The sequence below is a fragment of the Haliotis rufescens genome, unplaced genomic scaffold (genome assembly GCF_023055435.1).
Source record: "Haliotis rufescens isolate VD_foot unplaced genomic scaffold, xgHalRufe1.0.p SCAF_28, whole genome shotgun sequence".
NCBI lineage: Eukaryota > Metazoa > Mollusca > Gastropoda > Lepetellida > Haliotidae > Haliotis > Haliotis rufescens.
Genome location: NW_025963979.1, coordinates 6,040,178 through 6,104,760, shown reverse-complemented (window position 1 = coordinate 6,104,760; position 64,583 = coordinate 6,040,178). Strand labels below are relative to the sequence as shown.

Below are 64,583 nucleotides of genomic sequence, written 5' to 3'. Positions count from 1 at the left end.
CACATCATGCAACCAACAGTGTCACTCCTACAACTGACGCTCCCACCATACTCACCTATCAGATAACTGACACTGTCACTGTCACACATCATACAACCAACAGTGTCACTCCTACAACTGACACTCCCACCATACTCACCTATCAGATATCTGTCACTGTCACACATCATGCAACCAACAGTGTCACTCCTACAACTGACGCTCCCACCATACTCACCTATCAGATAACTGACACTCCCACCATACTCACCTATCAGATATCTGTCACTGTCACACATCATACAACCAACAGTGTCACTCCTACAACTGACACTCCCACCATACTCACCTATCAGATAACTGTCACTGTCACTGTCACACATCATACAACCAACAGTGTCACTCCTACAACTGACGCTCCCACCATACTCACCTATCAGATATCTGTCACTGTCACACATCATACAACCAACAGTGTCACTCCTACAACTGACGCTCCCACCATACTCACCTATCAGATAACTGTCACTGTCACTGTCACACATCATACAACCAACAGTGTCACTCCTACAACTGACGCTCTCTGATGCAATGAATATCCTTACCATGTTAAAGTTTGGTTTATATAGCTACATGTTAAGCCATTCATTATGACAACATTAAAGCTATCAGAATCAGTACAAGGCCATCAGAGCATGTCACAATGCCTTAAAGGGAGAAAATATAGATGCTATCCAAGGTCAAGTCAACATGAGAAGCAGAAGTATTATTGTAGGCCAATTTCAGTTACTATGACAACAAACGAAGTAATTTTATTTCAGAACAACATGACTCTGAGAGCCAACAAAGTTTACATTAACCTGGTTAATCATGTAAATGGCAAAAAATCAATAATTTTAGTCTCTGTAGGCTATTGTTAAAACACCAAAGAAGATCACGTTTTCCTTTGCCAGAAATCTCTTTCACCTTTATCATATTTATAGTTCATAACAGGGCTAGTATGAAATACAGCCCATCATTAAAAGATCTTTAACACATGTACCATGCTTTTGTTGCTTCTGGCCATGACTAGGCAATAAAAATCCCCTCTTCACAGGTGCGTTCTACGTGTTCTAGCTGGTCAATAGATAAATTGTATCATTACCAATATCATTGACCATGTTGCCAGACATCTGACAATGTAGACTGAGAATCTGAAAATGATCATGTTGACAGACATCTGACAATGTAGACTGAGAATATGAAAATGATCATGTTGACAGACATCTGACAATGTAGACTGAGAATATGAAAATGACCATGTTGCCAGACATCTGACAATGTAGACTGAGAATATGAAAATGATCATGTTGACAGACATCTGACAATGTAGACTGAGAATCTGAAAATGACCATGTTGACAGACATCTGACAATGTAGACTGAGAATATGAAAATGACCATGTTGACAGACATCTGACAATGTAGACAGAGAATCTGAAAATGACCATGTTGACAGACATCTGACAATGTAGACTGAGAATATAAAAATGATCATGTTGACACATCGACAATGTAGACTGAGAATCTGAAAATGACCATCTTGACAGACATCCGACAATGTAGACTGAGAATATAAAAATGACCATCTTGACAGACATCGACAATGTAGACTGAGAATATAAAAATGACCATCTTGACAGACATCCGACAATGTAGACTGAGAATATAAAAATGACCATCTTGACAGACATCCGACAATGTAGACTGAGAATATAAAATTGACCATCTTGACAGACATCGACAATGTAGACTGAGAATATGAAAATGACCTTTATATTGCAGTGATCGAATGAACATGATGAAATTGATAAAAATGTAAATACACTGGACAAGCAGGAACAAACAAATAACCTTTCAACAGATAAGTACATTTGAGTCTTATGTCTAACGTTTTAAGCTAACTGACAGTTTTATACTCCTTTTAAGAAATTATTTTGCTTTCCCTGAACTTATACATTTGTTAGTTTTAGTTTGTTACTAGATTCATATTAAAAAGGTTTTCCCTAATCCTAAAATTATTTTTTTTAAATAATCAAGCTTGAAAAATTGAATTTGTACACCTTAAAAGAAATCTTTAAAAAAACTACTTTATCCTTTTCAAACATTCAAACCCTAAAATTCATGAAAAATGGTAGAACAACATCTAGGGAGAGAACCTATCAACTCATCAAGTACCAATGACTCCTGTGACACTCTAAAAATATATAGCCACACAAGTTACACACATGACAAAATCCCCATAAAGTGTACATTGTAATGATAAAACCTGCGACATTTTCACTGGAACCAAGCAGAGTAAATCACGCAAACCGCAACAAGCCAAGTATGCATGCTAGAGGAATTGTGATGTGGGGAAGAACGGGTGGGCATTTAATGTGTGAGATAGGGTAAGCATTGCTTAGTACAATTTATTTGTAAAGTTTACAAAAAATTTTGATTATCCTATCTCACACTATGCATTTATCCCATAGTTGGATGGTGGGATGCAAATCCCTAGCAAATCCAAAGCTGGTGCCAAACAGTGATACAGAACAATATTAAGTAACACTGTCTTGTGTCATAAGACAAAGCTCGTGGATAGGTAAGAAACACTCCAAATAACTGTTGTGACCCTGATACGTGAACAAATGAAATACATAAAATCAGGCACAATATGTGTTTATACATAAAGGCTCATAATTGTGAAGCCCCATGATACAATGTACGACTCATAACCCGTTCAGAGATGGACTCCAGCCAATCGATGCTACAAGACGGGTATCACTATCTCCAATGATCTCCCAAGGATGATAGCCCAAGCCAGCTTGGCATCTCTTTTAACTTGTTGTCAAAGCCATCAATCACGCCTCAGGGATAGAAACAGGAGGTTAAGACGAGAAGAGAAACAATCGACCATATCCACAAAAGTATTGTCCAACCAATACCCAACAACCCATGCAGAAGGCAGAGGTGAGTGGAATAGATGATTGGGACACCGGAATCCAGCTGCGCCTGACGGCGACTTCCAGATGAAGACCAAAGTCTCTACAGACTCCAATCGAAAAATCAGTATGGGAGAACCCAAAAAAGTATAATAAATTTAAAGAATAATGCCAAGGATTATTGTATATATATAGAGAGAGAAGGTGTAGTGGACACTGGAACTTGATCGGGTACACACCTCACTCTATCTGCGCAGATGGGTCCTGGGGATTTGCTGTGCGAGAACCAATGAGCCAAGCAGATGCAGACCTTGGACATCAGTCACAAAGATGTCTCGAAGGTAGTGTGATGCGAAAACCACATCAGATTTCCAGAAACATCCTTCCATGATTGTGGCCAAAGTGCAATTACTGTATAAAGCTATATTAGCTATATCAGTGCGAGTTTCATGAGGGTTGGAAGCGACCGGAGCAGATAGACAGTAAAAGCCCGGTGAATAACTGATCAAATCCAAAATGAAATCGTGGTAGGGAAACTTCCGAAAAGGCTGTTGTATAAAGTAGGATAAAAATCGCTTTGTGGGAACGCTGAAGAGGTTTCACCACATCAAGATAGATCCGAAACACACATATGGGACACAAGGATAGGTGTGTTAGAGTAGGACCGGCCACCTTCCAAGAACTTAGCAGTTTAAATATCAAAACAACAATATGCCGCCACGGCCAATTGAGTTAACTCAAATAAATTAATCCTAGTGTTACTAGTATATCAAAGTGGTTAGTTGGTTGTTTGGTTGTTTAACGCCAGCTACATGACGACGGTCTGTAAGTTATCGAGTTTGAACCAGACAATCCAGTGATTGATATCATGAGCATCAATCCACGCTTTTAGCAATATTACAGCAATATTACAGAAGGGTGACATCAGAAATCGGCTTCACACATCATTCCTATGAAAGTGCTGGTCAGAATATAAAAGTGAGTGAGTTGGCTTTTTAAAACCGCTTTGAACAGTATTCCAGTTATATCGCGGCGTGTAAGCTTAATGTGGGAGGAAAGCCCGAAGTGATGTAGGTCTCAGACGTTTTCGACTTCGGTGAACCCGTGAGCTTGAGTATGGTGCTGACAAACCTAGAAACATAATCGGGGCGAACCGGGATTCAAACCAACAATCATAGGTTTCTGGCGTGCCCAATGGACGCAACTCTGCACAGTGAATCACGGCTCCTTAGATGACTGGGCCACCTGTGCCCCCTTCAGAATATATGAGAATTTAGTGCTGGTTAAATGATGAGAAACATAGTTTTTGTTGTTTTTAGGTGTTTACTGGTTAAAGCCATTCGGTTTTGGACACCTTGCTTTAAGACATTATTGGGTACGAGTCATCCAATTTTGGGTAACGATTCTCCAAATTTGAATATGAGTCAACCAAATAAAGTTATGGCAATAATCATGATAATGCTCCAAAACAGAAGGTGACAAGAATTTTCGGTATGGGTTAGCCATTACCATTGGGTACAAGTCTCTGAGGGTATGGATCATCTAGTATCCAACTTGCCAATGGTATGGTTATGTCACTCTAAGATTGAATATTAAGAATGATTTATTGCTTATCTCCATGAAGTAGGGCTCGCCAAAAGGATCGATAATCAGAATTATCGTCGATGAGATTATTAATATTAACAATTATTGATACAAAATTGTTGTCATCGATTATAACTTACATCAACTATAGTGATGAAATAAAGTTTAGATTTACCAAAACAGACTTGTCAATAATGTCAATTGTTGAAGACGGAAAGCATCTCAAATGTCCACAAAGTAATCTGTCCATAAATGTGTCACTGCTCCCCAGTGGAGTGAAATATGTTGATTTCTTTCAAAGACTTTCTTGCATATTTGCTCAAAATTACTTCTCCAGTATTTATCGATAATTGATATTTAGTTATTTATTATCAATCTCTATAATCTATTTTCATAGCCATCCCTACAATAAAGTATGGACTAATTTAGGCGGTATTTGTGATACGTGAAATCGTGGTCTGAATTACCTATGAAGTTATTGGGCATAGGTACTCCCTAAACTCACTACGGGAAGAACTAACAACAAAAACCTCGAGGATCACTTCTATGACGTTGTGTCATTACACTGGATAAGTGCTGAGCTGTACTTTCAAAGTTTTGTTTCTCCAGTAGACAAAGTTAGAGGATTGCAAGTGTGCCCATAATGCCTGGCTGTGGTGCTGCATTCTCATCATGACTTGAATTCATGTCAAGTTTACACTGCCATTAGCCGCTGCTGCAGTGGAGGGGATGGAGAATAGGGATATATTCCTGGACAAAGCAGACAAATGTATAACGCTAAAGGTCATGTTTGCTTAAGTGTGCATTAAAAAACACTGGACACATTGCTGCTTAATCCGTATACTTGATATTCTCCTGACGAAAGTCGAGGACTTTCAACATCGTCAAAAACAAAAACATGCGGAAATTTGTTATGTTTACATTTCAACTCACAAATTCTCGGAATACGACCAATGACAAACTGTACAGAACAAGCCGATGAAAGATCGTGCGGCGTGCAAGCAAATTCTCACCTGTATAAGCCTTTCTGACAAGAGACAAAACAATTAAACTTGATTCAACTTTGTCAAACGTTTACGCCTGAAGCTGAAATCCGTGAATGGCGCTGTGGCGGTGTCTCATTAACTGGTTCCACTGTAGGTTCGCGCAACTGGTTATGCGCTTGTACACATATCGGTAGACGGGAGCCCGGTCAATGTGAATGAGGTACTCTAGAATCTAAACATAGCCCCTAAAATAAGAACAAGAGACCAATACGTTATATCATCCTTAATCTGGGATAAAAATATATCTCTAAAACACCACAAACAGATGCTGACAAGTTTTAATTTTACATATACGCTTTACATCCTGTGTAGAGATATGGTTTGAGATTATAAGGTGGAACCGGAAAAGCGCTCTTTAAGCTCCAAACAGTGTATATAAGATGCGCTCATAGAGTATTTGTCGTTCAAAAAATGTAATGTGAATCAGAGGTTTAATCACAACACACCAACACGTGGTTAAGGTGTACATATTTTCTCGAGATGTCAGCAGAACTTGTGAGAAAGAGTTTAGAATTATTTGAGGACACAAATTTTGAGAAAAAAGGTAGATCTAATATAAGTCACTATCTTTAATGTAATCTAAATCTATATATTGTAACTGTACTGTAAAGATAATTTGATGAATATTTTTACCATAGTTTTAGATCTTCGCTGCTGTATTGGAAGAAACTTTGTTTTCAGATGCAAAGGGAAAGGCAAAGAAACAGAGTAATACAAACAAACAGGGCGTTCAGAAGCAGCATCAACAGCATGCAAGTAAAAAGAAGAAAAAGAAAGCTTTCAGATCTGCAATAGGTATAACTCCAAATTCACCATGCAGCTATAGAGGATCTGTTGGGATCCTGGAACAAAATAGCTTCAAAAAGTCCATTATCACGCATATACATGTTTCACATAATATTGCTGATTTGTGATAACAAAGAGACATCTCAGATATAAATATGACGTCTTTCCGAGGGGTGTCACAATATGCCTTCGTCACATTATTGATATATATTTGTAATGGTTGAGGCGAGATGCAGTACATATTGGGACAGTCACTTTGCACTGCTCTGCATGGAATCCCCATTGCTCAATGTGGCCCAGATAACACAAGGTCGTGCTAGCAACCAGTTTGTGGTTAACCCACTGGGCTCAGTCAAGGCTCAAAATTAGCATTTTGGTGAGTGAGCAGTGATATGTTATATATGTCACCCTGTGGGAATTACGGACTAGAAGTGGTCCACAGCAACCAGGCTGGTCATAATCAGGTTTTGCATGGTGGCATGGTTCATAAGCGTGATAAGCATACGTGTCATCATAGCCAAATATGTGATGCATTGAAGAACAAACACATACATCCATCACGTGTCAGTGGCTACATCCGTCAGGATACCTTGCATTTCACTTTGGGCACATATGTTGGCTAAACATGACTTGTGATACATTGATGATGAAACTTCTATATTTGTTTTGATGAACTGAATCCGCAATTTCATACATGGTGAAATCATGATGGACAAATACCTGTTCATGACTGTGTGAGACCATGTTTTTAGTGTTCAAAACAAAGATAGAGTTGTACATTTTCTTAGAGATGCCTTGGACAGAAAGGGATGTCATGATTCATGAAATGATGCATTAATGATTTACACCTGAAATCAAGATACACAACATGTCTACCTATGCATTGATTCAGTTATATTTCTTTTTTGATTTTCAAAAGTAGGTTGTTGTTTTCAAGTTTTGTTATAACATGGCCTGATGACAACATAGATTAGTGTTACCTTGCCACTATCACAAAACAAAATGCTAAATCTCATTTCATAATTTATTAGAATTAACCTAAATTAACCTGTCGAAAATGTGTTATGATAGGGGGCACCCGCTACAGGTCGGTCGGGAAACCATGAAGACATTTTAAAAGGCATTTAGAAGTGATACACATAAGGAAGAGAATATATGAATGTCAACTTCTTTATTATCAGGAACACAACGTTTCGGAGTATAAGCTTACTCTTTCATCAGGTGAAGATATATTTTAGTTTTAGCCATATGGAACATGGAGAATTTTCACACAAAAAGGTCAGAAATTTAGCATTGTTAAGTATCATGATATGTAGTGATATGTAAGGTAGGCACATCATGACACCCCTACTGAGTAGATTGTAGTCTGCCCAAGTGAGCTGACTGATCAGTTTATGGTTTGTTTCCTACAGAGAAGCATCAGGCTGAATCCCGCAAGGATCACACAGCTGACAACATCCACCTTCTCCAACAACTCACAGATGTTGCCAAAACAGATCAAACTTTCACAAAAAAGGTCAGTCAGAATTCAACAGATGTTGAACCAATTCCTAAATGTCAGATGTTTTATCATGTGATGGATAGTGTTATCCATGTAATAAACCAGTCCAATAAGCTTGGTATCAGATCCAATAAATATGCAAATAAGGTAACCAGCTGGAAGTTCTTTCAGTAAGCACCATTCAATGATGCGTTGCTGCCTCGCGTGGAAAACTATTGCATTATTTTCCAAAACATGTTTAGATGGAGGTTTATCAATGTGTGATCGAGTGCTATGCAAACATGGCTTCAAATAATTTGGAACTATTTATTAATGGAGTGGTTCACTCAAGCATTGTATTCCTACCTCATTTCTAAAGTTACTTCTTTTTTTATATATATATGTACATGCATGTGCTTCTTCTCCCCCCTTCACTCTGAAGCAGTGTGTGGGGCGGTCGGGTAGACTAGGGGAAGACCGGGGTTCGATTCCCAACATGGGTACAATGTGTGTCCCCTGCCGTGATATTTCTGGAATATTCCTAAATGCAGCGTAAAACTATACTCTCTCACTCACTAAAGCAGCGTGTAAATCAGCTTTCCTGCCAGTCCGATTAAAATTACCTTTATTGTTCTAGTGATAGTGTAGTGAGTTTGTATGTTTCATGTAACAAAGGTAAACATGGAGGCATACATTCTAATATCATTGTGCTCTATTAAATGGAATGTAGATGTGTGATCAATTGTTGCCTAATAACTGGGGTAGTGAGACATAACTTGTGGCAGGTGTTGTGTAAGTTTGGATGTTAAAGACAGTGAAATTCTGTTGTACTTATTGTGTTGTTTATTTGGAGTTAGAGGATTGCAAGTGTGCCCATAATGCCTGGCTGTGGTGCTGCATTCTCATCATGACTTGAATTCATGTCAAGTTTACACTGCCATTAGCCGCTGCTGCAGTGGAGGGGATGGAGAATAGGGATATATTCCTGGATGGGTGACAAGCCTGGGAATGATCACTTCTCTGTTTTGACCAGACATCTTGGCAACAATGCAGTTTACTGGACGCAGCTTCGCCCGCTACCAACAGCTCAATTGCCGCGCTATAGTGCCACTGGAGTCTTGCTTTACTGTTGGCATGGCTCATGCTCAAATGCCTTGGCGATCCAACACCCCTTTTCGATCCTTAGGGTTAGCCATAAATTCTTACCTTTTCACAGTGTTTCCCATAAGGGTAATCCTATTAGAGCATAGTCCGTTCTAACGTGTTTCGTCGCTCGATTGGTTACTCATTTTGATTGACAATGACAGGCATGGCTTCCTCAAAAAGATAAAAGGAGAGGGTGTGATGTCAGCATGGACAGTGATGTGCCTGCGCAATTCATTGTTTACTTTGTTGTGCATGCGTGTTAATAAGGTGATAATGACCCGTTAAATGAGCACTAATTACATGTGATGTCACTCTTGGTCTAGTGGTAGAGCGTCGGCTAATTAAGTACTAATTAGCCAAGTGTGTTGAAGCCCCCACAGCGCTAATTGGATCTGAAAAGGGCGAACGGTAAAGTGCACTAGTACCGACTCATTTTGTGTATTTGTATATGATGTTGGCATAGGGTGATGCTGTATACTTGGTTTACCTGCGCCAGACAGAATTTCACATGTCTGACAAAGTCAAGTGATTGTAGTGTGTAGCATAAAACACCCTTCACTCACTAAATTCTTCCAACATTAAGACATGCCATGACAGAACTGAAATACTGTTCAAAGTGGCATTAAACCCACCTCACTCACTGACACGCCATGACATAGGTGACACACTGAGCAGCAGTGTGACAAGTATGAAGCTAATGGCCATCTGTGTACAAGGTCATGTTGACACTGCAGTGTATGCTCTATCTCAGAGCCAGAATATGCTGAATGTGATGACTGTATGAGACAACTGAACTAATTAATATTTCATTGTGACCTTTTGTGGCAGGTATTTGGTTATACAGAGACCAATACATCGCATGAACCTAAAGAAGAGGAGTCAACCGTGTTCACAGAAGCAGACTTTGAGAAGTTTGAGAAAGAATACAACTTCAACTGACATTTCAAGATGTGCAAGTGTGCTGATTTGAGGATCATGTAGATGACAGTTTGTTAAATTCTTTAAAAAAAATGTATTCAGATGGAAGTGGAACTTTTGTATAGTTAAATATGTGCAAATGTGTTTCAAGTACTGTTCTCTCAGCAGAACATATTCTCCATATAAGTCACACTGTATTTGGACATTACTTGTTGCACAGCCGAGTAGGTACATTATTGTTCTGTCACTTACCTCAGGGCTTCATTGTAAGGATTACCCAAACTGTCTGATGAAAAGGACCAATCACAGCAAGTTGGATTCAAGACATTCAAACATCACTTCATATGATTGCACAGTAAACATAAACTGGAGCACAGTCTGTCTTTGCCAAGTGGAGTGATGCAGAATGGTAGAACCACCTAATGACTTTTGACCTTGCTGGGGTGAGCCAGTTGAGTTTTGTGTCACTTTCAGCAGTGTGGCAGCCCTGTCACAACAGGGCACACCATGAATGGGCTTCACACATTGTACCATGTCGGGAATCAAACCTGGGTCTCGCTGTGATGAGCCAACACTTTCACCACAAGGCTAACCCACCACCTCCATAAAGGTGATGAGTTGATTCAGGAGGAAGAAGAAGTAATATATGTCACAGTTCTTTGAAATAAAATTCATACAAACATTTTCAAGATTCTGTTAATCTTTTATTTGCATGTTATGAAAAGGCATACAAACGTTGCAACAAATTACCATATAAGCATGTTTTCATGTGATTTTTTGCAGACTTCTTGTACATGAAAGATTTTGAGACACATTCATCGTCTGCTATGCAGTGAATTTGCTGTGTAAAGTATAGAAACTCCTACCAAAGATGTAAAGAACATACCGGGTATATACATAGCATTCTCCAAATTATATCACATTGAACTGGTCATCATATGATCAAGAAATAACTAAAGTGAAACATTTTTCGGATGATTAGATCCTGCAAGCATGGACAACTTGTTCTTGTCTGAAGTGTATGGCAGCAATCCAGTATTCTTAAATCACAATTACAATGTTTCTTGCATCTTTAGAGTGTTAGCTTATTTCAAAGACAAGAAACTTATTTAGGTCTTGGCCTTCCAGTACATTATTTATGGAACTACTATTATTCCCTGACTTTTCACTTCATGAGCTCAAAATGAATACATATGTACATAAACAAGTCTTTGGCCTAACAACTGTAGCACTTTTAAGACAGACCAATAGGCAGCAATGACAACATCAATAGCCTTGACCTTTGCTGGTGGAGGAACCGGGAATATCATCATCGTGGCTACCAGAACTCTGAAAAAGATACTAAATGTTAGATGTGGAATTTTAACACATAAGTTATGGCGTTTAAGAATCGCAAGATGATCATCAATAACTCAACAACAGTCTTTGCCAGTTAATTTTTCTCTTTAGGCTTACATGTGGATCCCTACATTGTATGTACAACAGCTCAAACTGCTATTCCAGCAGGCAAGTACAACAGCTCAAACTGCTATTCTAGCAGGCTTGTACAACAGCTCAAACTGCTATTTCAGCAGGCTAGTACAACAGCTCAAACTGCTATTCTAGCAGGCTAGTACAACAGCTCAAACTGCTATTCCATCAGGGTAGTACAACAGCTCAAACTGCTATTCCATCAGGGTAGTACAACAGTTCAAACTGCTATTCCATCAGGGTAGTACAACAGCTCAAACTGCTATTCCATCAGGGTAGTACAACAGCTCAAACTGCTATTTCAGCAGGATAGTACAACAGCTCAAACTGCTATCCCATCAGGCTAGTACAACAGCTCAAACTGCTATTCCATCAGGGTAGTACAACAGCTCAAATTGCTATTCTAGCAGGCTTGTACAATAGCTCAAACTGCTATTCTAGCAGGCTAGTACAACAGCTCAAACTGCTATTTCAGCAGGCTAGTACAACAGCTCAAACTGCTATTCCATCAGGGTAGTACAACAGCTCAAACTGCTATTCCATCAGGGTAGTACAACAGCTCAAACTGCTATTCCATCAGGGTAGTACAACAGCTCAAACTGCTATTCTAGCAGGGTAGTACAACAGCTCAAACTGCTATTCTAGCAGCTACCTAGACTCCACTAATTAATGGAGGCCATTACTGTCTATACGGTACCTAGACACCACTAATTAGTGGAGGCCAGTACTGGCTATATTGTACCTTGACGCCACTAATTGATGGAGACCAATACTGTCCATACGGTACCTAGACACCACTAATTAATGGAGGCCAGTACTGTCCTGTCTATACTGTATCTAGACACCAGTAATTAATGGAGGTCAATACTGATGATACTGTAATTATATACCACTAAATAATGGAGGTCAGTAATAGCAATATTGTACCTAGACACCACTAAATAATGGAGGCCAGTACTGTCCTGTCTATACTGTACCTAGACACCACTAATTAATGGAGGTCAGTACTGACTATAGTGTATTTATATACCACTAAGTAATGGGGGCCAGTACTGACTATGTTGTATTTATACACCACTAATTAATGGAGGTCAGTACTGACTATACTGTAACTAGACACCTATAATAATTGAGGCCAGTACTGGCTATACTGTATCTAGAAACCGCTAATTAATGGAGGTTAGTACTGATTATACTGTTCATAGACACCACTAATTAATGGAGGCCGGTACTGGTTATACTGTACATAGACACCACTAATTAATGGAGGCCAGTACTGGCTATACTGTATTTATACACCACTAATTAATGGAGGTTAGTACTGATTATACTGTACCTAGACACCACTAATTAATGGAGGCCAGTACTGACTATACTGTACCTAGACACCACTAATTAATGGAGGCCAGTACTGACTATACTGTATTTATACACCACTAATTAATGGAGGCCAGTACTGACTATACTGTATTTATACACCACTAATTAATGGAGGCCAGTACTGACTATGCTGTATTTATACACCACTAATTAATGGAGGCCAGTACTGACTATACTGTATTTATACACCACTAATTAATGGAGGCCAGTACTGACTATACTGTATTTATACACCACTAATTAATGGAGGCCAGTACTGACTATACTGTATTTATACAACACTAATTAATGGAGGCCAGTACTGACTATACTGTATTTATACAACACTAATTAATGGAGGCCAGTACTGACTATACTGTAAACAAGCCAGGCAGTGACATTCCAATTAATACACAGATATATATAGCCAGGTACAGTACGCAGGTTACAGAGGCCCATGTTTCACTTGACACAACATCGGATACCAAGCAGAATGCAGTGCTCTGTGCAGACTGTTAGAAGCAAAACAATGCTACTGAACTTAATAAAACTCTCAATGCAATACTAAACTGGGTATCCTGTGGTAGCTGCCTACAACATGACTCTCTTCCTTACATCATCAAGTGAATACATGGTCCTACCAAGAAACAGCATAGGGCAAATTTATAAATGTTGCTCAATTGTTTTTAACCTGTACACACACCATACACACAAACTTCTCTTGTCATTCATGGTTGGAAATAACAGACTTGAAACTTGGGCTCAATTTTGTATTCTTGTTGGAATCCTGTTAGGGCTGGGACGGGTAGCTCGGGTGGTGGGTACTGAGTTTAACAAGTATTTGTCACAAACTGACGAAATGTCCCCCGCTTGTATATACACCATAGTACCAAATATGCAGACAATCCAGCGATTAGTTCTTGAGATATTGCGGCAACACCGTTTTCCAACTCCAAAAGCAGATTTGCCTGCTTAACCTTGAAAATGGGGTCAAGGTCACCAAAACCGACTGGTGTCTGCGGAGTCTGTATATACACCATAGTTCTAAATATGCAGACAATCCAGCGATTAGTTCTTGAGATATTGCGGCAACACCGTTTTCCAACTCCAAAAGCAGATTTGCCTGCTTAACCTTGAAAATGGGGTCAAGGTCACCAAAACCGACTGGTGTCTGCGGAGTCTGTATATACACCATAGTTCTAAATATGAAAACAATCCAGTGTTTAGTTCTTGAGATATCGCGGCAACACCGTTTTCCAACTCCAAAAGCAGAGTTGCCTGCTGTGACCTTGAAAATGGGGTCAAGGTCACCAAAACCGACTGGTGTCTGCGGAGTCTGTATATACACCATAGTTCCAAATATGAAAACAATCCAGCGATTAGTTCCTGAGATATCGTGGCAACACCGTTTTCCAACTCCAAAAGCAGATTTGCCTGCTGTGACCTTGAAAATGGGGTCAAGGTCACCAAAACCGACTGGTGTCTACAGAGTCTGTATATACACCATAGTTCCAAATATGAAGACAATCCAGTGTTTAGTTCTTGAGATATCGCGGCAACAAACAGGTGGGACGTACACAGGACGGACGGATGGTCGTGAATACTATATACTATACTATGACAAAAATTATCTAGAACTCTATGGTTACACAACAAGTCACTAATGTTCGCATATCTTTCTGACTATCCACCCATTCCTTCTGATTTTTCATAGGGTTGAATAAAGATATAACTTAATTCAACTTCAGTGTATGAATGACCAGATTGTTTTATACATGTATCTGAATACGTTTTTCCAAGGCTATGCTAAAAATGTTCCCAATCTGAGACATCTCCTGAGGCCTACAGTGGGTACCCAGGTAGGGTTGGGTAATTGGGGGGTGGGTACCCGGGTAGTAAATTTGGACTCGTCCCAGCCCTGAATCCTGTTCTATTCTGTTGATTTCAGTGTGAATATATTGGAGTGAGATACCAACTCTGATCAGTTTTTGGAGATGTAACTTTGCACTGAAATAGTCAACATTTTCTAGCATTGTGAAGTAACCCTGGTAGTGGTGGACATCCTCCAACAGACGACTATGATGAGAATGATTCACACAAATTAAATTCATCACCTGCTACATCACTACAGAGCTTAAACATACCCAACTGATTACTTCAAAACAACAGAAAGCAGAGCAAGGGCTACTGAAATGACGTGAAATTACCCCTAATTATGCTTGTTCACATGTGAAGAACACCATTGCTGACAACATCAAACAGCAAATGATCCAAGCTAACAGTGGGAGGAACACAGTGCCAGTTGAGATGCTTAGATGAAAATGATTCAAGCCAACAACATTCATACTGAGATATCGGACTTAGTTCTAGGTGAGAGCTACCCCACTTGTCTGGTCAAGCCCAAAGCGTAATGCTGTTAGATTCATCATGTCGATACGTCTCGACCGACTGCTGCAAAATAAATCATGAACAAACATGAATTGCTGGTCTGAGTCATCACTGCTGATTGGTTATCCTACTGAGTGATTGGTTATCGATTATCCAGTGTATAATACTTCCATTCTATTATGATAAATACCCAGGACCCATTTGCCTTCATGGCTTTGTTTGGACTCTAGTTCCGACTGACACTAATACAAGTACAGGACACTACAAAATAATCATCCAATCAAGTTACATAACTTTCAAGATTAAAATAAGCAGCAATCTCACAAGTACCAAACCATCTCAAATACAACTGTGAATAGCTGATAACACAAGGACCTTCCTCCCACGATGGAAAACTATTTTGACAGGAAAACAATATTTCCAGACAAATGTTCATTTTCAACAGTCTTCTGCCTAGAATTACTGTAACATGTATGAGGACACAATTTTGAAAGTATAATTTAGCCGAACTTTCTTTACGAAGAGTCTGTTTGATTGGCGATTTCAAACTTGTGAGCAAGAGAAATTCTGTGATGATTTAGTGACAAAAGAAATGAGGATAATGATAATTTTTTGCATTGAATGGATCCATGGTACTTATCACACTGGATTGGCGATATCATACACCAGGTAATCGAGGATGGACTCATACAAACATATAGTACCTTGAGAATTGAGAGGTGTATTATAAATTACTTGTGCATCTAAATTGTAAGCAGTGTTAGCAGTGGTTAGTGTTTAGATGTGGCAGACAATGTCACCTTGAGGGTCAGGGAGAGAGTGAATACCGGCTTACACCACATCACTTTCTGGCTAGATCAGCAGCTTGTCCATAATCAGGGCAAACTAGTGGCAGACGTGAATGATCTCGGGACAATAGCAAGGTTAAACATTGTAACCACACAATCTTCACTAGTGGACATGCATGGGAACTGGGGACCTATTCTGTCACAAGAATCTCCTAGAGGGTATGAGGATTACACATGGGGATACTGAACAACTGTCAATACTGTGAGCTACTGAGTATTCTACCATGAATTCGGAAATTACTCGATTCTCATTGGTCAATCAGAGGTTGGCAAATTACAATAAACCCCCTCTGATTCAATTTGTCAGCAGCATCACTGCAGAAGCTAATATTCCTAGAATAGTACTTTTTTCAGTCATTGTCGGTAGGCATATTTGAATAATTATATCTACAATTATAGGTTACAAAATGTAAAGTTACTACAATATTCAAGGGATGTGTGGCAATACATTTTGTGCAGAAAACACAATAGAAATCGACAAAGAGAATGTACAATTAGTTTTGGAGACAACCGAAAGGTTGGAATTTGGAGATTTTCTGTATACGACTGTGACGTTATATCTTTTGCGTTACAAAGAGCAATGTGACCTCGTAATGGTGACATGCAGTGTAGAATGAAAGCTTTCAAAAGCTTGCATAGTTTTCTTTAGGGATACCCACCTCATGTTAGCTTACCAAGTTGCTGTCCCTATATGCTTTCAGTGCCTGTCATATGTTCGAGTAATTCGGATCAACAACCCACTCAAAACCCTGGAGTCAACCCATGCCGCTTCACTCAATATATTTGCTTACACCAAAGAGTTCGTGTTTTATTTAGTCATAGTAGAATGGAGAAAAAGATACTCTACTCAATGTAGAGCTAGGTTACCTCAAGATGTAACACTAATAAATTTAACATTTGAAACCTCCAAATTCATTTAGCGTAGTTAGATCTACAGGTATTAACCTAGCTCACAGTATGTTTATCTTCTAATCATGCTAATTAACTGCCTTGTCTGCAGTGGTTTAGCTATCAGTATCCTTGGTAAGATATCAAATTTCATAATTCATCCACCCACCCATGCTTTAGTTAATCAAAGGGAAAGGGAAACGTTCACAGATAATCTATGAGCAATGCTACAAGAGACAATGTGTCTAAGGGTGACACTGCATACCTAACAGATGGATCCATACATATACTTGGAAACAAGTCGAGAACCATCTCTTAAATAGTGTCATACATTCCGAGCTGACATACATCTTTTGCAAATATCTACATACGACATTCATCTCATTTCGATGAATGTGTGAGAAACCACCGATACCTGGTCCAACATTTGTACAAGAACACTGTGTGTTCCTCCAGACTTCCTCAACAACTACATCTTATCACAGGATACAAAAGCAGATGGAGCAAATAAAAGGGTAGTCAAAAAACTATTGCCATGGAACCATTAAAAACATGTCATCGGCATCAATTTTGGTTTCTGTGCAATTTGTTGTAATAGTTAATATATAGTAAGTGGTGCTCCTTATTTTTCTGGTGTGTGTGTGTGTTTATATATACATTATAAGTATATGTATCAATACTTCAGTCCACCCGTGAAGCTTCTCCGGGATAGAATAGGCGTTCAGCAACCCATGCTTGCTGTAAAAGGTAATTAGGCTTGTCGTAAGAGGCGAATAATGCGATCGGGTGGTCAGGCTCGCTGACTTGGTTGATGCATGTCATCGTATCCCAATTGCGTGAGTCTATGCTCATGATGTCAATCACTGGATTGTCAGGTCCAGACTCAATTATTTACAGACTGCCGTCATATAGCTGGAATATTGCTGAGTGCGGTGTTAAACAACAAACCAAACCTTATTTTTCAGAGGTTTGTGTGTGTGTGTGTGTGTGTGTGTGTGTGTGTGTGTGTGAACAGTATAAGTATACATATATAAATACTTATGTCTACTTAATTTGCATTTTGTTTTCACATCATCCACTTCATGTTTAATTCTCATGACAGGTTAATAATATGGTCTCATTCTGTTACTACTATGCAATCACATTCAGCATCTTGTGTTGTTTGTTTGTATTGTTTGTTTGTTGTGTAACGCCACACTCAGCAGTCTTTCAGCTATATGATGGCAGGCTGTAATTAATCAAATTTGGACCAGACAATCCAGTGATTGACATCATAAGCATTGATCTACACAATTGGGATACGATGACATACATCAACCAACTCGGCAAACCTGCCCACCCGATCCCCTTAATCGCCCCTTACGATAAGCATAGTCGCCATTTCCGGCAAGCATGGGTTTTTGAAGACATTTTCTCTACCTGGATCTTCATGGGGATATCTTGCTTTGTGACAAGTGACAAGGTAACATCAGCTTGAGTAGTTATCAGGCTGGGTTATTGCACACCTTAATAAAATTACTTTTTTTAAATCAATACAGAATTTAAATCTGAATCTCCACTTGGGTAGGCATCCTATAGTCAGGTGTAAATTTGCAATGCATCAGTGACTAGCTACAACCCTAACTGTGACACTCCCATCTTGCAAAACATCAACACTGATCCAAGCTGATTGTTATAGTGGCATTGACAGATATATGCAAGTACATATCAATAAACTTGCAGTATTTATGCACAAACCTTTTGAACATATTGTGGGTTAACGGTGATTTCTCGATCCATTGTCTTCAACTTTTCATCAAGCTCTATACATTTCTGCATCTGGAAACAAGTAATGAGGATATAGTATACCAGCCATCACACCTAACAACATAGACAACCTTAGACATATGTAAATATGCCTCTAGACACCTTAATAACAAAGTTATTTAATAACATCAGTTTCTGTTTGTGAAAACACATACCTAACACAGTACATTGAAACAAACATGACATGCCTCTAGCCACCTTAATAACAAAGTTATTTAATAACATCAGTTTCTGTTTGTGAAACAAATACCTAACACAGTACATTGAAACAAACATGACATGCCTCTAGACACCTTAATAACAAAGTTATTTAATAACATCAGTTTCTGTTGGGAAAACATACCCAATGCAGTACATTGAAACAGACATGCCTCTAGCAACCTTAATAACAAAGTTATTTAATGACATCAGTTTCTGTTTGGGAAAACATACCCAATGCAGTACATTGAAACAGACATGCCATGCCTCTAGACACCTTAATAACAAAGCTATGAGCACTTCCAGTATGGAGAAACAAATGGCCAATGAAGTACAACTTTGAAACAGAAACATTTCTCATTTAATGACCTTGACCTTCAATCTCAGCTATGAACTGCATAACGACCATGTAGGTAAAGTTTTGTCAAATTTTATTCATAAATGCTCAAGATATTGTGTAAATACAAGCTTTTCGGGACATCTACTTTTAACTAATTGACCTAGGCCTTCAGCATCAAACAATCACTTGCGAGAACATTGCATATGGCAAACTTTGGTGGTGTTACAAATAAGAAGTCTCCATTCAATATTAACAATACTTCCTGAAAGAAACTATTTACAAGTCATTTCAAGCCTTGAAAAAAGACCTTGCTACCGTATTTCACAATCATAACATATGACAGTGTTGTAAGTTACTATAAAGTCATCTAAACTGCTTGCAAAAAGTTTTGATTGTTCATGAAATAGGAAATGTCATTTAATTTGAACCATTTTCCATAATTTGACCTCTAGTGACCTTGACCTTATTTGTATGTCAACCAAACTTTGATGCGATTAAGAACCTGCCTTAGAGAAAATGTATGCTAAGTTCCATGAAATTAAATTCACAAATACTGAGTTCCATCAAATTAAATTCACAAATACTCAAGTTATCGTGTACAAAAGCTTCTTTGACACCCAATTCATATTGTCTGACCTTGACCTTCAAGGTCGTCCACTCATGTGTCTGAAAGTTTTCTCAGGGGTATATAGCAGGTATAACATGTATGAAGTCTTTAACATCTGTCATAGGCGTGTGGATGAGAAGACTAATTGTGGTGGCAGAGCTCTTACGCTACAACATCTCCCCCTCATCCATTTGATGTGTTCTATTGATACAATAGGGATATGCTAGCACAAAGTATCATAATCCATCACTATTGGGTGAATCCCTACAGCCCTGGATGGGTGTGTCCTGTTGCAGTGCAGCCTACCTCCTGATCCACCTGGAGGAGCATGGTTGCGTTGTTGTACTTCTCCGGGCTGTCCTGGAACCGGACCATCCCATCTTTCTGGTTGATGGTTGCATAGATCTCACCATCCTCTATCTACGGACAACAAGGATGTGGTTTAATAATATGCCAAGCTAACATGTATGTGATAGACAGGCAATAATGACTGAGTGATCTGTTTGTTTGGTTTTATTTCTATATTTGTTATTTTATGCTGCAGTCAGCCCTATTTCATCTTTAACTCAACAGGCTGTAAATAACTGATCAAGATCACCCATTTTAAGACAAGTATACATTACTGGGGTCAATTCTAAACTGAAATCCCCAGAGGACAATGACTGAGTGATGTGACGTACGGTAATCAATCTGTGACAAGCATCAATGACAGAACCAAAACAACTGCTACAAACAGATCATGAAGATGAGCAACTACAGAGATGTTGACAGCACAAAGTGCTGGTGGTAGTAGGACTATTGTAAATCAATGTTAAAACAGGACAGTTACAATAATCACTGCAATTTGATGTCTTTGTGTCAATAAATGGCTGGCTGAGTGAGGTGGCAGTTTAGCAATGTTTCAGTCATAGTGAGAGAATACAGGGAAGTTAAAAAAGCCATGTCAGCAATATCACAGCTGTATGGTGGCTAGAAAACATGCTATGATTTCAGTTAGACATGTATGTTGGCTTACTGTGGGACAAAAGCACCAAATGAGTGGAAGTGACACAGGTCTTACAAGTTAAACACTTAAGTGAAGAGTCTTCACAAATATTGCTGGTCCACTCGCCTGAGATCCAATAATGGCAGTCCTCAATGACTAGTAACATTTGAGGGCTGTATCGCCTTTACCCAGTCAACATGATTTGATTTTACTTCTAATTAGTCAAGCAGTACCAGGCTGTGAGTCCCATATTCCCTGGTAGGGTAATGACGGATCAAGAATCACCAGTATCGTAATGAATATTTACACCCATGTCCAGTGGATGCTTGCACAGTAAAGTGATGCACAGTAAATTTGACAGAACAGGGCTTCTCTCTGTTGGTTGATAATGATTGTACGTACCATGTGCAGGACATATTTCTCCGCCTCCTTGGCGCCAGACAGGTGAACTCTGTTGGCCATGTCGGTCAGTGAAAGGGTCTGGAAAGTCTGCAGAGCAAGCAACATTCAAACTGGGAATTCAGTAAATTCTTATACCTTTATTGGTTTATTATGTTTGTTGCTTGTTTAACATCACACTCAGCAATGTTCCAGCTATATAATGGTGGCCTGTAAATTGTCTTACAAACCAGTGATTGATATCATGAGCAACGATCGATTCCATCTAGATACAATGACACACAATAAACCAAGTCACAGATCCTGACCACCCGATCATTAAGTCGCGTCGTACAACAGTTGCTGGGGTCCAGTTCTAACATCCCCACAGCATTGGTACATTATGAATATATGATGAACCTTCATGAATCTATATCAATAACCTATTTTTAGTTTTAGTATGACTGAATCACATGTTCCAGTTAATAGCACATCTGCTACTGAAGTTCAGACTCCATACATTCTTGTAGTTAAAATGGATAGAATTATCATTAAACCACCCACATGTTATCAGAAATGAGCGAGCCACTGTAACTTGATAATGTTCTCAAATTGCTTGATGCTGGGCCATTATCACGCCCGTCACAGGGATAGGAAAGGTGACGTCATGATCAATAGTGACGTCATCTGGTTTGATCTATGACGTTTCCATATTTGTAAAAAGTGGGTCAGTGAAATCCGTGTTGATTGTACTAAATGTTTCAAAACTGATATTGTTTATATTTAGTTGATTACAAATTCTATCCATTTTAGTTATAATAACGGTAACGCTATTTTTCAGGGCATTATCATTTGCAGAAGCCCTCGGTCTTTTCAACTGCCCTCCTTCGTCGGGCAGTTAATGGAAGACCTTGGGCTTCGGCAAATGATAATGCCCTGAAAAATAGCGTTACCCTTATACTAAAGGGCAAGTAAAGTCAACATAGCAACTTTGCAGATTTTAATACTTTAGGGGATACAAAATGGTTGACCAAAAATAAACTTGAACAGGGAAATATAACGAAAACGAGATGTAACATCGTTCCCCAAATGAAAATACTGGGGTTAAAATGGGTTACTGGTGCAATTACAACAATCAGTGCCTGTAAATGTTCTATGGGTGGGTGGTTTTAAAAGTTTTTGGAGCAGGTGCCTTCATCATGCTTATATTAGTTAGACATCAAATACAGTACACATTCAAATTTTCTAACATATCTCACAAACTGAAAATGTCAACTTAACAAAGAACTAATAGGTGTATGTCCAAAAGTGCCAAGCATCTGAGTGATGTATGCACTAAGACAAGGTATCATTAAAAGTAACAAGACATATAACTGAACTAGGATTGGAAGATTGATAAGAATAATTGCATCGATAAAAAACTATTCTAAACACATTACATTCAAAGGCCACTAGACGCCTACCTTTGTAAGTCTTTGTATATTCTTCTTGTACAATGATGTGATGCACTGCTTCACCAGACCAATGTTGTTGTCCTGGAAACAGTCATGGGATCAAACTACCAGATGGTACAAATAATGTATCAAGGAACCTTACTACAGGAGCATCTCGTAGAAAAAAACAGATGAGTAAATATAATTGTAGGGTCCTGAGTGTGCATAAAAGATATTTGAAAATGGATAACTAGAATCATTTAAGTTCAACAAAACTCTTAAGGAGAACATCTCCTTTGTCCCCCTCCCCAACCACCCAAGTCATTTATACTGGCAAATAGGTGGTGATTTTGTGAGAAAGGAAATTGCTATTTTAACACTCTGATGGTGACACTCATATCTTATCCAAATCCCTACACAATGTGTGGGAGTTCAAGCAGATGTCTCTGATCTGTTTGCATTCATTTACTCACGTCTGATTCTATTAATCTGATTTGTGTTTTTAACTTGGATGTATTGCCATCAGGACAATGCATCGATAGTTAAAATCCCAAGATCTTCATCTTGCATCATGTATCAGATGAAGAAGTTGGACCCCACAGTCCCAAACCATTTGTGTGTGTACAACTTACAAGTTCAACCACACTCCATTCCAGTAGAGTTCAGCATAATATGGACTTGAATCAAACAAGGATATCTCCGCCAACCAGTCTAACAGAGGGGTAACTAGCCACCATCCACCCCCAGCACCATCATACATACCCTTGTGAAGGTTTCTGTGTGCTTAGTAACAGTTGTTCGAAGTTCATCTGGGTTGTTTGTTGCATAAGAATGAGCAAGATCATGATATGCTTGACAAAGAGGCTACAAGAGAAACAAACATTTCAGTTAGAACTTAAGTCAGATTTGAGGGAAAACAGCAAATAGTGTCAGATTCAAACAGCTCATTGTTAATGGCACATCAAATCTTTTATCTTCTAAGTGTATATGAAATTAGAAATTATACAATAAATTACACATTTATATACTTATCCTATCTCACACTATGCATTTCTCTTTTTCTTTTGATTCTGAGTGGAAACGTGTCTGAAATAAAAGTTTCCAGCTTCTAAAGTTAATTAACCCTGTCATACCTCACATCGCCATGGTCACCTCCCAGATCTGGGTCATGCGTGCTATGCATGCTGGTTGACCTTCTTGCACTGATCACGTGTCTATCCCTTGTCAACTCATTCTCTTTCAAGAGCGTGTGGACTAAGGAATTGCAATGCGGGGATGGAAGGGTGGGCACATAAAGTGTTCTAAGCCAGACTAACTTTCAACTATGGGCCATAACAAAGTGATCTAGCTAATGTAGTACATTGTTTGAGTAGTTCACTGCAAGTGTATTTGGTCTGTTTGTATATTAGTGCCAGCCAGTTGAACCTGATAGATTCAATCAAGGAGATAAAAACTTATACTGTCAGATAGACGTATTACCATTGCTGAACTTGAGGAAGACACATGTCATGGATCCATTGAAACTATTATTCATGAACAATTACAGATGAATAAGACAAATTTATTAATTCTGATTTTAAGGGAAAAAACTGACATTGCCAGTAAAACTTTAGAGCTAACTGAGGAAGATTTTGTCAAATTCAAAAAGAGATTAGTAAAGGGTGATGAAACATGGATCTACCACTATGATCCCAAGTCAAAATATTAATCCACGGAATGGCACCATTCCTCTTCTCCGGCACCAAAGAAAATCAAGTCTTCAAGATAAGTGAAGAAAGTTATGGCCACTGTCGCTGTATTCTAGGATGTAAAGGATCCTTGTTGATTACTTAGAAAGTCAAAAGACGATTATTGGTGCCTACTATGCTGATTTGCTTCATCGTCAGAGAAATTCTATCAAAGAAAAGCGACGAGGAGTACTGACTGCTGGATTTCTACCTCTTCATGACAATGCCTCTTCTCACACATCTCGACTTGCAAAGGCTGCTGTGCGACAATGTAGGTTCGAATGACGTCCTCACCCTCCATACTCGCCACACCTGGCACAAATTGATTTTCACCTGTTTCCTTAACTGAGAGAACACCTTCGTGGAAAGTGCTATGACAACAACAATGACCTCAAAGCTGCCTTCAATGGGTTTTTCAGGGTGGCTTCAGAAAACTTCCTTCTGACTGGAATTGGAAAGCTTCACTATTGATATGAGAAGTGTATTGATAAGCAGGGAGATTATGTTGAAAAATAAAATTAACAACACTTTCACAATTGTTGGTTTTGTTTGTTAGGCTTAGAACCTTTTGACCAGCCCTTGTATCCCATGGTTGGATGGTGGGGTACAACTTCCAGTCTATAAAGGCAACAACTGTAGGATATTTATGAGAAGCTACAGCTTAACAGTGGTACAATACAGAATACAAACTTAAGTGTCATGAGACAAAAACTCGTAGATAGAAATAAAACACTCTCAAAGAATGTTATGATCCTGGTACGTGAACAGAGGAAAAACACATAAAGTCAGGTACAAAATGCCATGGAAGAAATGAATCCCTATAACGTGGGTGATGTTCCCATTCATGTGCATAAGTGTGGTTCCAAGGATAATACTGACGTTGGTGAAAATCATAGGAGTTGGGGTAATCTCGTGGTGGAAAGTCTGGAGGACAAAGAAGACTGTGTCACGTCAGGTGAATGACCAAGAGCTTCATTGTAGCGTTCCTCCTCCAAACCCAAGCGTGAAGAATGCGAATAGTCTCATAAATTCCCTGATTATCTGTCATAGGATGTGTAACGATCCGTAGGTAAACATCAATCTGTAGATAGGTTCGTCGAACCTCAGGAAAGTATGTGTCGTTGAATGTCCCCAATCCTTAGAGGTTCAAGGACAATTCGAGTCTGTGTTGATCCTTACAGGTTCGTTTATCCTTAAATGTATGCTCTGTTCCCGAAAAGGTTCAGTTAGATGATGTTACTTCAAACTTCCAAGGTCCGACGAACCTTCAAGAATTGGTGATCCGGCGAGTGGTCTCGTTGTATTGAGGTGAACCGAAAGTGGGCGGTTCTAATTGGCGAAACTCCGACTGAAGATCCCTATCTGGAGGATGCTGATCCTTTGATGGTCATTCCGGGCAGAGTGAGGTGACTGTAGACTCCAGACAATTGCATACAATTGCATGAGATTAATGACGACTCTCTTGCAATACCTCTCGAGAGTGGGTTGTTCGCGAGCCTTGGTCAGACGAATCCATACATTGGCCCTGACGAAGGTGTCAAATCTGAGATCTCGATCGTCGAAAAAACCCGTAGGATCAGGCGAGTTAACCATCGTGTGAGTACCTTCCTAGGGTACAATAGAAGCGAGCTCCATGACAGTTGTTGGGAATGATGAAGCAACAGGACGGTCATCAGTAGGGTTCGAGGCAGTACGAGTGGTGTCATTAAGCTGTGATGATGTAAGGAGTCGGTCACATCAGCATCCGAGCCTTTGGAAGCTGTCCAGGGTAGAGTTGATTTCAAAGCTATGTCCGTAGATACAGTCGACATGCCTTCAGTGAGAAAGGAATCGGAATCTCCCTCATCATCCAGCGAAAATATGGGACCAGCGGGGTTCGATTTATCCTGGCCCTCCGGCAAGGAGGATCGGTCCGATGACATAGCCTTCTTAATGAATGTCTTCTTAGACTTGAAGGTTTTTCTGTACTCTTGGATAGGCTAATTGATGATGGCACCGCAAGCCAAACGACAAAGCCAATGCAGGAAAGAAGACGAAAATGAACAAATGGCAAGGGAAAAAACGAAAATGGATTCCCTGAAAATGAAAACACGTCACCACTGTGTGGCGATTTAAAAGAGAATGAGTTGACTGGAATAGACACGTGATCGGCGCACATAGGTCAACCAGCATGCAAGTGTGTATGACCCCAATCTAGGAGGTGACCTTGCAATGTGAGGTATGTACGGGTGAATTAACTTTAGATTAGGTTAGGTTTGTTGTTTTACGCTGTACTCAGCAATATTCCAGCTATATGACAGTGGTCTGTAACAATCGAGTCTGGACCAGACAATCCAGTGATTGATATTATGAGCAATTGGGATCGATGAAATGCTTCAACCAAGTCAGAAGACCTATTCTACCCCTGATCTTCACAGGTCTAAAGCTGGAAACCTTTATTTTCCACTTAGGATCGAAAAAAGGAAGAGAATTGCAGAGTGAGAGGTAGGACAAGTCTAAAAATTTAACTTTAACCTTCTAGAACCCTTCAGTACTAGTCTAAAGGGACTGACATGAGTTGACACAAGGGGTCTTAAAAAAGTATTGGAGCACACATCCTGCACACCCCTCTGGCACCTCCAGCATGACCAGTGTATGATAACAAATCATGGGTACAAAGTAAAGGTGAATATACTAATCCGGGCTAATCCATGTGCTTTCACTGTCTGGTTGCTCATCATCATCATGATTAGGGATTTGATGGGTAGAAAAAATGACTCAAGAATCTGTGTCTCTTAACCTGACCCGGACTCAGTTACCGTTTTCTTTCTTCCATGTCTGCAACATGCGTGTTAGAGAAGTTAAGATGTGGGTTATCTACCATGATCGGGTACTCAAGTCCACATATACTCAGCCACTGCCGGAGTACACAAGTACCCGTCAGATCCCTAATCATGATGATGAAGATTTGATGAACCTACCTTTATGTACCTTGCTACCACCTGGGATGTGTACTTTGGCAGGTTAGGAATCTGAAACACACATCAGTAGACCACTCATTACAAGGATGGGGACAGTGGGGTAGCCTAGTGGTTAAAGCGTTCGGTCGTCACACTGAATGCACGGGTTTGATTCCTCACATGGGTACAATGTGTAAAGCCCATTTCTGGTGTCCCCCACCATGATATTGCTGGAATATTGCTAAAAGCGGCGTTAAACCATAATCACTCACTCACTCATTCACACATGACAAGGATGGAACCCATTATTTTTAGGTCTTTGTATAGGTCAGAATAAAATAAAATCTATTTCAAAATTCTACAGTGGACACATTCATAAATGTTTATTCATACCTATGTGGAGAATCAAACCTGAATCTCCAGTGTCATGAACAAAGACTTTAACCACAAGGCTACCCCACCATGTTCTCACTGCTCAAGAAAACAGGATCTGAAAGGCTTGGAGAGAGCAGTCTCTTTACCTTGTTCACTGAATACTGGAATATATACAGCATTTTTAATCACCACATCCATTAACATGGTTAAAATTCATATTTCACATCAGTTATGATCTTATAAATGATGACACAAAACATTCAGATCCTCTTTGACAGGTAATGTCCTTTCATTCCATTTCTTTGCAAGTATTTGCAGATGTGTTTTATGTGTTGAACACAGGCAACACCCTTCAGACACAAACCTTTCCATGTACAATGAGTGCCACCAAAATGAACTTCTTGTAGGATTCCATCATGATATGGCTGACAGCCATGCTCGGAGTCGTCACAGCCTGAAACAATCAGTGAGACGATCACAATTTTATGCTGAAGGCCAAACAGGATCATTGATGCTTTTATTAGCCAACAAAATTGTAAATATTACAAAAAATATCATAATAAAACATCCTATGTACATCCTATTGTTGAGTCATGGAGCACCTGCGTTGCATTAGCGACCCATTAGAACTGTGTGGGGTCTCCTGGACATGCACTGTTACAAGCCAGAATGGTGGACCCAGTCTACTTACAACTTCAAAACAGTAGAGTGCCCTGTTGTAGTTCTTCAATGCTGTGTAGATCATTCCTCCATAGTAGTAGTACAGCAGGAAGTCCCGTGCATCAAACTGACCGCCCTGCAATGACATACTTAACATTAGTTCTCACTTAGTGGCTGTAAAAAGTGCTGGCTGTCTCGTTTGTTGTTTAAACCACATTCAGCAATATTCCAGTGGTCTGTAAGAAATGAGACCAATTCGAGTCATTGATCTTTTGAGCAATATCCACAGCCCTCCTGGGTACGACAACACACCGTGAACCAAGCCTTGTCATCCGATCCATTAAGTCACTCCTTACGGGGGAGTGAAATGGGGTTAAACATCACGCTCAAGATTATTGCACTTATATAGCAACGTGCATGTGTGTGTGTGTTGCTGCTTGTACTAGTCCGGACTAATACCGATTTTAAAGTGCTAGCCCACTGAGATACCATGCCACCTTTTAACATGAATACCCCACTCAGACAGTACACTGGCTCCAAGCCAACCAGTTTTTGTTTTTGGTCCCTTAATGCCGAGCGCTAGTCAGGTAATTCAAACATGACTATTTTGAAAGAATCATGTCAAATATCCATTCTAAACAAACCATAATGCCGAGCGCTAGTCAGGTAATTCAAACATGACTATTTTGAAAGAATCATGTCAAATATCCATTCTAAACAAACCATGTCCAACAGCCTTTTGTCAGTCTTTAGGCAGAAGGGCAAAATGTTTTATAACAAAACTCAATTCCACACAGCCTATCTGCAAACTGAACATCATGTTTTGAGGCTATTTTCCTTCATGTTCACAGTAGACATTGACTCTGGACCCAATTCATATCATTGCTTTAAAGCAGACTTCTTTTCTCTCTAAGTGCATTAAAGTGAATATATACAAGAACATTCCCCCACATCCAACATCTGTACTTGGGTTTGTGAACACTACATCATCATCCGTGAATACAGTGTAGTAGTGACATGTGTCTATTTTCTGTCTGGTAATGAATGAGGCTGTGTATAAATCACGGAGGTCAAATGAGCCCTCCTGTGTGCATGATGTTTGGACGAACACTTCTGTTGTCTGACATTAAAACACTGTGTAGAGTGCACATGTTGCACAAGAAATACTGCCTATGTAGCCATTGGTCAGAGGATGTTGGATCCCCTTTCAATGGAACCACACCCGTGAACATTCGGGTTAGAATAGGTCTTCAGGGACCTATTGTCATAAGAGGCAACTGACAGGATCAGGTGGTCAGGCTCGCTGGTTTGCTTGATGCATGTCATCGCATCCCAATTGTGTGGATCGATGCTCATGATGTCAAGCACTGGATTGTCTGGTCCAGACTCAATTATTTACAAACCACCGTCATAGAACTGGAATATTGTTCAGTGCAGCGTTAAAAACAAACAATAAAACAAAATCACTGGAACCAGACTGGATTTGTTGGTATGCATTCCTGGGTGATGGAGGAGTGAGTGAGTATGGTTTAACGCCGCTTTTAGCAATATTCCAGCAATATCATGGCGGGGGACACCAGAAATGGGCTTCACACATTGTACCCATGTCGGGAATCGAACCCGGGTCTGTGGCATGACGAGCGAACGCTTTAACCACTAGGCTACCCAACCGCCCCGGGTGATTGAGGAACATAGAGTACACAGACCAATGAAGTATTGATGATACCCTGATACCCTACATAATGCCATGTACAGTACACCACCCCCATGTAGGGCCCTCATTAGTATGTGGTAGTAGGCTACAACTGCTGGGTGGACCACTGCCTACCTCTCTGCTGATGTCTGTGATGTCATGCTGGAGGAAGGGGAGGGCTGGCTTCATGTTCTTGGAAAGTAAACACAGCTGAAGAAAAAGACAGACAATTTCTAAATGACTAAGGCAAAACAAACAAAAAACGATTGGTTCTCACGCAATTGCTTTAGAAAATATAGTGTGAGCGGGTGGTGTTTTTTTTGTTGTTGTTCAAACTATTATCATGATTATGTAAACACATAAACAGTTATGTACAATCAACCTGGGAAAGAGCCTCCCAACATAAATGTATTCCTTGTTGAGTAAAATACCGGAATACAATATTTGACTACCGCTGGACTACCAGTAAGTGCATAATACATGTACACGCATACAATGAGCTTTGATTTCATTTCAGTTGATACTGGCCATGACAGTAAGTACTTTTATAAACTAAATCACCCACAGATAGGGGAGAAAATGTGTGAACAGCTGATTGCTATTTCCAGCTTATTTTAAGAGACAAATACACATGTGATCTAAATCATCATGTCAAGTGATGTTTTATCGTAAATTTCAGGTTTTCATTGACTAAATTTGCAAACAGCAAAACAAGCACAAACAAACTCCTATTGTAGCCATGACCATAACACACGATGCACAGTAAAGCAGTGCGCATGTAAAGGGAAGTAACTGTATGCTATACTGGATCGCACTGTTTTAAGTATTGTAGCATTTCAGTGCCGAATCATGGAATATGCGGATTTTTTTCTAAAATGGAAATAAAAACAAAACGTGCAACAAACTTTATGATAATGCAGGAGGTGCCTTATAATCAAAACAATTATTTTGTTTAGCCTAATATTACATTCATTGTGAAATGGAGTTTAACATCACACTCAAAATTATATCATGTATATATATATATATATATATATATATATATATATATATATATATATATATATAGCAACATGCACACATGTGTGTGGCTGTTTGTACTGGATTTATGTCAGTTAATAGTGCTAGCCCACTGAGATACTATGCTGTAGTTTAACATAGACACTCCATTCAGATACATCATACTGACTCCAAGCCGACCAGTCCTTGTTTTATCCCCTCAATGCCAAGCGCCAGGCAGGGTAACCAGCAGCATCTTTTAACATCTTTTGGCATGACAGAAATTGAACCACCAACCTTCCTCTCTCTGGGCTCACATTCTATCCATCAAGACATAAATCCATATGTTAAGAAAATAATATTTTCATGCTAACTGCTAAATAATTAATTTTAATTATAGATGAATGTCCCGACTGCTAACTACACCCTGTGAATGTTACAAATGCTCTTTAAGATATGTCTAGTTTACCTGACAGAGATCAGCATGGATTGACGTCAGTTGTTCTGGAAATAGCTGAATCTTCTGAATGGCTGTTGTCAACACCTTGATACCTCGGACAGGCTGCATGCAACAAACAAGTTAGAACCCATCAGCAAACATGAGTTATCTACTTGCAGCATTCCTTACAGCAAGCATATCTAAAATATGAGTTATGTCTTTGTTGTTTTACAACAGAATTTGAATTATGTTTTTCTGGATGTTTAAGCAGTCCAGGTTCAAAATGTAAGGCATAATTAAGGTGGTCTTGTCAGTGTTAATCATCAAACACATATGCCACACTCTAGCAGTTGTTTGTTTCCACAGCTTGTACCTGGTAGATTACATGTCGTGAGTATTGAATCCTCTCACTGCTTTTACCATGTTGTTTGTTTGTTTGTTGTTTAACGCCGCACTCAGCAATATTCCAGCTATATGACGGCGGTCTGTAAATAATCGGGTCTGAACTAGACAATCCAGTGATTGACATCATGAGCATCGATCCACGCATTTGGGATCTATGACATGCATCAACCAAGTCAGCGAGCCTGACCACCCAATCCTGTTAGTCACCTTTTACGACAAGCATAGCCTCCTTTTACGGCAAGCATGGGTTGCTGAAGACCTATTCTACGCTTTTACCATGATTACTATCAGACTCCCCTATGTTGTTACCTCTTTCTTCTCTACTAACTTGTGTGTAAACTTGTGGCATAGGTCCGCAACTGAAGACAAGAAGAAACACAAGTACAGTGATAGAGGTCAGCATGTATTAGCAAGTTGGAGCCAGGAAGTTGGACGGCTAGACTGCAGTACACCAGATACCTTCTACCATGTTGGTCAGATTTGTTCTACACAATGTGCAATCGAATTTCTTAGTATAATAGTAACTATGGTTAGGGTTTCTGAATCTTATAGCTACAAGTATCAGCTTATTACAGAAGGACACTTTCAGTCTGCTACCTAATCTTTCAAACAAGTGCATACATCATACAAGTTTGTGTTTCCATGCCTTAAAACTTTGAACAATTTAATCATATCAACATGATCAATATTCAAGCCATACTATATAAACCTGAAAATAAATCTCGGTGACTATAACTAGAATATCTCAAACTCATAACTCCTTACATATTTTATCATTTATGGTCTCCAGGACTTTTGAGTTAGCAAGGTTTCACTGTATGTCATTATGCAGGTTTTACCTTGACCTACAAAAAAGGGGTCCAGAGGACCCCAAAATTACTCATTTTAAGGGTCTTTACAGGAAATATGAGGGTCCTGTAAAGTTTTGTTTGTTGTTTAATGCTGCATTCAGCAATATTCCAGTTATAAGACCGCAGTCAGTAAATAATCGAGTCTGGACCAGAGAATCCAGTGATGGACATCATGAACACTGATCTACACAATTTGGATACAATGACATGCATCAACCAAGTCAGCGAGCTTGACCACCCGATCATGTTAGTCGCCACTTACAGCAAGCATGGGTGGTCCTGTAAAGTAATGTAAGTAAAGTAAAAAATAAAGTAGTGGTGAAGTGCACTGTACTATAAGATTTAACAATTATATTTAGTACTGATACTGTATATCTGTAAATCGTGAAATTAATGCGTCTCCAAAAGAATGTGACCGCTGGCCCCTAGCCAAATATGTGACTCAATATGAATGCAACACCACCCTCCTCTCAAGCATCAGTGGATTTATATCGAAGGAAAATGTCCTCTGTCAGGTTTACAGGAGAATTCTCAATCTTACATTAATCCAATCACACACCAAATAGCACCGCTTAATTGCGCTAAGTAGAGTTCTTCCGCTAAACTAATACATGCACGCTGGCTCGCGTCGGCCGTTGACACAGTTGCAAAGAACAAAGACATCGTGTTGCGTGGGTGGCGTCTGTCTGGACTTGAGTAGAACTCTTGCCTAGAATTTTGATTCAATGAATATTATTGTGCATCCCTTGGGACGCAATTTATACATTTCCTGATTAAGATCATTATCATCCTGTTCATGATGTATGTATGTGAAAGATAGACAGCTACTCACAACTGTCAGTGGCATATCGGACTTGCTCTCCATTGCATGTTGTGATGAATTCTTGAGTCAGTCCATAAAGGGCCTCAAAGTCAGGGATATTTGGAAGATTGTATTTGACACATCTATAAAAATAGAATGTCATGAAAATCATATCAATAAACATGATAAAGAATGTATTGAGTTTCCATGTGATCAATAAATAATATACCATTTGTTTTGTGATGCACATAACCATGATAACACGCTGTGTAATTGTATCTTGGGTGAGCATGGTGAGGGAGGAAGCTGGATTAATACTGCCTTCATTTTAACAGTCTTTCAATTAAATCATGGCATACCTGCTTAATGTCAGAGGAAAGTCCAGACTTAATCAGGCCTTGGATGTTTACCATGACTCATGAACAATGATAAAGAGCATGGACATGATGGATATGGCGCTAACAAACCAAGTCAGAATCGGGGTGAAATACAACCCCATGAACATGATGAAATTATTAATGGCATGATCATAGGATACTGGCTCATGTCACATTGACAAAGGGGTGCAACACTTCATAGCCAATTGCAGCTCCTTAAAAGACTGGGCAATGTGTTGTTATGTTGAATTATACTTTACTTTTTTTTGTGTAATATAATATTTTCAAGTAAATAAAGCAGAAATAATTCAAACATATTTCAGCCAGGTCCAAGATATATGACAGCATACCACCAGGACTCCACTCCCCGTTTAATTCAAACACTGTTTTCATTTCTATTTTAACCACTAACCTTACCATGCCTATGTTTGCTGAAAAAATATATAAAGTAGACAGCCAAACACACAGAGAAAGCATGAAAAGTACACTTACAAAATTCCAAGTATTCCTAGAGAATGCTGCTGCACATCAAGTGTGGCTAAAACAGTATCCAGATGGGCTGCATTCTTGGCCAGAATGTCTGCACTTTTGCTGATGAACTCACAAAGCTGTGTAAAGTTACCTACAAATAAACATTTCACACCGAATGATCAGGTTGCAACTGGTACTGAAAATGAGCAGAGCTCAAATAGTAACAGATTATATGATGAACGCAATATCACACTGTAATTAATGTAATGGTATTCAGAATTACACATTACGACAGACTTGATGTATGTCGCTTTGAAAATAGTTATTATCATCCGCATTAACATGTTCAGTAGCATATGATCGAAAACCGGACACATACATTTAAACAACGAAAAACGCATTAATAAAGGCATTAGATACGATCAAACCATAAACAATCTTCAAAACAAATTATCAAGTGTAATGTTGCAAATCTGAAACTTCAAGAAACCACCATTATTGAATACCTTGTGAAGATAGAGTCTGAACAGTATTCACGTAAGTCTCGAGTGCCGACGCCATTTTGGAAATGTCCGCCCCCCGCATCACGGACAAACAGCAATTTGTCCGGAATAATCACAAAACGGCACATATTCTTGCACGTCATGTTTACTCTAACAACTTTGGACAGAATATAAAATTGGGACATCATCAAATTGGATTTAATCATTTATGGGTTTTGTTCAGTTTTTAGGTGACACAGCACACAATGTCTGGATCTGGACATTGTGTGCTGTGTCACCTAAAAACGGAGAAACTTAAATTATAAACCTCTGGTGACGTCAACACTACACAGTAACAGAAGGCTGTTGAAAGTGTTGGTAAACTTTCAAGGCAGGCAATATATGAACAATGCCAAGGACCTGATGAATACATTTCAGTTATAATACCTAGGTTTTGCAATTAATGTTTCATTAACTCGCCTCTTGATGATTGATGATTGGTTAAAAGTCACAATTCTTTTAGCATGAAAATTCCATGACGTGAATCGAACGGGTTAAGTTTTGTAACCCACTATTTTCCCACTGAGCTAACGGGGCAGGTGATAAGAGGTTATTCAGTTTATCATGTCATGACTCCAGCTAGTCCATGCTGCACTTTTTATGCACTTTTTTTATACCGAAATACCCTGTTTTGTGTCACTGTAAGGTTTGTCGATGATTTCTTTTTTTTTCTGGTATTTTTTGCATTTAGACGGTTCATAAGTTGGATAAAACACGCCTCCGAGGTTTTGGTTGAAAAGGTTTTACATTTTCAGCCCAAACCTCGAAGACCCGAGGTCTTTACCCGTGCTCAAGGTTTTACATTTTCAACCAAAACCTCGGAGGCGCGTTTATCCTATACTTATATAGGCCTAGAACTTAATTATTTATTTACGAATTGCGTAGATCTAGCCTTGGAACTGGGGACACAAATAATTTCGTCTTAAATGATTGAAAACACAACTATTGAACTATTTCTCCTCGGACAAAAGATTGAAAGGTGAATGCCAATCGGAGAGTCTTTTCCAAAAGACCTAGCACTGTCTTTCTTGAAATAGCATTATGACCATGCACCTATAGAAAAATTAAAGAATATCCGCCAGTTCTTCCTAGTAAACCCCCAAACGGAACACCCAAATAAGTATCACACACACGTGTTATCATCACCTCTCTGACACACAAAAAAGATATTGATATCACACGTTCTGCTCCTCATATGAGATTCCCTGCAAAAGTGTCGACATGCTTATTTAAAACTATCAACACCGTGCCGAGTGCGCATGTTGTTTTTCAAGAGCCTCGGTGAGGTTAGTGACTATGCCATGTGGGTGTGAGAGACTGAGTCATCGTGACGTGAGTGACTGTGCCATATCGTGCATAGCTGCCCATGCTGTCAGTCAAAGGAAAGTATTTTACAAAAGCCTCGAGTGCACCGAAGAGATATCAACAATTTTCCACCGAACCGCTCATAAAATCTTGTACCTTAGCCAGGCAGGACATTCTGCAAATTATCATCCTGGTGTTTTCGTTTATTTATTTGTTTGTTGTTAAACACCACATTCAGCATTATTCCAGCTCTTATGACGACTGCCTGTAAGTAATCTGGACCAGATAAACCATGCAGTGATAGATATTTACGAGTAACGTCCCACGCCGTGGGGTACTACGATGAACTCATGAAGCCTCACTACCCAATTTATTTTGTCGCCTCTCAGAACAAGCATAGTTAGCTGGGGACCTATTCTAACCTCGACTCCAGACAGCCCACCAACGAGAGATTTGTTCGAACGTTATACCTATATTCAGTGTCATCTCAAATGCCGCTCTCTCTCCCATGTATGTTTCAAAGAGTTTTGGGGGGCACGGGTGGCCAGGCCGTCACGGGTGGCCACGATTCGCTGTGCAGAGTTGCGTCCCCTGGGCACGCCAGAAACCTATGATTGTGGGCTCGAATCCCGGGTTGCCCCGGTTATGTTTCTAGGTATATGTTTTTTTTTGTTAATTTGCTTTTTTAATATGTAAGACCTGAGAGTAGTCTGACTGAAGCAATCTAGACTAGCTAAAGTATTGTAGACTTGCAGAGGAGTTTTCGGATGTTTTTGTTTCAGTCTGTATGAGAGATTACTACTCCATTTAATTTCCATTATCCACCGGGGGCACGGGTGGCCCTGTCGTCTAAGGCGCCGCGATTCGCTGTGCAGAGTTGCGTCCCTTGGGCACGCCAGAAACCTATGATTGTGGGTTCGAATCCCGGTTCGCCCCGATTATATTTCTAGGTTTGTCAGCACCATACCCGTGCTCTTGGGTTTCACCGAAGTGGTAAACGTCCGAGACCTGCATCACTTCGGGCTTTCCTCCCACATTAAGCTGACACGATGTGTGACATAACTGGAATACTGTTAAAAGCGGCGTTAAAACAAACTCACTCACTCAAAGAGTTTAGGATTCCTCCAACAATTACAATGTGATAACTTACTTTGGAAATGGGTCATGTATGTTAACCGGAAACACTACGGCTTATGGTGAATTAGTGGGTGAGTGAAATGTAAATGCGAACAGTATGTCAGTTATATCACGGCGGGTCTGGTGGGTGTGAGAGGAGTAATGATGCAGGTCTTAGACGTGTATCAGTTTAAAATGGGTTGAAACCCACGAGCATAATCATGGCGAACTCGAATTCGAACCGACGATCATAGGTTTAAGTCTGGCATGCCAAAGGGACGCAACTTCAGGCCACAGTGACTTGCGACGCCTCAGGCGACGTTATACGTTGCGAGACACATGAAGACTGATGTATGTTTGAACAGGTTTTATGTGAGGTTACTGTTGTGTACAATACACAATTTAGCAATGTGATTATGTGTTTGTGGGGGATATTTATTTTGTTGTATTTCTATCAGTCCCAAAGTGTAACGATGGTAGTGGTGTTAGAGTAGTATTTGTTCATGCAGAATTTGTTTATGGAATAACACCGCAGCCAGAAATGTTCCAGCTATCATCTCACAGCGACCTGAATATATTCGGATCTGAAACATGTAGGTTATTATGTCCAGGATCACGGAGCATGATTCTACGACAAGTGAGCGAGTATGGTTTTACGCCGCTTTTAGCAATATTCCATCAATATCGCACATTCGGGAATCGAACCCGGGTCTTCGGCGTGACGAGCTAACGCTTTAACCACTAGGCTACCCGACCGCCCATTCTAGTAGTAGTAGTAGTAGTAGTAGTAGTAGTAGTAGTAGTAGTAGTAGTAGTAGTGGGACTCTCGGCGACTTGGTTGATGCATGTCATCGTATCCCAATTGTTTGTTTGTTGTTTAACGCCAATTGCGTAGATCGATGCTCATGATGTCAGTCGCTGGATTGTTTGGTCCAGTCTCGATTATTTACAGACCGACGTCATATGGCTGGAATATTGCTGAGTGTGGCGTTAAACGACAACAAACTTACATACAAATTTAAAGGAACTTTAAGCAGACAAGGCGTGTAGGTGGTGGCAAATATCCGCACGCAGAGTTGTTTCCCTTGGTATACAGTGCGTCTGAGGACATTTTCTGTCTCATTTGGTTTAGTGGACTGTCTGCCACCACACTGACCAGGGCCATACTGATGCCACTCACGATGCTGCTGCTGATGATGATGAAAACACTTGTTGCAATTAAGGTACTCTAAATGAAATGCCATCAATACATTATCAATACTGTAAAAACCGTTTTCTGTAATTGTACCAATATTGTATCCCACTATTTCGAAAAATAAGTGTAGATGTGTGTTCATACGGTACAGCCATATGTACCTCTTAAAACAAACCAGTCATCTGGAATATTATTGATTAATGTGTATGCTCCAGCAATACTCTAGCAAGTCTGTGTCATATAAGTGTCATAATGCTCATGGTGACACACCACAAAGTACACGACGTGCACAGGTTATAAGACTCTAAATTAACTTTGCTGCAACGTGTCATGTGGATATCCATTGTCACCAGCCCCATGCATCACACGGTGCACGTGCATTATCGTCAGGATATGTAAGGCACACAGCACACGTGATCTACATACCGTATATCTTCGATTAAGCGCCGGTGAGTGAATACAGTACTCAACGGACAAAGAATAAGCGCCGGGATTATATACTTCCGGGCGTTTAATCCATTGTGAATAATGTCCATCGCAAAGGTGAAATTTGCATTGCTAAATATGTTTCAAATACAGTAAAGTGCGGTTATAACGAACTCAAAGGGACTACTAATTTTAGTTCGTTATAACCGTAGGTTGTTATAAGCATATATACAGCATAACTACAGCAAATAGTCGGGACCAAAAAAGTAAGTTCGTTATATCCGTAAGTTCGTTATAAGCGTTTTCGTTATAACCGTAGTTTACTGTATTATGGTAAAAATGTAGTCAAGAATTTTGTGCGAAACACTAAAACAATCAGGGAAATGCATTTGTCTGTTTTTTTAGGCTACCCACCATGGCTAATGGAATAAACATTTCTTATGACATATGGGGCGCAGATCAACAATAAACCGTAAACATGAGTGAGTGAGTTGTGTTTAACGCCGCTTTTAACAGTATTCCAGTTATATCAAGGCGTGTCAGCTTAATGTGGGAGTAAATCCCGAAGTGATGCATATCTCGGGCATTTACCACTTCGGTGAAACCCAAGAGCACGGGTATGGTGCTGACAAATCTAGAAACATAATTGGGGATTCGAACCCACAATCATAGGTTTCTGGCGCGTCCAAGGGACGCAACTCTGCACAGCGAATCGCGGGGCCTTAGACGACTGGGCCACCAATGCCCCCTAGTAAGAGGAGGTTTGGTGGGGGACTCTGGATATATTTTCAGAATGCGTTTTTCTAACATATACCACATATACCAATCATCGGATGTGACCATGTAGACAGGATTTCATTTATGTTTTAGACTTTTACAATTTCCGAATGACCAAACTCAGTATTGGTGCTTGAGAATACCAAGTTAACAGGTTATTATCAGAGGAAAATTGAAGCGAATGCTTGTGAACACCATTTAGATTGATCTTTAGGATTTAAAACAGTTTTACTTTGGAAGTCACTCAACCACTTCATGCATTCTACGTCAAAGACGACTAGACTTGGCTGGAATCCGTCTTTATCTGTGACAAGTTCCAGCTGGTGACATTTTCACAAGTGACAATAGATATTAATAATATTAGTATTATAGTTTGTCAAATTTGCCAAATAAACTGTACAATAAATTATTCATATATTCAATGTAAGGAAATGTAATACGAAAAGACTTATTGTATTTACACGTCAATATGGTGGTTAAATCCTTACTTTCATAAAACTTGAATAAAACTATAATAAAACTTTAATTCATTTGTCATGTCCGTCCTCTCTCAACGTGTTGATGAACATGTTGACCATTTCACACTCAAGTTTCTGTTTCCTTTTGTGATGAGAGGTGCTCGCAAACTGCACAAATAACAACATAATTAATAGTGAGTGAGTGAGTATGGTTTTACGCCGCTTTTAGCAATATTCCAGCAATATCACGGCGGGGGACACCAGAAATGGGCTTCACACACTGTACCCATGTCGGGAATCGAACCCGGGTCTTCGGCATGACGAGCGAACGCTTTAACCACTAGGGTACCCGACCGCCCACATAATTAATAGAATACCTTGTTACTGTAAATACAGTCTTTATTCATCCAGTATCACTTTATGAGAATTGCTTGCAAATTGGACAAGTAACAACACTAGAATACCTTGTTACTGTAAATTCAGTCTTTATTCATCCAGTATCACTTTATGAGAATTGCTTGCAAATTGGACAAGTAACAACAATAGAATACCTTGTTACTGTAAATTCAGTCTTTATTCATCCAGTATCACTTTATGAGAATTGCTTGCAAATTGGACAAGTAACAACACTAGAATACCTTGTTACTGTAAATTCAGTCTTTATTCATCCAGTATCACTTTATGAGAATTGCTTGCAAATTGGACAAGTAACAACACTAGAATACCTTGTTACTGTAAATTCAGTCTTTATTCATCCAGTATCACTTTATGAGAATTGCTTGCAAATTGGACAAGTAACAACACTAGAATACCTTGTTACTGTAAATTCAGTCTTTATTCATCCAGTATCACTTTATGAGAATTGCTTGCAAATTGGACAAGTAACAACAATAGAACACCTTGTTACTGTAAATTCAGTCTTTATTCATCCAGTATCACTTTATGAGAATTGCTTGCAAATTGGACAAGTAACAACAATAGAATACCTTGTTACTGTAAATTCAGTCTTTATTCATCCAGTATCACTTTATGAGAATTGCTTGCAAATTGGACAAGTAACAACAATAGAACACCTTGTTACTGTAAATTCAGTCTTTATTCATCCAGTATCACTTTATGAGAATTGCTTGCAAATTGGACAAGTAACAACAATAGAACACCTTGTTACTGTAAATTCAGTCTTTATTCATCCAGTATCACTTTATGAGAATTGCTTGCAAATTGGACAAGTAACAACAATAGAACACCTTGTTACTGTAAATTCAGTCTTTATTCATCCAGTATCACTTTATGAGAATTGCTTGCAAATTGGACAAGTAACAACAATAGAATACCTTGTTACTGTAAATTCAGTCTTTATTCATCCAGTATCACTTTATGAGAATTGCTTGCAAATTGGACAAGTAACAACAATAGAACACCTTGTTACTGTAAATTCAGTCTTTATTCATCCAGTATCACTTTATGAGAATTGCTTGCAAATTGGACAAGTAACAACAATAGAATACCTTGTTACTGTAAATTCAGTCTTTATTCATCCAGTATCACTTTATGAGAATTGCTTGCAAATTGGACAAGTAACAACAATAGAACACCTTGTTACTGTAAATTCAGTCTTTATTCATCCAGTATCACTTTATGAGAATTGCTTGCAAATTGGACAAGTAACAACAATAGAATACCTTGTTACTGTAAATTCAGTCTTTATTCATCCAGTATCACTTTATGAGAATTGCTTGCAAATTGGACAAGTAACAACAATAGAATACCTTGTTACTGTAAATTCAGTCTTTATTCATCCAGTATCACTTTATGAGAATTGCTTGCAAATTGGACAAGTAACAACAATAGAATACCTTGTTACTGTAAATTCAGTCTTTATTCATCCAGTATCACTTTATGAGAATTGCTTGCAAATTGGACAAGTAACAACAATAGAATACCTTGTTACTGTAAATTCAGTCTTTATTCATCCAGTATCACTTTATGAGAATTGCTTGCAAATTGGACAAGTAACAACAATAGAACACCTTGTTACTGTAAATTCAGTCTTTATTCATCCAGTATCACTTTATGAGAATTGCTTGCAAATTGGACAAGTAACAACAATAGAATACCTTGTTACTGTAAATTCAGTCTTTATTCATCCAGTATCACTTTATGAGAATTGCTTGCAAATTGGACAAGTAACAACAATAGAATACCTTGTTACTGTAAATTCAGTCTTTATTCATCCAGTATCACTTTATGAGAATTGCTTGCAAATTGGACAAGTAACAACACTAGAACACCTTGTTACTGTAAATTCAGTCTTTATTCATCCAGTATCACTTTATGAGAATTGCTTGCAAATTGGACAAGTAACAACACTAGAACACCTTGTTACTGTAAATTCAGTCTTTATTCATCCAGTATCACTTTATGAGAATTGCTTGCAAATTGGACAAGTAACAACAATAGAATACCTTGTTACTGTAAATTCAGTCTTTATTCATCCAGTATCACTTTATGAGAATTGCTTGCAAATTGGACAAGTAACAACAATAGAATACCTTGTTACTGTAAATTCAGTCTTTATTCATCCAGTATCACTTTATGAGAATTGCTTGCAAATTGGACAAGTAACAACACTAGAACACCTTGTTACTGTAAATTCAGTCTTTATTCATCCAGTATCACTTTATGAGAATTGCTTGCAAATTGGACAAGTAACAACACTAGAACACCTTGTTACTGTAAATTCAGTCTTTATTCATCCAGTATCACTTTATGAGAATTGCTTGCAAATTGGACAAGTAACAACACTAGAACACCTTGTTACTGTAAATTCAGTCTTTATTCATCCAGTCATACATTGGGACGTGAGGTGGTTGGTTGTAAACAAACGTTAAGTACTTTGTCAGCCGGTAACACAACCGTACTGTTTGCCACCCGTGACACACCCAAAGGGTATTTTGCATCAGTGGACCCCTACACAACAGCCCAACAGAAGGAATGAGAAGAGAAGCGGCGGAAAGTCACACATTATATTACAGGTACATGTGATCCAACAGGTGTGTGTCTTTGAGAGTCATCTAGAAGCTGGAACAGTAATGTGTGTATGGGTATCTATTTTCTAGCAAAAATAAAACATGATTAAGATGTAAAAAAATATCATTAAACAGTTAAATTCTTTGAGTAGAAGTGGCATTGGATTAGTTGTGAGCTGGACCATTTTGTTGTTTTTAGCTGTATTTTTGGCAGACAAACAGACAGAAAGATTTAGTCTAACCTTCGGTACAACTATAATATAACAGGTTAACACATATACAAATGTACCCAGCCAGAGACTAGTATACATACTATATGAAACAATACCTTTCTTCACATCAACGTTAAAGATATCTGACATCTGAATGTGGACGTATAAAACTCACCAAATCTGTACGGCACTAGATATACATTTCCATCAACAATACATTAATAGCATATGATAGACGGCCATTGCAACGTTGAAACCAGAAACCGTATACCGTATACATGGTCTCTGGTGAAACACGTTTCATCATGTTCATTTGATATTATATATCTGTTTATCTGTACATTAGTGAAAAGATAGTATTTGAATAACACGCTATATATTCAAGATTAGAAGGTGGCATGTAGAAACCTCGATGAACGATAACAATGCTCGTCCCTTGTCCGTGTGTCCGTGTGGCAAGCGCCTGGAGCGTCATCTTCCCGAGGCAAGGGAGTTAACTGACTATAAGAGTCCAGTTTCCACAATAGGACTTTTAAAGTCAGTTAACGCCCTTGCCTCGGGAGATGCTGGAGCGTGTACGCACCGGAAGTTATAATCGCCTAAAAATCGAATCTCCTGCCCAGGGTTCCATGCGGCCAGCATAGCACCGCTGTCACAGGCCAGCGTCATGTGACTATTCGTCACATGTTACACAGTCCATTCAAAATACACGTATTGCACATGTGTTTCATCTGTTTGTTTTTTTTACGAGTCTACACATCTAGATATACATATGTCATAGAATGGCTAACTTTCATTGAGCAAATATACTTGAAATTGAACCACCAACCTTCCTCTCTCTGGGCTCACATTCTATCCATCAAGACATAAATCCATATGTTAAGAAAATAATATTTTCATGATAACTGCTAAATTTTTTTTATTAATTATAGATGAATGTCCCGACTGCTTACTACACCCTGTGAATGTTACAAATGCCCTTTAAGTTATGTCTAGTTTACCTGACAGAGATCAGCATGGATTGACGTCAGTTGTTCTGGAAATAGCTGAATCTTCTGAATGGCTGTTGTCAACACCTTGATACCTCGGACAGGCTGCATGCAACAAACAAGTTAGAACCCATCAGTCACACTAAGCAAACATGAGTTATCTACTTGCAGCATTCCTTACAGCAAGCATATCTAAAATATGAGTTATTTTGTTGTTGTTTTACAACAGAATTTGAATGATGTTTTTCTGGATATTTAAGCAGTCCAGGTTCAAAATGTAAGGCATAACTAAGGTGGTCTTGTCAGTGTTAATCATCAAACACATATGCCACACCCTAGCAGTTGTTTGTTTCCACAGCTTGTACCTGGTAGATAACATGTCATGAGTATTGAATCCTCTCACTGCTTTTACCATGGTGTTTGTTTGTTTGTTTGTTGTTTAACGCCGCACTCAGCAATATTCCAGCCATATGACGGCGGTCTGTAAAAAATCGAGTCTGGACCAGGCAATCCAGTGAATGAGATCATGAGCATCGATCAACGTAATTGGGATGCGATGAACTGCATCAACCAAGTCAGCGAGCCTGACCACCCGATCCTGTAAGTCGCCTCTTACGACAAGCACAGTCGCTTTTTACGGCAAACATGGGTTGCTGAAGACGTATTCTATCCCGAATCTTCACGGGTCATTTGGTTATGCAAAGTCACCATTGCGACAGAGTGTGCTAAAAACTAGCGCATGCGAATCAACGGCAGATAAGTATGTTTCTAATAGTCCTGAAGGTGTAATGCCGATCTCGTGTCAGAATGAATCCCGAAAATCAAAATCAATACGAACTTAAGAAGACAATGCAACCCACTAAACACAAATATTTGAAAACAAACACCTGAAAACGTGATTGGTGACCTTCCACATGAACACATTAATTCGGGATGACACGCCAGACATTCATGTTTTGTCACTCTTCCCTGATTTTCTCCATCCTCCATATACCTCTTGCATCCATCTCGAATACAATCGACTTATGTGTACGATTCAGCCATACTCTAGCAAGTCCGCGTCACGTAGCTACTACAAACGTGCTTCTTTCATAACCACGATATAACGAAAGAGTACATCTATAAAACACACGTTGTGAAACACGAGACACAAGACGTGAGCAGGTTATAAGACTCTAAATTCACTTTCCCGCAACGCATGTTCATGATTAAATTGTTCCGTGTTTAATTTGTATGTCCATTGTCACCAGCCTCATATATCACACGGCGCACGTGTTTTTCGTACACGTGCATAGTCGTCAGAATATGTAAGGCATACAGCGCATATTATCTAGCATGTATGTGCACAGTCCACAAGATGGCCATCATCGTTATATGTTGACTGAGTTACAGATTTAATAATATACATTACATGTGCATATCATTTTAACTTCGGGGTTTTAAAGAATACGCTGTTCATAAAATCAATTACTGTTTGTGTGTATTATGTAGTTCGTTTCTCTTACAAAAACCGTTACTGAACAATAGAAAATGAACTATATTATTATTCAGTTTACAACAAGTGCGTTGTTATACTAGCTTGCTCTATGCAATTCAAAACTAACGTCGACCCGTGAATATCCGGGGTAGAATAGGTCTTCCGCAACCCATACTTGCTGTAAAAGGCGACTAGGCTTGTCGTAAAATGCGACTAACGGGATCGGGTGGTCAGGCTCGCTGACTTGGTTCATGAATGTCATCGATCCCAATTGCGTGGATCGATGCTCATGATGTCAATCGCTGGATTGTCTGGTCCAGACTTGATTATTTACAGACCGCCGTCATATAGCTGGAATATTGCTGAGTGCGGCGTTAAACAACAAACAAACAAACAACAATACTAACGTCGGCGGCAGTATCATGGTGAACATGGAACACGTAATGAAGGTGGAGAAGGAGAGTTGTCTGTAATACGCCATGCTGACTGGGTTATTTGACAACCGATTATCTAACCAAGAGGATATCCTAATTGAAACGCACCAAAATTCCCTTTGTAATTGTTTGAAAAGCGGAATGAATTTGACGAGGCTGTCTCCTGCCCAGCACCAACAGGCGCCGGGAGGAATGCATGCGTCCTGGTCGTTTCATGCGTCAGGTGCAATGATACCAGAGCTGGATAGTGCTTTCTGATGGATTTCCCCAACTGACACATCCGTTTGTGTGTCTGGATGGATATGTGGAATAGATAAAGACGTTGACTATATAGCCAACAGTTTCTAATGGTGTTTTCATGTGTTAGATCATGGCTACGATAACACGGTGACGCTGAGGTACAGTGCCATGTTACAACCCTCAATGTAAAAGGTACTCTTAATGTAAACATTTTTACATTAAGGGTTACGCGTTAACTCTTAATGTAAAAAAAATTACATTAAGAGTAACAAACCCGTAACCCTTAATGTAAAATTATTTTGTTTACATTAAGGGTTAATATCGTACATATCGCCCCTTAATTTAATATATTCTTATAAACAAAGTTTGATTGGAAATATAGGATACTTTTTGCTATTTTTACGATTTTTATTGTTTTTGCTCGGTTTCTTGCAATTATTCGTAATAAACGACAGCGTGAGAAACTGACTTTGCTCAGATCTGAGAACAAGAGGGGCTATTATAAGAATGGCAGGCTCGTCATTGAGGTCATGCCAGCTACTACTCTGGAAGGTGATGAGCATCAGTTGTCGCGATCGGCTCCATTCGCAGATCGCGACTCGAGTGGAACGTCGTCAACTGTGGACCAGGAGCGGGTGCTGCCGTCAAGGTCAAGGTTATGCAAAAGCATTTCTTTTATTGCAAGGAATATAGAAGATTTAACCAACAAACTGTCCGACATTGGCTTTGTTTCCCTTTGTATCTGAAAATTGTTGCTTTATATGAAACATAGTCAATAGAAAATAACTTTAGTGACATTTTCCAGAATATAAACTTTTTTGTTTACCAGCCACAAAGGTCCTTGTCGGAAGGTATTCGGGAGGAATACTTTTGATAAAATATTCACTGGTAAGATATGTCATTGATGTTCGATACAGAGAACATGTGATTACTATTCTGTTGGATAAAAGTATGTTTGGTTTCAGAAGAGCTACATTATGCTTTGTTTACATATATCCAACCGGAGAGATCGAACTGGTATGATAACAAAGATAGAGATTTTGCTGGGTTTTTTAATTGAGTGCACTGGAAGAGTACCCAGCTGTTTGTTTGTTTGTTGTTTATTGCACTCAGCAATATTCCAGCTATATGACGGCGGTCTGTAAATAATCCAGTCTGTACCAGACAATCCAGTGGTCGACACCATGAGCATCGATCCGAGCATTTGGGATATGATGACATGCATCAACCAAGTCAGCGAGTCTGACCACCCGATCCCGTTAGTTGCATCTTACGACAAGCATAGATGCCCTTTATGGCAAGAATGGGTTGCTGAAGACCTATTCTACCCCGGATCTTCACGGGTCCATTGTACATGAACAGTAGAACCGGTGTGACGCGGGACTATGTGGAGAACAATGTTATTCACCATGTTGAAAGTAAAAATTACTTTGTAAATATTTTTACACAATTTGAGATGGAAAGATATTCATGTGATAAATTACTAAACAACTTTGGAAAAACTCTTTTGGAAATGTGTTCAATTCTGAACGTACATATTGTGAATGGAAGATTTGGAAATGACTATCAAAGCCGTGGGTTTTGTGAGTGAGTGAATGAGTAAGTGAGTGAGTTGGGTTTAACGCCGCTTTTAACAGTATTCGGTAACACCCACGAGCACGGGTATTGTGCTGACAAATCAAGCTACATAATCGGGGCGAACCGGGATTCGAACCCACAATCATAGGTTTGCTGGCGTGCCCAAGGGACGCAACTCTGCACAGCGAATCGCGGCGCCTGAGTCACCCGTGCCGTGCCGCTTATTGGCCATTTAGGGTGTAGTGTGATAGATTATGGTTTAGCATTGAGTGACATGTTCCCCGATGATGATGATGAATGTCTCTTTAATAACATGAACAGTGCCATTATTTAAATGCGTTGAGAGGGAGTGAGTGAGTATAGTTTTACGCCGCTTTTAGCAATATTCCAGCAATATCACCAGAAATGGGCTTCACACATTGTACCCATGTCGGGAATCGAACCCGGGTCTTCGGCGTGACGAGCGATCGCTTTAACCACTAGGCTACCCGACCGCCCCAAATGCGGAATGTGTGGAATCAAGAAAGCCCACTTTGGGGGGGTTGACATAGTGACATGTCAAGTTTATTTGACAATTGACATATTAGAATCCCCCATCACCAGATCAGAACTTTTTGAAAGCATCAGTGCCAAGAAACATAAGAAATCAGCTGGCCTTGACGACATCTATGGAAGCCATTGTACACACATGGTTTGAGTGCTAAAATGGATAAAATGTTATAATCCATGTACAGTAATGTAAAGGCTTGTGTTCGTTCAAACATAGTATCTGGTATATTTATTGCTTCATGGGTGTGAGGCAAGGGTGTATGCTTTGTCCCTTTTTTGTCTTCAGTTTTTTTATAAACGAATTGGTTACTGAAATGGAACAAAATTGTCGTTTTGGTGTTAAGTTACATCCGGAATTTATTAATATTTTTCTACTTCTATTTGCGGAAGACCTTATTGTGTTTGGAAATACTGTCAACAACGTACAAATGAAGTTGAATATCTTGCATGATGACTGTTGTATATGGGAAATGCCAGTCAATCTATCGAAAACAAAAAATAGTTGTTTTTCAAAAATAGGGGATGTTTATCACGTTATGAAAAAATGGTATTATGATGGAAATGCGTATGAAGTAGTTACTGGACACAGTTATCTTGGCTTGTATTGTAGCAATAGATTACCAACAAGTGCTGAATAAAGTGAAGACTAATTATTCGTAATGGAATATACTCTTCCTTCAACTGTGCGCGTTTTCTCAGGAAAAAGAAAAAGTAGAGCCATGGAACTTGTGTAAGTGCACTGCACCTTTCATATTCCAACAACCTCTCAACAACGACAACCTGGTCGTTATTTACAGGTTTTCTTTATGGGTCATAACTGACGATTTTGATTAATCTTGGTACAAAGGTGTATCTAGGGACACCATACAATATAACTTTATTTACGTTACTATCTTGCTTCTTTGGAAACGGAAAGGACGCCTGCAGAGATGATTTATCCACATTCAGAGATTTCGTTCAAATTTGGTATTTAGATACAATGTATTTCAGGACTCAGCCGAATAGGTTTACCATCATGGCAATATAACTGCGGCATCTGATTGGTCGAAAGTTAGTTGTTCGATTTCGTTGAAAGGGATATTTAGATATATTTTTGCACACAAAGCACATTTTATTACAATACCAACGGAATGGAGTCCTCTGATTGGTCGAAATTTAGATAGCTCACCCTATTTAACACTATTTTACCATACTAATAAGTGCTCTTTATGAAACTAGGTGTGGATGATCAGCAACATACAGTAATATAACCTCATCAAAAATCCAAGATGGTCTCACAGTCGCCATATTGTAATTTACAGATCTCAAACATCTAAATGAGTAAATATCTATTTATGAAGTCCTTTTGAAAACCCTCGTGAATATCATTTCATTAGATTATTAGTCCCTTGTACCCCCGCAACGAAGTTAGGGGGTATAATGTTCTTTTTCGCTATTTTCAATCAACAATGGTCTTACTTCAAGATATGCTAAACTGCTATACAAAATTCAAATCTTTTAAAAATATAACTGTTAAGCGGCTATATTTGACTCGGCACGGTACTCGAGAAACCTACGGTTTGTTATTATAACAAAACACCATTGCATTGGAATTCCTGTCGTTTGTAAAAACATTTGATTCTGGTGTGTGCTTAACTGTCATATCCGTAATACTGCAACAAAATGTCCATCATTTTATGCCTAAAACTCTGTTAATGGACAACCCACCATCATCTACAACTTGGTCTGATCTGCTTGGGCTGAGTCCTCCTTTCCGTCGTTACGGTATTAGGATAGTAACGAGGTTACCTTGCAGAGTATCAAAATATAACCTTTGTAAAACAGTAAGTTTGATAAACATCGGTTATGAAGCCTGAATATAACAACCAGGTGGTCGTTGTAGAGTAGGAATCGAAAAATGATTAGTCATTTGCACATCTAGATAAGGTAACGATCAACTAAATCTGCGAAGTTTCATGAAAGTTCGATAAGTTTTATTTCATAGTGATAACCCTTAATGTGAAAAAAATATTATCTACCACTTCAACCCTTAATGTAAAAAAATTACATTGAGAGTAATTTTTACATTAAAAGTTGTAACAAGGGTGAACCCGCAACCTTAATGTAAAATATTTTTATATTAAGAGTAATTTTTACATTAAGGTTCGTAACAAGAATTAACCCGTAACCCTTAATGTATTTTTTTTTACATTAAGAGTATTTTTTACATTAAGGGTTGTAACAGTGCCATGCTGTTTGAATGTATTTGGACCTCACTCCTCAACTTGATGAACATAGCTTAGCGCATCCATGCACACGAGAAGAATCTCCTTTCGTTGTGAGTTTGAATCTTTGGAATAGATGTATGTGACGTATAAACAAATATTTTTGTATCAAGTAAAATTAATGCCTTAAATGAATCAAATAAATAATGATTTATAATTTGTTTGTTTGTTGTTAAACGCCGCACTCAGCAATATTCCAGCTATATGACGGCGGTCTTTAAATAATCGAGTCTGGACCAGACAATCGAGTGATTGATATCATGAGCATTGATCCACGTAATTGGAATACGATGACATGCATCAACCAAGTCAGTGAGCCTGACCACCCGATCCCGTTAGTCTCCTCTTGCGACAAGCATGGGTTGCTGAAGATCTATTCTACCCCGGATCTTCACGGGTACAGAGTAACCTCGATTAGTCGTGTCAGGATCTACTGGTTGTGGGTTTGAATTTCGTATTCGTCCCAAATTATTTGAGTTTACATCTGCTTTTCGGCACGCCATGATATAACTGAAATACTGTTAAAACGACGTTAAGCGCAATACACTCACACAATACACTATATATCTATCTATTTTGGATACGGTTAAAATAATAAAATTACTTTTATTTGACAATACAGGTAAACATTTATTATATCGCTAAAAACAACAACCACGGAACACATATGTTGAGCCCCACGGCTTATTATTTAAAAAATATACCGTATTCGACGTAATAAGCGCCCAGGGCGTAAATTTTGCGGTTTCTGCTGACAGCCTAAAATGATACAAAAGAAAAGTCTGTGCGTATTATACACGACAGATATATTTTTCCAGAATTTAATTGCCCGTAATTTAGGGTGCATATAACACACGAGTGCGTATTATACACGAATAAATGTACACGTATTGTGTACATTGATCAGTCGGAAGGGTGCTTATTGGGATTGTTCACTGGCCAATATATTGGCAAAATATCGCCGTGTGCGCTTATTAGAGCGGGGAGCTTATTACGTCGAATACGGTACCCCATTTAATTACATTTGAAACAAAATATCAAGTGTTGTCATTAATGGAAACAAGCATGCCACTCTACAGTTTTATTGGTCCAATGGTTTTCGAGCAGATGTTTACAGACGCGGACGGACGTCGAACAAGCAACTCAGTCAGGTGAGCTAAGGATTGTAAACATATACGCCGTGTCAGTGTTAATTCTCATGTTCCACACCCTACTTGAACCATATTCCTCAACACAAACAACCAGATTGATAAAGATAAATATAGAACACACAGATAAAACATACTTTAATCATGCATACTCCCTACCCTCTCAATCACTCACCTCCGGTCCTTTAATCTAACACGTCGTTAACAAAACAAAGCACACGAAATGCTCTGTCTTCAGTGAACCTGTTAGCGACATGTATGAAGTACACTTTCCTTAATCTTTGCTAAGGCTTTGTAAAACCGATTCCTGAACCAAACAGGACGAATTAACGTGGTAATCGTATTGACAAACTGACATTTAAACCCTCTGCAATTATATTAGACAATACAGGTCATGTTTCCCCCGCGCCGAACGCCGTGCCACGACTGTCGAGAAAGAATATTGTAATCTTGACGTCAACAAAACAGGTCATGCAAACACACGAACTTGACTCCTTCTAATGCTCAAGACATATCCAGGAACAATTGTCAGGGACGCGTGGAATTTCGAGATGACGCGGTAATAACGCTGCCTTCGAACTGCGGCAGAGTGCAGGTCTTTAAAGAAGGGGGATGGGGGGACCGGCAGACAAACACACTTAGCAGTCCGGGGATAGTTGTGGTCACTGTCGTTGACGGTGGTCGCTGTGAGTCACTTGCACGGGGAAATAGCTATCTGCTGATCTGGAGCCAACAGCCAAGTAACACTTCCTTGAGAGACACAGAAATCAACAGTGAATGATAAAAACGCGAAGGTAAACGTTGAATTGGGTTATTTGGGCTGTTTAGAAAGCGCCATCTTGAACAGGTAGGAAACAGGAAGCATGGAACATATTGTAATAAAAACAAACTTTAGCCCGAAACTTACAACACATCCTCGATTACCTAGCGTGTATATTTCCATGTTATTGTGATGATGGAATGCAGATATAATATACTGGATAACCGAGGATGCATAACACAATGCAGGAAACATTTTGACAAAATCATCTTAGCGTTACGACTGTCCATTTTAATATATTACAACCATCACAGTGATAAAATCTTTTTGTGAAACGACCCCGTTCTACAACTAACTCCCTTAAGTTAACGGCGATGTTATTGCTACTACTCTGTGATACAATATGGGTGTTAGGACAGCCATAACTCTAAGCTCGGTGTGGAATGATGACTGGCCCCGTTTCACAAAGAGATCGTAGTTCTATCTGTGATAATGTATGGGAGTTATTGGTGGCACAGCGTCAGTCACTGGATTGTCTGGTCCAGATTCAATTACTTACAGGCCGCCCTCACATAACTGGAATATTACTGAGAGCGGCGTCAAACAACAAATACATCTCCAGATGTTATACAACTATAGGGATAACAAACGCTAAAAACTTAACGGGATTTTTTGTTAATAAATATTCACTTTTTTGCTAGAGAAAAATCATTTAGTCTCAGATTGTACATAACTGGTCAAGGGACATTCTGGATTCCCTGAAATAAAAAGTGAAATTGTTTGGCGAAAAAAGTACTCTGTTCCTAACAAAAATCCAGGACCACGCATTACCTCCCTTTAAGGTGAACAGGAGCTGCTAGACTGGTGTCCTGTACAATATAGAAGCAAGTGAATTGTCAAAGCAGTGTTTGAGGCTCTTGAATCTGAGTTGCCAGAACTGCCAATTCGAGTCTTCTATACCCGTTAAACTGTACGTCCGTCAATAGGAGTTTGCAGCAGGAGACTCGTCGTTACCTAGCACCGTAAGCGTTGAGTTGAGTTGAGTTGAGCGTTGGCGCTAACGCGTGAAAAGGGTGTTCATACTACATTTTAGACAGAACTTTACAGATGTTTGTCTTTTTGGTGTATTTGTAAACTTTCTCCACATCCCTTCAGGTGTTCAATCAGCTGTCAACGACATGCAAGCTATTGACTGTGTGGCCCAGTGTGGCCCTGTGTGGCCCTGTGTGGTTAAACAGTGCAGTGTACTTTTTAAAAAATCATTCGTTTAGCAAATGCCGTCCACCTCAAATACAGCTATTGCTGCTAATTTCTATTTTCACTGCATGACTTTTCTACAATTCACAGCAGAATCAATCAGTGTTATGTGCATTATATCATGTCCTGTTGGCGCCCAACTCGACAACGCTCGCCCCACCTCCTGGCTCGACACTGGAGGTGTCAAACTCTTCCACCAGCCTGCATTCTCTGCAACACAGACACATCCACTTGGATATCAGCACAAAACTGCCCTTTTCTGTATAAATCACACACTCTTTTTTTCATATTCTTAGGTGTCCTTTGAGCTGGTGTTAACACCGCTTTGAACAGCATTTCATTTCATCGGTGCAGTAGCCTAGAGTTCGCTCTTCACGCCGAAGACCCGGGTTTGTTTTCCCACGTGTGAACATTGTGGGCTGCCCATTTCGTGTGTCCTCCGCCGTGATGTTGCTGGAATTTCGCTAAACGCGGCGTAAAACCCAACGTACCTAACTGAAGGGAAGCGACTTGTGTCCCCAATGAGAATGGACATGCTGCTTCTACACCAAGGATTGTGCTCCAGATGAATCTGGGGTTTAACCACAGCGGGTCCTGGCAGTTATATATGACGAGATGCGGCCATCACCATTGCTTTCATTTAATAGTGATTTCTTTCCTTACAAACCCAATTAAAAATCAACACATTAAATGAGGCCCCTCCCTCAAAAACGTATTTTCTTTTAAGATGTCTAGCCTCATTCCACCCGACCTGTTGACACCCAAGGGAGCCCCACCCTGTCTCCCAATTCTTAAACACATGTTTTATTCTAATAGTTGTCTTTGAATTAGTTGAGTATTGGTACTAGACTTGCGTAGTCTCCAGTTTACATGAAATTAATGTCTCAAATAATCAAATAATCTTAAACAAGCTAAAAACAAAATGCAATAAAACAGGAATTTAAAATTTATTTTTATGAAATCGGAACACACCTGGGAAAAGGAAAACATATACGTATGTATATATAGATTTTTTAAATATCATTTTTTAAATTTATTTTTCAAAGAGGAACTGCTTCCAATTGTACTAGTATAAGAACGCACACCAACAGAACCCACATCCGAACACGCTCACCCTCAGGCGTCAGACTGGAGTCGCGTCAAGGTATGTAAGTCTGCAGCCGACGGGACACTCTCCTACATACATGACGGAAGTGTTACAAGTGTTGGTCCCACCTCAAGGGTTATCAGGTAGGCTTTGGCAGCGTCTCAGTCAGTGGTAGGGGGAGGGACAGTGACGACGAGAAGTAAACACAAACAAACTCTCTGTGCTGTGTTCGGACATTGAAGTAGCACACGGATGTTGAACTAAAGCTTGGGATGAATACCTATTGACGTAGCACTGTGTTGCTGTTAAAAGTAATACGAAACAGCGTTAACCCAATTCACTCACTGTAGTAGGTGAGCTTGGCGAATGTCGTTGACCGGAATATTTCGAGAAACTGAACGTGCGTTTTCGCGAACACCTGGTGTCATCACTGATTTTCTGTGATCGATTGATATACTTTTCACGACTGTTTTGCCTTTTACGCACAATGAAATCTGTTTCGGAAGATAATCAATACTGGTTATTCTCTGGTGCAGACGTTTTTATACATATTTGATTATAATGTGAGGGTACCACATTTTTGGCAACCAGGGTTGACCACATTCAGCCTGTGTGAACCAGTGTTAATCAAGGATCACTTAGGGCATAACCCAAATTAGAACGCCTAAATGCAACCTAGGACATAATATCAAATGGAGGCGACACACTGTTTCCATATGAATTGATATAATAAAGCAATCAAACAAGTGTTTTATTGCCGGACAAAGTTGCCATTGTGCCTTTTCAATATAATGCATGTAAAATGACAAATAAGTTCAAAATATAGCGTGGACAAAATATATATTCACAATCAACATCAAAGTTTCATTAATATAACATAAATTAAACGTTTTTACTCTCGTTAAATACATAATTCGACATTTGATACCAACAGAAAATAAAGAAATTGGATTGATAACAAGATAACATATTGATGTCATGTTATTTCAATAGACTATAATATCTTTAGGAAAATGTATTTTTGAAGATGGTTTCAGATAACAAGTCAGAGACCGCCTTCTGCGTCAACATCAATTACCGTCTAAGGGCTAAGCATAGACCCGACCTTCCCAAATATTATCTTTTCTAATAGTTGAAACAAGAGCATTCCAATTCGTCATAGAAAACTAATCATGAGCAAGCTAAAAAGGATAAAGACTTTTTTTTAATCATTTCATCATGCCCGTTGCCATCGTACAACAGTCAGATCGTTCACGTATTCTAACAGCATTTATCAAGGGGATTCAGAGCCTGGTCGTCAACACAGCAGCCTCGATGAGTAAACTATTAAAGGACTTCACGTATCACTCCACTGGCCAGTTTACGTCAGTGACACTTTGGATGCTTGTTAATAGGAAGCTTTACCGTCTTTAACCAAAAACGTCCACGTCAGTGAACGTGTGTCATATAAAAGGATACGTGCGTCAGCGTCGGACTCACCATCGTAACGGTACTTCCCAAATGTTCATGTCGGTAAAAAAAGACGCCTGAACGCCTGTGGATACGGGTAAATAAGTATCATTATAATACCTTCAAGACAAATAACAGACAAAAGGTTTTTTGTGAATACATATATGGAAAAGGATTTTAATGATGTTTTTGCTGTAGTTCTAATGTCAAATAAACATTAAATCTATTACTCAAACAGTGTTTAATAACATCACGCGCGAACGGTAGCACTGTGCACATGTGCTCTGCAACGTCTACTCTACTCCTAGAGGGATAATGTACTCCCGATTGACACTACTTTTTTCACACAAAAAATGAGTTGCATATGCACACATCTCAAAACCGTTTTTACTTGAATATGTCAAGTCCGTGAGTTTTTGCAGATGGCTATCGCAGGACTCGCGAACAAATACATTTGGGACAGCGATAGCATACTTACTAGCTCTTTGCACTGTAGTAGTGCAAGTATCGTTGGATTATTTAGGTACAGAGTATAACTAATAAACAAAGCAGTATGTCGACCTTGAACTTCGTGCTGTAAATGAGAGTAGCGCCCCTTGGACCAAGTGTAGTACTCAGAAATGTCGTCCTTACGTTACGTCAACCGATGCAGTCTCGTGCTCCTAAATTGAACAGATGGTTTAGCTTAATTGTAATAACAACCAATTTCACAACAGATAAACCATCTGCAGACTCGTATGAAATACGATATATTCTGAAATACTCTCATTGTAATGAAAACGGTAACTAACGGTACTCGTTTAGTAATCTATATGACTTCGCGCCGCCGACACCATCGTTGACTTTGTTGTATAATGACGTCACAATAGTTACTGACGTCTTTGATGTACGAATGTAATGATATGTATTCATATATAACATTCTATATCTTATTGTTTGCTACTTCTCACAAGTGTATACATGCTATAAAAACAAGAAATAATTTATTATTATAATGGTGAATATAATCACCCCTTTTAGACTGATATTTTGTGTTCTGTATTTTAAATAGGACAGAATTATTATATCGCATGTTCTTTTGCATATCTTTTAAAACTAATCTATGTAACTCGGATGTTCAATGATGCAAGCGTCAGTTCACTTATACATCAACTTTTCTAAACAGGTTGTTCGATTATGAGTCAAAAGGGTATATTTATTAATAATGTTTTACATTAAAACATGTGTCTATAGTCGGTGTTTCTTTCTGTGATGAAATCTTTAAGGCAATTGTCTATGTCGCATTGATTTCCAGTTTCAACTCAAGATATTTCTTTCAGAATATACCAGCAGGATATTAGCATTACCGACGTCATTCGAACCAACTGTCTCGGGTTACGTTTGACGACCACTCGATTGTAACGCTGTGAAATTTGCAATACTATTCTAAAAAGAGAACTTTCTCTACACAAATAGTTTGAGTAGAGGTATTTATATAAGATGACATATATCTATGAAACTACGCACTACGCCTGTTTTCTATGATATTTGAAAGGTTGCTCAACTAAGCCAATGGCGTTTTGGTTTGTCGTGAAACAAGTTGGTACATTCTCATTTGTACTGTGTCATATATATGATGTGAGGGCGTCTACAGACATGTTATGACGGAATTATGTGTGTAGGGGGGGGGGGGGGGGGGGGAGTCTCTTGCGTCACTCTGGATTGCGTCCACTGGGTTCGCTAATTGAACAGAATCCTATATCCCGTTCACAAATTCATCACTATTCAGGGGGCACGGGAGGCCCAGTCGTCTAGGGCGCCGCGGTTCGCTGTGCAGAGTTGCGTCCCTTTGGTACGCCAGAAACCTATGAATGTGGGTTCGAGCCCCGATTATGTTTCTGGGCTCGTGGGTTTCACCGATGTTGTAAACGTCCGAGACCTGCATCACTTCGGGCTTTCCTCCCACATTAAGCTGACACGCCGTGATATCACTGGAATACTGTTAAAAACGGCGTTAAACCAAACTCACTCACTCATCACTATTCACGCACGTGGTTCGTCTGCACCATGCCCTACATACTGATTGAACCATACCTGTAAACGTCTACGGTCACATCTGATTTTCCTTCCATATTAACCCAACAACGCGTAGAGTGACGCTCAATAAAGGATTGGAACAACAGACAGCAACTGTCCATACGGTGTTATTCTGTAGGAAATGCCTACCAATAAGGCCACGTTATAAAAACATATATGTAACTGATCAATAAAAGATATAAAACTGTATCACTTGTTACTAGAAATATCAACTCCTGGGATTCAAGCTACTTGTCAACTAGGGATTTTAGTTTGACAGGAAAAAGTTCCAAATATCGAGTTTGCGAGAACCCGTCTCACAGAGAGACATTTTCCAGAGCAATAAACGTTTCTTTCATTGATTTCTTCTATTTCCAGACGTTCAGGCTTGTTTGGTCAGATCTGAGAGGAGAAAGGCATAATTGCGCAGTTATGTCCCAGAATAAATTCACAGATACCATTTTTTTGTTTTAACGAATCACAGTTATTACGTTTCCATTCATGCTGTGATTAGAACAGAAACGTCTCCCGGTTGAGTGACTTCTTGTGAAGTATATTCTTGAATCTGGCAGGCTGGTGCTTCCTCATATCGCCAAGGAACAGTTTCATTTCTGATTTTTTAAGTTGATCGAGTAAAATCACCAATTAAGACCACTTAGGTTTCAATTCTATAAAAGTAAACTCGGAACTAATGTCCCACGTGACCTTATTTTGACACGCCCGTCCACTCTCCATATTGGAGACTAGACAAACGAGTGACTGAAATTATGAACAACGCTCCACGATGAAACGTAATCACCCAAGTCACAGACCTGACCGCCTTAACCACCTGACCTTCAAGGCGTGTCTTAACCATACATGCTCCATCTATGTCCCACCTATTGACCAGTTAGATTCCATCTCTAATATCACTTGCGTTTGCTTCAAACAAAATGGCGGTGCCCAGTCAAGACGATCTGATCGATAATCAAGATCTATATTGTAATATAATGGGTCTTACCCCGCGTGCATCAAATCACCTTGATTAAAAACATGAAAATATTTGCAAAATATCTGTCGACACCCAGTTGACGGTACAAATCCAAATCCTGCAGTCGACCGAAATCTGCACGTTGAAATCCATGTTTTAACGAACCGGATGTTTAGTTCGTTACGCAATTTTGATTGAACTATGCATAGACTCGTTAGTCCAGCCAAAATGTAACTCCGGAATTCCAGCCTAGCTCGGCAAGGGTGGAAACAGGATTTTTCTAGTCAGTGAAGTCATCGGGAAGATGCAGTTAGACTGTGTCAAGGGTATTTCTCATAATAGAATGGGTGTAAAAGCACGTCTTTATTCTCGTGTATAACGCCCCAACTATATATGTACCAAACCATTTCCAAAACATGTAATTTGAGATGCAAAACAAAGTGCATCGTGTTTGTTTTTCACGTGAAGGAACTGTTGTTAAATTTGATTATGTCTATCTAACCATCACTCATTCCTGCAAAAGTTTGTAAAAAGTAATCTGTGTCTGGGTTATTTTGTGTAAAAAATTGGTTCAATAACGACTGGAGTAAGAATTGAATTTGCAACCACATGAAACCAACAATGTTTGAAATGTTGACATTATATTTGTGTCTAAAAAGGCAAATTTATTTATTTTCAAAGGTAAGATGTCTTAGATACCCATCAGCAGTTGTGTATTATGTGAAATTTATTTTTATATTTAAAAAATGAATAAAATAAAATAATATTTTTTTAAATATAGCCATATAGAAGTGTTGATCAGTACAGAACCTTTTTTAGATATAATATCGCTAACTTTATTTAGAGGTATAGTTTCTTTTGCTCGTCAGTTTATGTTACCCTTTAATATCCACAGAGATGAGATGCTTCAGAAACACTACCTGTAAACCACAATCTTTTTTACATGTATCTGTAAACAAAGTCTTCCGTGATGACGACTGCAACGCACCTGCTCTTATTTACCGCACAGAATTCGATGTAAACGATGTATGTTCTAGTGTACCCCGACCGCGTGTAGACACGGTATTTAATTCCAGATCTTGGCCGATTTACCTCATTCTGACTTCCAGGGTTTCCTGCGAGCCCTTTGACTGGACGGTAGACTGTTGGAGTTTTAGCAATCTATGTTTAGCTGTGTGTTACGACAGGGGATTAACTAGAACCCTTCTGCTGTGATCAAGGTATTCGCGATGAGCTGTAGACTAACACACCTTTAGACCGGGATCATCTTGATAAACTCTGCGGTCCTGCGTGGTGCTCGTTATTTAGGGACGTCATTATTACCCACAATTCCCCCTGTCGCCTATGCCAAATCCGGTACGAACACACAGTAGGGTACCGATAGATTTCGCGTAGACTTTGTAGGCTGTATTTGGGTAGTGTGTACTATGTTTCCGGTCGTTAAAAAAACACACGAACTTTGGTAGTTGAATTAATTTTACCTGTACTGGAAGATGCGATAGTTGAAGAATACATCTGTCAGGCACTGTCTTTGAAAACAAAGACAGAGAGAACATTTCAAATATCATTAGGCTTGCTCTAAATATAAGAATAGACTGTGTACGTAGATATGTTTAGTTAAAACAAGGAGTCGAACATGTTTCCGCAATACCAACCTGTTATTCAAGAGCTGCCAGACAAACTTGCAACCACTAGGCAAGGCAGTGTTTTTTCTGCTTAAAAACGTATGAAACAAAAAATAACTGTAACGTATCAATCAAAACATAACATATTTAAATCACTCGCCTGTCATTGTGTGTACTTTGTACATATTGAAAAACAATGACCACATTTCGATAAAAATAATGTCTATTGTATAAAAAATATATATTTAATTCCCTACGTCAAAAGACACAGTTGATCAAAAACTCAAAAAATAACATTCTCCCGAACGCACCGGTTGCATTGGGCTTCCTGGCCTTGTCGCGCCAGGAACTAAGTTTGGAACATTGTCAATGCCACTCTGTGTTCTGGCAAGCACCTGCTCCCGTGTTGTGCGCGGAGGAAGTTAAAGCTTCCAGACTTTCATTCCGGATGCACAATAACATAATCATATGAGATTTCAATAAAGAGCCTGTAATCACGGGCTGCAGGTTCAGCTTGCTTCATGTCCACGTTTAGCCCCACTTCAAACCAACACGGCGGTTAGGTATGGCGAAGATTTGTTTGAAGTAATTCGATGTTAAAACTCTAAATAAACTTCCGAGATAGAAAGTATTGAACACATGACATTGACAATCAACAGTGACTTGAAACTGCTTTTATTTTGTTTGAATATTTGAAAAAGTGGACGTTCTTGTGCACATTGTTCCTGATATATAACATTACAAATGCCTCGCTGGGGCTTAAGGTTTATTGAACGCTTGTGTAACTTTCTGTTGATGGCTGAATGTGTTGTTTATCAATGTGTCTCTGTAAGACACGTGGCCTATAAAACCAGCTTCGCGATAAATTTAAATGAACATGTTTTCGGGCGACACGACTTTTTATGTACGCGGGTTTATTATGTTGACATAAATATTTCCTTATAATGGTTATTGTTGTCAAATTCTTATTGTATATTTAACCGTAATGCCACCTTCTCTAATACAGGAATCCAAATGTACCAGGATATCAAATCTGAGTAAAGTACACAAACAAAGATACATTATGCTAATTCCCGTTTGCCAAGAGTTTCAAGAATACAGTTTGTTTGTTTGTTTGTTGTTTAACGCCACCCTCAGCAATGTTCCAGCCCCAAGACGGCCGTCTGTAAATAGCCAGGGGACACATAAAGTGCAGTAAATGCTAACGCACAATTCGGAAGTAAAATTGCAATTGTTGCCGAAAAATTAATCAATTCACTGTTATTTTTTGGAATACATGTCAGCAAATGATGTGTCATGCGTGTGTAGCCAGGAAAACTTTCTGCAAAATGATAGGATGATCCCTTCTTGGTCATTTGTTATTGTTTGCTTATTTGTTTGTTTGTTGTTTAGGTATTGGTTTTGTCTTCTTTTTTTTTGTGTTTGTTTTTCTTAGAGGGGGTGGGGGTTGGGGTTGGGGTTGGGGTTGGGTGGGTTGTTTGTGATTTTTTTTCTTTTCGCAACACAGCGATATTCCAGCTATTTGACAGCAGCCTGTAAAAAAACTAGTCAATCAGTATTATTGTGACCCTTCCACCACCCGATCCAGTCGACTCTGGGACGCTTGGTCTTTCAGCTTCATGATGCTTTTACGCATATTGTTTCGATTAACAGATCAATTGTTAGATATACCGAACATATGTTGTTTTCAGTTTTCACATTTACACATTGAACCGAGTTTTACGCCGTTTCAGCTGCAACAGAGGCAGATATCAAAAACGAATATTATAGTTTGTAATTGCAGGACGGGGTGGTGGGCGTGGCAAGTGGTTAATCTGTTTCCTCCTCATTTCAGAGACCCGGGTTCGATTTACTATGGCTACGTTAAGTCTCTGGATATTGGTAACGTTACGAATAATTCCGTTCACTTACTCACACCTACGTCCGAATACATCGAGTGTGATTAAGATATCCTGATGTCACCACCGTCATATACGCTGCCTAGTAACTGTCATAGCTTGGAAACTGAAGCCAATAAAAAGTAACACATTTCACGTTAAGTGTTGTACTTAGCCTTGTCAATGTGGAAACTGTTGGGTTTCCATGGTTACTTTACTACACCTACGTACGGCTTTTTTGTATTTTTAAATTTTGATTGATTGTTTCGTTGAATTAAATGGCCGTATGTATTAACCTTGAAATATTATTCCACCCGTACCAGCACCCGTAGGGAATAGTCATTTAATATTCGGCGGGGACTTGAGTGTGATTTTTTTTTTTAAAACAACAAGTAATTTGTTCCAGATATGAAGGTAACACATCCGCAGGTTTTACCTGACAAAAAATAGTTTGCTGGAAACCCTGCGGTTTGTTAAATTGTACAAATATCCTGTCTCTCATGAAAATCCAAGCTCCCCACCTCCACCCCCCAACAACACACACACACGCCCGCGCGTACGCACACATTTACGCGGGCAGACCGAAGTCGTCGGGTCCCTTAGACAGCACAAATGAACCGAAAATTAGATTATTTTTGAAATCATTGTAGGTTATTAATTGTAACGTTTTCACAAACATATTTTCTAAGATACGGAATAAAAAGCCTCCTTGTTATATTTAAATACTGACATATATTCATTTGTTTTTTTCTGGTTACAAACGCGAACATGTTTTTTTAAATGTAATGATACATCTGCAATGTCATCTTAAATGATCAACTCCTCGAATCCTATATGTACTTATGTACATCCCGTTCAACACGTGACGCACGTCTCGGAGCACCTCTGTTGAAAGACGCACCAATCCCATGAAAAAACTGACCATATGTCCAGTACGTCGTGTGCACTGCGTCCGTGGAGGTCACAGTTACGTAACGTATCCGACGTTGACCACTACTCTTCCCCTTGAAAACATAACCTCCAGATCCTTGTTTACACGTCCCCCGAAACGTGGGAGACATTTGATGATTGCGGTTTGTGTGTGTATTAGTTTGTGTTTGCCTGTTTACTTAAACAGCCTGTCTATGTTCGTATCTGGAGAATCCCTCGTCGACCTCACAAGAAGCCAAACTTGGTCAGAATACGATAAACAAACGTAATTGTGTTCAGCGCTTTGTTTCATTTGCTTGTGTTACAGGAAATTCATTTTAACATCTTATATAACATATCATCAGATTAACGGGGGGAACACATAAGTGCTCCGGGGATCGGAATGAGGCGAGAAAGCAAAAGGGTTTTGTAGAATGAACCCACTTATTTCTGATTCGTTCAGAATACCTTCGATATTGTGCAACTATTGTCGTTCATTTCAATATAAGTTCAGAA

At 39.2% G+C, this 64,583-nt stretch overlaps 2 protein-coding genes across 3 annotated transcripts; one reads left to right on the top strand and one right to left on the bottom strand.

Annotated features, from left to right (window-relative positions):
* The first annotated feature begins 5,935 nt into the window (after nucleotides 1-5,935).
* On the top strand, nucleotides 5,936-10,585 carry LOC124139371 (active regulator of SIRT1-like). Its single transcript, XM_046506394.2, has 4 exons — nucleotides 5,936-6,115; nucleotides 6,253-6,366; nucleotides 7,770-7,873; nucleotides 9,812-10,585. Exons 1-4 carry the CDS (start codon nucleotides 6,052-6,054, stop codon nucleotides 9,920-9,922), a joined length of 393 nt encoding a protein of 130 aa, XP_046362350.1. The 5' UTR covers nucleotides 5,936-6,051; the 3' UTR covers nucleotides 9,923-10,585.
* Nucleotides 10,584-34,999, bottom strand: LOC124139363 (COP9 signalosome complex subunit 3-like). 2 transcript variants are annotated; one of them, XM_048402691.1, is made up of 16 exons: nucleotides 34,846-34,999; nucleotides 34,361-34,490; nucleotides 33,522-33,634; nucleotides 32,148-32,197; nucleotides 31,464-31,556; nucleotides 30,131-30,205; nucleotides 28,334-28,438; nucleotides 28,007-28,096; nucleotides 27,289-27,339; nucleotides 23,364-23,465; nucleotides 22,632-22,703; nucleotides 21,193-21,279; nucleotides 20,112-20,225; nucleotides 18,592-18,672; nucleotides 15,112-15,181; nucleotides 10,584-11,230 (listed from the first exon to the last, which is right to left on the bottom strand). In XM_048402691.1, exons 1-15 carry the CDS (start codon nucleotides 34,922-34,924, stop codon nucleotides 15,125-15,127), a joined length of 1,299 nt encoding a protein of 432 aa, XP_048258648.1. In that variant the 5' UTR covers nucleotides 34,925-34,999; the 3' UTR covers nucleotides 10,584-11,230; nucleotides 15,112-15,124. The 2 variants fall into 2 exon arrangements, with proteins under 2 accessions (XP_048258648.1, XP_046362327.1); XM_046506371.2 differs by lacking the exon at nucleotides 15,112-15,181.
* Between the last annotated feature and the right edge of the window lie 29,584 nt (nucleotides 35,000-64,583).

What these genes read in the sequence shown, in the direction of transcription:
- LOC124139363 (XM_046506371.2), bottom strand. Translation starts at nt 34,924, where the DNA reads ATGCGGGGGGCGGACATTTCCAAAATGGCGTCGGCACTCGAGACTTAC. An exon ending in CACTCATTGTACATGGAAAG is followed by an intron (nt 27,340 to 28,006) that starts GTTTGTGTCTGA and finishes TGTGTGTTTCAG; the next exon opens with ATTCCTAACCTGCCAAAGTA. An exon ending in TGGTAGCAAGGTACATAAAG is followed by an intron (nt 23,466 to 27,288) that starts GTAGGTTCATCA and finishes TTTCTCTTGTAG; the next exon opens with CCTCTTTGTCAAGCATATCA.
- LOC124139371 (XM_046506394.2), top strand. Translation starts at nt 6,052, where the DNA reads ATGTCAGCAGAACTTGTGAGAAAGAGTTTAGAATTATTTGAGGACACA. An exon ending in AGCTTTCAGATCTGCAATAG is followed by an intron (nt 6,367 to 7,769) that starts GTATAACTCCAA and finishes TGTTTCCTACAG; the next exon opens with AGAAGCATCAGGCTGAATCC. An exon ending in ATCAAACTTTCACAAAAAAG is followed by an intron (nt 7,874 to 9,811) that starts GTCAGTCAGAAT and finishes CTTTTGTGGCAG; the next exon opens with GTATTTGGTTATACAGAGAC.